This window comes from Sardina pilchardus, chromosome 4, assembly GCF_963854185.1.
Source record: "Sardina pilchardus chromosome 4, fSarPil1.1, whole genome shotgun sequence".
Taxonomy (NCBI): Eukaryota; Metazoa; Chordata; class Actinopteri; order Clupeiformes; family Clupeidae; genus Sardina; species Sardina pilchardus.
Window position 1 is genome coordinate 4,451,739 of NC_084997.1, and position 72,089 is coordinate 4,523,827.

Genomic DNA, 72,089 nt, shown 5'->3' on the forward strand with positions numbered 1-72,089 from the left:
TTATCTTGCGCCGATGCTTTATAGCAATATCCATGTGTATGCTACAATATCAGCTTTCAGTGTATCAGTACATTACAGTATATCACAGCATATATCATAGTACTTCTCAACTAACTGTTTCTCACATACCTTACATTTGTGGTCTCTCTAAATCAGCATGGCACTTGGAAGATCTATCCATCGAAGTGGAGAAGCGGCGTAGCCTTAGTCAGAATCTTTACTTGTTGTTGAGCAGGGCTTCCATAACATTTAGTTAAACCCGCTGGCGTTCTGGGGTGTTATCAATGGGACTGGGAGAGCTCTTACGCAACACAGTGCGCTAGCCCTCTGGATTTGTGCTTCCTTTCCCATGCAGCTCATCGTCCTTCCCTCCATTTCCCAGGCATGTGTTCCAGACGCTGGGCTCCGGCAATTCCTGGGCGACAAGGACAAGCAGGCCCCTTGAGTATGTGGTCAGAATATCTCGCTGTTTTATAAAAAGACAGTTTTGCAGTCAGAGGAGTGCATGCTGACCAACTGTCAAGCTGTTGCTGCATCCATCAACTCAAACAGCTGGTGGTAACCCACATATCTATCCTCCCACGCTACTGGATACACACACACACACACACACACACACACACACACACACACACACACACACACACACACACACACACACACACACACACACATTCACAGACAGACAGACACACACACACACACGCAGACACTCACACATTCACAGACACTCACACATACGCCGCATATTGCATGAGACAGAGATTGGAGAAAAAATATACTGTATGCACTTTCAACAGAGCAAGTTCTGATGCACAAGCACATATTGCAACACAGTCATCTCCCAGATCTGAGTTGACTTTGGATGCTTCACTTAGAGTCTGAGCGGAAAAGTTCAACCACAACACAAGCTCATTACGACAGCTGCCTAAGACACATTCGGAGTGTGGCAAGAGTGTGAAGCGATTTCGGAGCTCAGCTAACAGTGATGAATGTGGTGCTGCACACATGACTGTTTTCCATAAATCTGACCCAAAAGTAGACCTCTGGGTGACCTTCGAGGAGGAGAGCACCCTGCCAGAGCATGCCGTGTGGGAGAGCCTGATGGGAGAAAAATCCATGGGCCTGGAATGCACCGCGCGCTCTCTTTGTTGCAAAATCATCTGCAGGGCAGAGATAGAGCCATTTCATTCGAATTTCTCTCCCCAGCTCCCAGGATAAGATCATAAAAACGGGCCAAGAGCTGCCAACATGGCACAGGCAGCGCTCAGCCCCAGCCCAATCCCTCCGATCATTTGTGTGGTATTTGTGCGCTGATGAGGAGGCGGTCAGGAGGGACTGGACTGACAGTCGCTAGCGTGCCTCTCGGACGATGACAGCCGCTTGGAAAGCCCTTATCTTCATGACCGACTTCATTCCAAACACTGTCAGGGACAGCAGCATTACACAGAGCCATAGCTGTATGCCTGGCAAAAAATGACAATGCACTTTTCATCACTTCTCTGTTGTTCTTTCTCTCTACCCAGGGGACAAAAGAGCTAACATTATTGTAATCCAACTACTGCTAAGACTTTTTCCCACTGTATGCATTTATCCTTGCGATTACTTAAAGTGCCTCTGTGACCCAGGGGCCTACAAAAACATTCTTTTAGATTGCTTTCACACACTTGAAGCTTATCCAACAGTGTGTCAACAACATATAGTCTATAAAAAGCAACATTGAATATTAGCAGTTGCCTCCCTCCTGGAGGGGGTCAGACGGCAGGGTGATATGTACAAGTCACTCTTGCTTTTATTACCCTTTAAGCCATTGCTAATGTTGATGCTTTCTTTGGTGAGGCCTCCATATATTCTCTACTGTGCTTTGAATTGTTGGTAAGAATGGCTGGTCAGATTCAGATTTGTACTAAATCTACAGAATTCTGCAGGACATCTTCAACATGTTAAAGTGAAATCCAGTGCACCTTCATGCTCAAGAATATGTCAATTCATGTTTGATGTGATTGAGCTTTGCTTGTTGTGCCATGCGCTCTCATCATTTTCTGAAGTAAGTATTTTCAACCTTTCTCTCCCAATTAAGATCTCTCTATCTCATCTCCCCTCTGCTCTCTCTCCTCTTCTCTCTTCTCATTTCTTTCCAGCAGTCTGGGAACAGTTTTTGGACGAAATGAAGATTGACATGGAGCCCAGCTATTAATGGAATGGGACGCTGTCAGAGCCGTCAGGAATGCTGAGGAGCAGTCAACTCCACTGAGGCGAGTCTTTCTCCACACTTCGAGTCTCTGACCCAACCTGTCTCTGCCCCTTCCACTCTCCATGTTGCTCTTGGAGGGCCAAACACAGGGGGCCCTTATTGTTTCTTTTTTTCATTTGAGCAGCAATTAAAGTGGAGCTGGAAAACATTGGCCAAGCCTTTCATCTCCTATATCCAATTTTGGTGCTGGGTGTTAGCTTGTCCAAACTCTTCTCTTGACATTTTTTTCCCTCACTCTCTCTTTTTCTTCTCCCTTCAATTAGATTGAAGAATGAGCGGTGGAAATATCCTGTGATATTGTGCTACGCTTCATTTGCCTTGTCTAGAAGACTACTTGAAAGATGGACTTTGCTGAATCTTGTGAAAATACCTTTCACCACCATTCAGACTTTTTTTTCATCTTAAGGGCAAAATTGAATGTTTGGTGATTTAGCTAATGCATATCCATCTCGCGTTGCTAAGCAACATACACATAATACAATCATAATCCATTTGTGACTCAAGAAATTTCCAGCAGCACTTATATGAAAACATTTCCATCTCACTGAGATGCAGGCATAATCCTGTTAGACCCAGAACAAACATATAGGTTGGCTAGATTCACATTAAGGCCTTTTGTGACAGCAAATGTAATGTTTGAACAGCGTGTCTTGCGCCTAAAATGGAAAGCATTTCTCAGACAGACAGTGGGAGTGGGAACCTGCCATAGATCAGACTTTGTGTCTGCTTCAACAAGGACACTGTCACCCTCAGGGCTTAGTCCTAAACAGTGAAAGCACCAATGATGTAGACACTGTCCAAACAATAGGGGAGAAGACTGTAAAAACGTGACCAAGCGCTCACTCACTGAGATTAGTCTGGAGCCACTGAGATAGCCACTGTGTCCGATGAGGGGAAACACCATGACCCTCTCCAGCTACGAATGCCTCTGAGCTTAGCTAGCACACGAGGCCGGTGAGCCACGAGGATGCTCTCCTGTGCGTTCAAACTCAAGATGGTGGCCTGGCGAGGACAGAGGGCCGAGCTCTGGATGGAAAAGATGAGAGCGGCTTTCTGTCAGCTCCTCACGCTCCTGACCCTACTGAGGGAGGGAGACGGGCAGGCCTGAGGCCTCAGAGAGAGAGAGAGAAAGAGAGAGAGAGAGAGAGAGAGAGAAAGGCCAGAGAAGTGACCTATGCCAAGAAAACCAAGGCAGCAGTCCAGACTCAGGCAGATGCTCTGCTTGACAGCATGCTGGAAGGGGCAAGGATGTACCATCTGCAAATACTCACAGGAGATCTGATGCTGGAGCCGCACATTCAACCAGTTGTCACATTGATTTGGTTGGTGCACAAAAAAACTGGCAGGCTTCAAATGATTGCTATTACTCTTTCATGTCATTCAACATTCATAATCATGTTGAAAAACAACACAACGCTTTTGATACTTACTCTTGCTGTCACGGATACTTAGTGTTACTATCATTTGTTAACCTTTTACTTTAACCAACATCACATCACATGCATGGAAAGCTCATTTCTTTATTTGTATTAGGTTATCAAACTTGGTACTCCAGCAATTGTGCTACCGGCACAGATACACATACTTGCTCCACCTGCGACTGTTTTTGACCTTTTCCCCTCCAATTTGAAGTTTCAGGATGGCTGCAAAGCCCTGTGTGAGAGGATGAGTGCCATCGAGGGCACTGTTGACTGGAGCGGAACCCTATCTCAATGGCCGCTGCTCGTCTCCTAATCCTCCCCGCACCAGAGACGCTGGGTAGCGGCCCCTGCCTCCTGTGCACAGGCCTCCAGGTGGCAGTGGCAGACAAAGCATAGGGCCTCTGGATGTGCTGGTTCCACAGGGGCTTCCGCAGAACCACGGCAACAATGTATGGTCTGTGATAGAGCTCTCCAAAGAGCCCCGACCAGAGGATGTCCAGGCAGTTCCCCTCACTCAGCAGAATTATTTATACCGGTGCAACAATAAGGCGACTGTGTATTTTGGCATGGTGGAGGATGTCGTTCTGGGTCAGAGACTAGTTCAAAGGCACTGCACTGGCCACAGCTCAGTGACGTCAAACAATCTGGGTTGTATTTCAGGGGGGTCAATTAGAGGTCTGTGAGTTTGCACATACAGTACACATGCTGTTCAACCTCATTTATTTCACACAATGTCAGAATACAGTGTGACACACTGAACCGAGCACGAATGGGCTGGAGAAGTAATGCTAATGAATGCTAATAAACAATTCGGCCACGTTTTCTTGTGGGGGCACAGTGAAGTTATTCTGCGAGCTGATAACATGCTCCAAGCTGCTACTGGTAGCACGAGCGCAAATTAACAGCCGAGAACGTGAGTTTATCCAAGCAGACGGAGTTGTCACCGACCCTGCCTGTGTGCGCTGTGTCTTGTCACATCCAATTGGATTACACTGACATGGAGGGAAGGCTCGCAATAACAAAACCACCAAAGAACACGGAGCAAGGGCAGACACCCATATCCTGTCTTAGCCTGGGTTAGGTCCACGCCACTGCTTCTCACCCAGCACACAGGAAGACACGAGCGAGCGAGCGTGTTCCTTTGCATTAGCCGTTAGGAGTAGATCTTCATTACAGGACAACAAAAGCCTCCCCTATTCTCTGGCCCAGAGAGGCTCCAACAGTCAGACCAGGTATTAGCATGCAGATCTGGGCTATTCTCTAGGCTGCTGAGAGTTTGGACGAGGTCAGGAATCGCGCAGAGGGACCGACCTGTCAGACGTTACCTCATAGGCGAGTCCGGCGGCACAGGCCAAACGCTGGATTCCGGCCTCGTGGTGCAACGGCTGCAAGGAAACCCCAGCACAGACCCAAAGGTCAAACGCAGGATGTGTGTCGGCTCAGGAAAAGAGCGTGTTTGCCCTCTATCTCTGCCTCACCATACTGTCAGTCCACACCTGGGTCATACAGGTGTCTTTTCAGTTGGAACTCTAATTATGGAATATGCAGGTCAACACTAGCAAGGAAAAATGATTCTGACATTTCGCATAATTAATTATATTTAGTTACCCTCACAGGGGCTGCCTATATCTACCACACCATTATATGAAAAATAAACAGTTAGTGCAAAAAGGATTAAACATTCTGTTGATTCACAAAAAAAACAACAAACAGGTAAATATATGGTAAATATATTTACCCAAGTGATAGAAATAACTTTTTCTATGGAGCTTAACAGGAAAGTTCCCACCCCTTCAGCAAGAGTAGAGGTTTCATCTCCATCCTGGGATATCAATAACTGCTCAATGATGTAAGACAAATACAGGGCTTTTAGGTATCCCAAGTGAACAGTAAGAATAGCAACATCTTAAGAAGGCTTTACCACACGATTCCAAATAGGCAAACTCTCTCATTCATTTTCTCTTTCTCTTCACTTCATCCCCACTTCCTGATTAGTACGGCTTCACTCTCATGAGTCCTAGGAGCCCTCATGCAGCCCACAGACATCTGACTGATTATATGAGGCATACTTGTCCCAGGTGGTCTGCCTGTTGGCCATGATAAGAGCGAAAGTTGAAGTATTGATTCTGGACATTCCGCTGAGCCTGGGCCACAACCCAACTCAGAGGCAGTGACCTCGTGGAGGCGTGTCTGGTGAATGCAGCATTTCAGGGATTCTCTTTACTAACAAACACCTCGGCCTCTGTATTCAAACTCTGTCTATGAGCCGCATTTATAAAATAGCATGCTGTTGCTTTTTATAAATGACATGAGGTTCTGTATAAACAGGCCAGCTACTGCTGAACTCCTAGCTCACAACAGGCTTTTCAAGCATCCCCCACTCTCCTGCATAGCCACTGCACTGGGACAGGCGGCTGGCCATATACACATAAATGCCATAAAATCAGAAAGCACCCACAAAACAAAATAATCCTCATTTATATCTGCCTGGCACTGCAGGCTAGCGTTTCACAGTGAGTGGCTATTTATGCACCCTTAAATCAACAACGGTTAGTCTCAGAGGCAAGCGTGAGAGACAGCCACATTATATGGGTTAACAGAGGCTTGCTCCATGTGTGTGCACGACACCTCGGCTCCCTCACTCTGTAATCAATAGGCCACATACAGCGAGGAGGCCAGATTTGGCTAAAAAGTGCAGATTTAATTAAGTGCCAATGGACATGACAGGAAAGGAGAGTGGTCATGTTAAAAATTGCAGGCCACATAATATTCCCAGGGCAAGTTCTGTTTTTCTTAACTGTTGACCTTAAAGGATATGAACATTCTGTAAGTTTACACAGGCAATTAAATGATCTTGGCATGTGCATGAGTTAAGGATAATTATTTATGATCCGCTAACAGTCACTACAGACTTCATTTTTTTGGTGGTAGGTGTAATATCAAGATATATTTTTTCTGCAACACTGCACTATACCTTTGAGAAATTGGGAGTAATATGATATGATATTTGAAATGATGTTGACATATGTTTTCCTAATAGGTTACACATAGTTGAACACAATCGGTGGAGAGAGGGAGAGAAGTAATGAGAAAAGAGACAACCCACACATAGTGTAATTCTGAATAAATTAATATTCAGAACAAAACCTGTTGTGCTAAATACCGGATTCATATTTCATAGTTTTATGTAAGTAGGCTGAATATGTGGAGCTAGAATAGAATAGACGGCAGCTCACTGACATGTTTGTGTCCCAGCTTTTTGGCAGGCTTTTTGACGTGATGTCAGAGGAACTTGACAGTTAATAGGACCCTGCAGAGATTCCAGTCGGACCTTACCTGGTCGCAGACAGTTGCACTTTCCAACCTGAAGTTGGTGTCTTAAAACGCAATATCCAACTTCAGAAAGACACCATGGTGTCGTATTTTCATTGCCATTTGTTGCTAGCATCACTCGTGCTACCGTGCACCTTATTAGGGGAGGTGATATTTCGCTGCCCGAGCTGCACCGCGGAGAGGCAAGCATGCCCTAAACTCACGACCACTTGTGCAGAGATTGTGAGAGAACCCGGCTGTGGCTGCTGTCCGGTATGTGCCCGGCAGCTGGGAGAATTCTGCGGCGTGTACACGCCAAGATGCGCCAGCGGTTTGAGGTGTTACCCGACTCAGGATTCCGACATGCCCCTGGATCAGCTGGTAAAGGGATTGGGACAATGTGGGCATAAAGTGGACGTTGAGCCTACTGTCAGTCTTGAGAATCCAGAACAAAGTGGTAAGTTGTCCTCTGAAAATGTACAGATAAACACCTAAACTTGAAATACCGAAATGTGTGGTGTTTCCCGTTGACCCCAACAGTCTAGATATTAGGAACAGTCCCATGGTCTGCCATTTATTCTATTATTGAGTCACTTGCATAATGTAATCATGATCTGCTATGTGATTGCTCTGACAGCATCAATCATCGTGTTTATTTTCATGCATTTGGTCTTTGTTTTAAACATTTAATTAAAGCTGTTTTAAATGATATTCACTCTATTTACATTCGTTTTTTTTCTTTCTGTGAATATGCTTCGAGTGATCACAATTGCAAATAGACATAATGCAATATTCGTCGTGATCGAAAATGAATCTGTGACTAACTCCACGGCCAGCATCGCACAGGGTTTATTTTAGAATAGCCTACTATTGGATAAACCGAGAATAAACTATAGATAGGCTGTAGTTTTTTCCACTTTCTAATCCAAAAGTAAATTTGCCTTCCCAAAATCACCAGGTTAGGTAAACATTGTGTGTCATGCAGTTGACAAGAAAACTATTGCTCTTTTTAATGGACTTATCAGTGCTGTGCATACTGGTCTACTTCCTCAAGTTCATGTGCATCAGCTGTTTTCAGGAAATCCCTCACATACTCAATCCGGCCATATTCCTTTGCATGAGATGCCCAAATATAGAAATTACATAGCAACCCTAAATATCTTCCAGAAACTGATTTTGTACATTTGGTTTTCATTTTTGTGTCATTACTTTTTAACCACACAGTCATTTCACACACTGCTGTAACATCAAGACACAGCCTCCTGGAGCACTTATGATAATCAACCAGCCTCCATTATTCTCCTTCCTCCATCTTGTTCCTCTGTCTCCTCCTCATCTCTCCACTAATCACATTGCAAACAAATGGCCACTTGTGTTGATGGGTACCAAAGGGGAAATGGCTCCTACCAATTCACCAGCATGGTGAACTTTGAGCTTTGCCTCTGATCTCTTGTGATAGAGTTCTGCCTCAGTGACCTCCATCTATTCTGCGCTCAGGAACATCATGGTCAAGGCCAGTAGCCATGAAAGGATCCTTCACGCATTTGAACGATTGTGCATCCAGTGAGATAAATATGTCCTCTGGGTTGTGAATGGTCAATACTTTTAATAACCATTATTCCATATTAATTAATAGATTGTTCAAACCACTCATAGAGAATGCATTAGCATGAGAAACAGCTCATTGTTGACATGTGTCCAGTGTCCTCTTCTGTTTCTGTCATGGGACCGTAACGTCCTTTGATGCCAATCTGGTGCAAAGTACACAAAGCCTGGCATGTTCCCTTCAAACAGTCCCTCATCATGTTCTTTCTATTAGCCCAAACAATATGAGGGGTTCTTGGAGACCTGAGCTAATGCTTGGCTCTTGGGTTTGTGACTGTGCCAGAACATGGCTCAGTCATGCAGAGGGGTCGAGTGTACTGTGTAGTGGAGTGGCATGAATGACGTTATTATGGGGCGCTGGAGGGAGGCGTAATGGTCAGGACCTTACATGACACTTGTTTATGACTCTCAGAAGACTTTGTTTGTGTCCAGTCATTTGTTTTGCTCGTAAGTGAACTCCCCATTGCTGGGTACGTGATGTTTTTTCCCCCTCTTGGTTTTATTTATAGCGTGCAGCCATCTCGGCTTTGTTTGAGCAATTAGGCCTTCATTAGCACGTCACCCATTTGTTGCTGCCTTGTGCTCAGATGAAAAGCCAAATGTGTCATGCTTGTTCTCATTACAGCCCCGTTTCACCATTGCCCTCTCTCTGTCACTCAGGCTTCTTTTTTGGGGGGTCTGTTCAAACACGTCCTGTAACAGTAATCGCCGGGGAAGGGCTCCACCTGTAGCTGACTCCCCGTTCGCGGTGGGGGAGCCTGAGCCGAGGGTGATGGGTGCCCCAGCCGTGGCGCCAGCCCAGCGGGGACCAGGTGGAGGCTCGCCCGGGCGCTGCCCTGGCATTCAGATGGCGAGCAGGCGGGCGCTCAGTGAGGCTCTGCTCTGTGCTGTGCTGAGGGAGTGTTTTGGAGATAAGACACGTCTCCAACACAAGCGCTCGGGGCAGCAGTCTTGGCTCATCACCCAGTGGCACGGCACATGGGGCCAGTTGTGCAATTGATAGCTGTTGCTGTTGGCACTGTCAGAGGCTGCAGCCACGCAGTGCATATTGCATGCTCTCATATTGCTTTCCCCATCGCCTTAAAGATGGTCAATAGCAACAGATGAGGCATTCTTGGTTTTGTAAGGACTCATGCAAGGTCACTCTGGGCTGTTTGGTGCATGATCGCTTTCATGATGAGTGTGACGGTGCAGTGTTTCTGGATGACGTGCGCTACTCTTCAGATTGTCCATAAGCATGAGTAATGATATTGTTGATGATGGTGATGTTGTCGATGATAATGATGATGATGATGATGATGATGTGTTAAGAAAATCATGCAGTCAGTTTGGCTTGCAGAGAGAGATGAGTCGATGAACTCTTGTCCTTTTCTACCTGGCTGCTCATCGCACATGTCTTGACTGCTCTAAACTCAAGTGAACTCTTGTCGGCACCAAGTTATGACGTTAATGCTGCAAAGCTGTTTTTGATGAAATCTCTATGGGAACTTCTTGAGTGCCACGTCTACTTTGTTTTTGTCTCTGTTTATACAATCTAACTTTTGGTCTTAGGTTTATGTGACGTTTTTGAACTCTTTTCAAACTGTCCTTCTCTGTGTTTTTGTGTGCAGCTTTTCGCTCTCTCCCCCCAGTCATGCTCTGAATCACGGCTCATTCATTGTCTCTTCCTTACCTCCCCCATCTGTGGTCTGCTCTCGTTATCTTTCACTCTCTGTTTTTGTGTGTCATGTATACTGTGATTGGCCTTGAAGCCCCGCGGGGGGAGAGATGTGCTGGGGCTTGCCCCGTGCCTCCCCTCCCTCCCCTCCGACACCCCTACAGGTGCCTAATTAGAGTAGGGGATGCCTTTGGTGGCGGCAGCGTGTCAGGACCTGCGACCCCTAACAGAGGCTCCGCACGGGCGGCGGGACCCAAGTGCTGCCCCGCAGACATCAGGGGTGTCGACAGTGTTGGGCGCGTGGAGGGGGAAGACATGAGTGAAGCCCCCACAGGCTGGAAAGGGGGAGGATATAGGGAGGCCAGAGGATAGACAGCCTGCACTCAGAAGAGCCAGCTCCAGACCAACACACAAAACCCTCCTACTTTACCATAAAGTCTACATTCGCCTTTTGCCCATTTCTCGGAGAACTTGATAATCATAAAAGTAAATATATGGGGAACGGAGGTGTACTCTTTGTATCACTTTACTCTTTGAACAATGTACAATATCACATTGGTGTGGGTTATTCCCAAGGCCTCACTGAGACACTGTATTTTACCAAGCATCGTAAATATAGCCTAGTAAACCTCTGGGAGTCTGGGATGTTTGTCAGAGAATGACATGTTATGTCAGAGCGACAGGTCTCTTCTTCTGGCTGTGACAAACGCATGTCTAATTTGCCCATGTTTAGGGATGAGGTCACGCAGAGAGACGTTGCCCTGAGCAGATAGAGGCAGCACTAACACAGCAGAGCTGTGCAAGACATAACTCACCCAATTATCTCGCGCTTCACTGCACTTGCCGATGGCACTGATTTGAAGTGCTTTGGCTTCAAGATATGTAGTCTTATAACAGTATTTTGACAGATTCAGTTTCGTTTGGCAAAATGCTCTGAATGAGACAATAGCCCTGAACATATCTCTTGTGTTATTTGAAGCAAAGAATTTCTGTATGGCAACCGCTGTCCAAAATAGCAACATTCTGTATGTCTTGTGTGTTTTGAGAGCATCCTGGAGGCACTGCACAGTCCCGCGCTAATGCCAGATTTCATGCTCCTCTCGGCAGGTAGGGCCCTGTTTCTATGGTGCCAGGAAAAGATCAACACAGCTTGACAAAGTGAAAATGGAAAGCTGACAGCATTTGGCTGTAGCCGGCAGTCATCCCTCTGAAAACAAGTCCTCTGTTTTTTCTATATCAGGCGATGTGGAGTCAAGATCACATTTTGTCTTTTCCAACCTTGACCTATTTAGTCTTCATTTCTGTCATCTCGTTACAACAATGGAGAGTGGTGCTGTACAAATAACCTCTGTGTTTTAATTTCAGAGGTAATGACTTAATGATATTCATTATATTTGCTGTAATGATGTTATCACACATACAGTACACATTCATACGAACACCCACAACCATAAACACATCTATGCACACACACACACACCCACGCACACACATGCGCGTGCCTGCACAGGTTCGCCTGCTCATGGCGAGAGCTTAGTCATCAGCTTGAGAATGATTTACGACTGCACACAGCACTACTACTCTGTCTTTGCATTTGTAATTAGAGATAGGAGAAAGCCCAGGCAGATGTCCTGGCATGGAGCTTTTAATGGAGAGAAGATCTCTCGCCAGGTAGTCTACCTCCCATGAGGCTGAACTCTGGAAACGCTTTGTCAGCAAGTAGGACGTGACTTGCTTCCATGGAAGTCCTTGCCTCGCACAGGCAATGCTGTCCAGTGAGCCTTCCTGTCTCCATATTCATTGGTCATCAGAGTCTAAGACAGGCCCAGATGCACGCATCAACAAATTCAACATAATGTTCTGCCAGTACGTTGGATTACGGTTACTTATTCAGTTTAGTTCCACACCTTAGTTGATTTAAGTTTCCAACTATCAAGTTGTTGTCAACAGATATGCTGTACCATGCCCATGCAGGCTTTGTCTCAGATTTGAACTGGACCAAATATGGATATCCTGTGGTAGAAATATGCTGAAACACCTTTTATCTTGATCTGTTAATATTTAACTGGATGCGCAACTTTGCAACCATTTCCTATGAAATGCAGATATCAGCCACTGTAAATTTGCCCCTGGCTTCCCATAACCAAACACCATTAAGGGAGGCATTTGTCAACACCAGTCACATGCTCTCAAAAAAACGCTACGATTCCCGGACCTAAAGAGAAGCAGAAGGGTTCCGTGCAGATAGTCAAGAACGTTCCTCACTCTCTAGCACATTGGCCTCTGGGCTGATGACTGTTTCATTTGTACAGTGAAAGGAAATGAAATGACTTTCTGTACTGTTATTTTGTGCTGCTGTGGCACCGTAGCCCTTCGGAGCTGTAACGATCGCTAAAGGGCCTGCTCTTATGTAAGTGTGAAATAACCATGCCCCAGCTAGCCATTCAACTGCCTCAGCTGTCTGCATTGCTTTGCTTTTTCATACAACTCATGACCTCTTTGCTGGCTCTCTGCTGCCTGGTACAAAAAAGTATCTCATTACTTGTTATTTCTGTGTGTGGAACTAGGAGGGGTTGGGCTGGCTATTTATTTAGTAGATGTTTAACCATAAGGGTAAACTGTGGACACATTTCAATCAATGCCAATGTCGTCTTGTTGGTTTTCCATTTGAGCATGATGATGGACCCAAGGGGGGAGGGGGGTTATGTCATCACCCCAGGGCCCGAGCAAACCAAACTCTCTTTTACAGCGCTGCATAGGCCAGCGGTGGCCATAATTCCACTTTATGTACATATATGTTTATAAACTCCAACCAGTTAACCGAAACATTCATTAACCCAAAATAGTAATTTGATTGCTTTTTGGCAGTGCAGCTACTAAAATGTACTCATTATACTACACTGTAATTTTTTCAGAGCAGAGTTATTGAAAGCAAGATGGAGTGTCTGACTGATGGGATTCAAAGGGCCTGCTGTCGTCTTGTACGTCCTGAAGCCAGGAGTTAATACCTAACACATATCCAAGAGTGGTTAAACAGAGAAAAAGAGTAGTGTCCGTTTCTAAGTCATGTTTGCCCATGTCAGAAAGAATCGAACTAAAATGCTTGCAGCATGTATATTTTGTCATAGATTGATAGAGTATGTGAAAAATGAAAATAAGAAATGATTCTGTCATTTATGACCTAAAGCATACCATCTTGATAAAGCACTTTTTGAGCCCCTGCCTACTGTAAGTGAAGGCTCCTGTCGGTGCCTAATCTGAAGCTGGGCTTTACAGCAGCACCTCGGCTCCCAGTGAGACACTGGTGGACAAGCACCAAGCGGAGGCCATAATGACCCCAAGAGGAGCAAGTGTCCACACCCAGACCGCCAAGGCCCACACACTGTCAGGCCTCAGAGAGGGGCCCAGAGACTTGGACAAGGAGGTGTTATTGGAGCGGGCCCAGGGCCATTATGGCAGCGGAAAGGGATAGCTGGGAGAGTACGTAATGGCAGGTGTCCGGATCATAGCGCAGCATGTCCGCCTGGCTGCCAACAATTTCTGAAATGAGGCAAACTATTAGAAAAGAGATGCACGCTGAGTTTGACACTATTCTTAGGGCCTGCTCACATGGATGTTGGCTGTGAAACTGGAGAGCGTGAGGTCCGTGGCCGGACAAAGCCGTGGTCCAGGCAATCATCCTCCCCTCAGATCTTCCACGGAGCAGCCGCCCCTTGGGCCCGTGACATCATGCGCATGTCTGTTCTGGGCACGTGGCCTGAGGGGAGTGCTTTTCAACACTTTCTTCTCTCGCCCTCTGGGGCTCCGCCGCCGCCGCCGCCACCACCGCCGCACTCAACCGCCCGCCCGCCCGCCGCACTGGCCTTCACATGGAGCAGACAGCGCAGCGCAGCGATGAGATCACAGAGAAGAGTCTCCGTTAACAGCCCCGGCCCAGCGGGGGAGGAGAGCAGGCCTCTCCCTGGGGATCAGTGACCCACTCATTGAAGTGGCATTACACAGAGTGACACACATCAGTGGTGCCCCAGGAGCCATCGCGTCTTCCTGCCTCTCTGCGGCCCTGGGATGAATGGGGGCGAGGGAGATTTGGGGCACGCCATTATTATGGGAAGTGGAGCCTTGATTAAAGGAGAGCAAATGACGGTGTTTGTGCAGTGCTTTTGTTGCCAGGCGCTGATGTGATGGCACACATGTGACGGAGCAGAGCACATGGCGCCGCCGCCAACAGGTCCCATGTCAGTGTCCTGGAGTCATCCAGAGGGAAGCGATGAGCAAATGGAACAAACACTGAGAACAGGGACGGGAAATCAGGCAGATTATACATTATTTTCATTGTTAACAATACAGACAGGGCAATCAGGCCTTTTACTGTTGACGTGTGACTATGAAAATACCTGTTGTTTCACAACATGGTCCTAAATAGAAACAGAAACAGAACATCTTAGTTTGGGGAAGTCACTGCAGCGATGCAATTTCACTGATTTCAAGGATTCAACAGATTGCCACCGCTATTTTCAGTATTATTCTAACAGTATTCTGGCAGTTGTAGTGGTTTTGTTTCTCTGCTAAGCGTGAGCCACAATAGCTTGCTCCCTTTGTTTGTAAAGCAGAGACAGGAGTCTAGTGGCACTGTAGCACAGTTTAGTCATGGACTTCCAATGAAATGCTAAACCAAGGTTGCATCCCACTCACTTTCACTGTGCGATGACCAGTGCTCACTAGCGCAGTAGTGGGCAAACAAATAATTGTTTGGACTTTGGTCACTGTTATGGAAACTGCTGTTGTGTTTAGGGTTCTGTTCTGAGCAGTCAGAATGCCTTACAACATGGCAGCAGGGATCTGGGAAACTAGGGTTGAAAATGGACGCAGATGAAGTTGCATTTTCTTCTACAGTACAATTGGAGACCCATCCTTATGGGCCAGAGCCAGACATCATAATTCTTGATCTTCAAACATGTAGTTCTTGGGTGGCATTTAGTGTCGGGAGTGTTATTGAATTTTCACAACCCAACCTCTGTCTCTTAGCTAGTTGTCTGTGCTTTGTGAAAGTTGTGTTGATTGTGTTGTATGTTTAAATTAGCAAAATGTGTACAGTATTTGCACAGCAGTCCTTAAATAAACACAATCTAATCCCTCTGTTTGCATGACAACATACATACAGCATGCAGAAATGACTTTAAATGCTGGCTTGACATCATCTGAGTTGACTTAGTTGATAGCAACAAACAATTTTACTGTCAGTCATTGTGACACACAATAAATCACCTGCCTCTATTTGATGGCGAAGATTATGGAAGGAAATTAACCTTCATTGGGTTTCACTGATCAAAGGTATATCTCCCAAGTCAGTGAATTAAATCCCTGAGCACCCTATAGGCTAAAAATAGCAACAATTACCCTGACATGCGATCATGTTTCAAAGATTTAGCAACCATTTTAATCTAAAACAGAGAAGATCGCCTGCATTTACCTTAAAGTGCTTGCCAGAGATAAAAGGTAGCTCTCGTTTTACTGTCTGTTCTGTCTCAGTCAGTAGCTGTGATTAAGGGCTGCCTATTAGCTTGTCCACGTTGGTCTCTGATGGTCTGCCAAAGCCCTGATGCTACTTGTGCTATATCAGCCAAATGGGTCCCATTCTTAGCCTGCTATTTTGCCTCCACAAATCAGTGGGTGAACCTTAGCAAATGGCAGCGACCTATATAGTATTGCAAATGTATGCGTTGTGTTCTACTGATTTGGAGTAATGTGAGACTTGTGTGTTTTGTGTGTAAACCAGGGGAAGTCTCTGGAACCAAGGTCCCCCCTCAGAGAAAGCAAACATTCATAGATTGCAGAATCCACGTCGCTCGGCAGAAGCACGAGAATGACATGAAGAAGACCATGAGGACCAACCGGCTGGAGGAGACGCGGCCCGGACACCCTCGGCCCGTGAGTGTTTCTGCCCAGCCCTCTGGGGAGCCAGCAGGCTACAGGCCTCCAGCTAACCCCTTGGGTCCTATTCTAAGTGGACACAAGCTTCATGCAAACAAACTGTGGCAAGCTAAAGGTCTACGCTGACCTGAGCTGGCACTGAATTTGATACGGCAGTGCCCTCTTCTGGCTATCACTCACACACACACACGCACACACACACACACACACACACACACACACACACACGCACAGTCGCACACACACACACACACACACACACACACACACACACAGACTCACAGACTCACAGACTCACATTCATGGATGCAAAAGACAGCTACATACACACATACTGTATAAATATGAAGCTAGTTTACCACAGTGGTAAAGTGATTTATTTCATGGTATATCAATGAATACTTTTGCAATACATCATTTTAATTACTTATAATCATAAATAAACTTTTTCATCACGTCATCTATTTTTTAAACCTCCTTTTGTCTCATATTGCGGTTGAAAGAGGATCCAAAGGGAACATCTCCATCTTCAATATTGTTCTGTAAATTCATTGTTTGTATGGCATTCTAACTAGTAAATCACTCCTTCAATATCCAACTGTAAAATATCTTTTTTTTTTATTTCACTCCTTCACTTTATTTTATTTCATTCCTTCTTTTTTATATCACTGCCATGAATTACATTAAATAATTCATAGGGAGGAGCTGTTAACAGGAATGTGAAGCAGTTAAGTGTGCCATTTACAGCAAAGAATAAAAGACACATTTGGACATTCTGTACACTCAGAATAAATCCATTGTTATTGAGCTTGCCCATTGTGTCATTCTAAAGAAAGCCTGTTTACTGTGAAAGTATGTTCATGTCCTCACCAACGCATCAGCGTCAATCCTCCTGAATAATTCTTATCAGTTAAAATGGCTATCTGTCCAAAGCCTTTGGAAGACTAGGTTGTTTTGTTGAAACGTGACACATTGTGTGAGCTTCTCATTTGTTAACCAAATAATATGTGGAGAAAGCAGCACGTTACAGTTGACCACAGTTTGTCCATGTGACTGGGAAAATGACTGCCACCTCATGTGAACTGAAGCTCCAGCTTCAGTCTTTACAAATTAGCGTGCCCTCTATAGCCATTAACAGAAGCCATAAGTGTTTTGACCTGAAAAACAATGATATACATGCCCAGATTTTCCCCCTCATTTAACTCTCTCTATAGCAGCTATTAAACAAGAAATAGTCAAGGAAAAAAGACAATCGATGAGACCATTAGTGAACAACAGTAGAGACAACAATGGTATGAGTGTGGAGTGGGAAGGGGCAGAGCAGGACAGGCAGAAGACCCACGAGCCGCCTCTCTTGTGTCCATGGGGCAGAGTGGAGGAGGTGGTGCTGGAGGAGCTGGAGGAGGAGGGAGGGATGTGCTCACGTGCTGCTCTGGCGTCCCCCATGCGCCGGAGAGATTCCTTTCGGGAGTAGCGCATGACGCTAGGTCTGGGGAGCTCGGGGCAGTGCAGCACAGGCTAGCCTAGCCTAGCCTAGCCTAGCCTAGCGCAGCTTAGCACAGTCCAGCATGGTCCAGGGCAGTGTTTGTGTAGCGTAGCGCCCAGGGCTCTGCGAGGGGGCCACTCTTCATTCACATGATATGGATAAGATCCCTGGCAGCCCGGCGCTGCAGCGTGCCCTCTCATCTCGGGCCAAGCAGAGCGCGCTCCATCGCCGGCCAGGCCCTTTGATGCAGCTGCGTGTCCCCCTCCGGCCGAGTGGAGGGGAGAAGGGCGCCGAGGGCAGGAGCCAGGGCTGGCATGGAGTAAAAAGAACGCGCAGGGCGACTGGCAGAGCAGGGCCAGAGAGATGAATATCGACAAACGATTCATGACCCCAGCGCTTATTGTTCTCCTGCAGGGCCAGAGCCAGTGTCAGCAGGAGCTGGACAAGGTTCTAGAGGAGATCTCCCAGATGACCTTCGTCAACAATAAGGGCTCGCTAGAGAACCTGTACGAGCTGAAATTCCCCAACTGTGACAAGGAGGGCCAGTACAACACGAAGCAGGTGAGCCCCATATACACACAGTCAGAACAGAGTCCTCTGTAAGGCACACAACACCCAACAGACATGGAAGCAAGGATTCGGATTACAATTTCAGGAAACAACAAACAGCAAAGCAACAAAAGCAACAAAAGTTACAATTCAACAAAATAAGCCATGAATCATCACATCACTAAATCAACAGGTGATGCATGAGCACGGGGATAACTGTGTCCAGTGCATCCTCTCCCAAACCTTCGTTTAGAAGGAGCCACAACCAAAACAATGGAATGTTGCAGTGGAGCTTAGAGAAAGACGGAACAAAACACCACGACTTCCTCTCATGAATGGACATTTTGTTAACACAGAGGCGACAGTGTCTGAGACAGAAGTTACAAGGTAGTAAAAATATTTACTATCAGACTGTAATCAGTCTGTTAGACGAAAGTTGCTGTTTTTTTAGCACAGAAAGTTAAAACAATGGCCCACAATGAGACAGTTTTAGTTTCCTTCACTTGCGTGTCCTTGATGCAAGACCCAATTATTTTTAGCACAGGTCAAAACAATGATATGACATATCTGTATCCTGAAAGCACACCAAGTAGTCCACGTCTGGAGGTAAAACGGGGACAGAAAGGCCTGGGAGAGGCGGGCGCCGGGCGGGATGCATTGTTTTGATGTGAAAGCTCTGTTCCCAGGGCTTAAAACACTGTACCTCACTGCTCCTGATTGTTTTGTAATCATCTTGTTCCTCTTCCAATTACAGTAACTGTCAGTTTTTGTTCTTTCTCACTGAAGGAAAAAATTGAAAGTCTGTTTTTTTTGCCTATTTTGGGTCCCCGCATAAGCTGTGTCCAGTTCAATTATGACCTCATTTCGGGAGCGCTCGGTGGGGGTTGCCGAGGCATGCTGTGACAAATGGGCCACGGATGGTTGTTGTTGGAGCGCCGCTCCACCCGCTCCTCTCCCACCCATGACTGTACCAAGTGCCTCATTAACCCCTCAGAATCCTTGTTCCCACCACCACACCGCCTCCGCCTAACCAGCCCACCCTCCACCCTCCACCCCCATACCCCCCCCCCCACACCGCCTCCTCTCCTTGTGTTTCAGTGTCACATGTCCACCCACGGCCAGAGGGGCGAGTGCTGGTGCGTGGACCCACTCACGGGTGTCCAGCTCTCGTCGTCGCCCAAAGTGAGGGGGGACCCCAACTGCAGCCAGTACCTCAGCGGCCAGGAGACCAAGCCCCCCACCATCAGCACCACCACCACCGGCCAGAAATAAACGTGCTCTCACTAAACCCTCCAGCCTAAACTTGAAGGGGCCACAGTCATAAGTGATTGAATTTTAAGCATGTCAAATAATGTGTGTGTGGTCATTGTGTTTGTGTGTGTGTGTGTGTGTGTCTGTCTGTGCGTGCGTGCATATTTGGGTATGTGGGTGTGTGTGCATGGGGGTGTGTGCTGGGGGTGTGTATGGGGGTGTAGCATGCTCTTTGTCAGTTCTATATGTGTGCACATGTGGACTGTGCGTGTATGCTTGAGTGTGCCTCTGTGTGTGTGTGTGTATGTGTGTGTGTGTGTGCGTATGTGTGTGTGTATATGTGTGTGTGTGTGTGTGTGTGTGTGTGTGTGTGTGTGTGTCTGTGTGTGTGCATGAGGCCGCGTGTGTGCATGTGTGGTGTGTGTCTGTGCAGTCTGTGTGCGTGTGTGTGTGTGCATGTAAATGTTAAGTTCTGGCTCCCGTAGTTAATCTTCAGTGACAGGGAGAGAGTGGAAAGTGTGACTCGCCACGACACATGACAGCAAGGACGAGACAAGGAGAGCCATAGCTCTTTCCCTGTTTTAAATTCAGATTTCGACTAGCTAAATTTAATATGGAGCGACTGGCTTTGTCTCCTCCTATTCATAGGTTAAGTGGCCCGTGCGACATGGGGGGCGGAGAGAATGTTGTTTTAATCTGGTGGCCGCTGCTGCATCTGGCTCAGTAGTAGTGGTATTTTGGGCAGCACAGGGAGCGCAGCTGCTGGCCTCCAAGCGAAGTTCCAGTCCTATTTATTCAAGCGCTCTTTTTTGGAGGCTCGGCAAATGTGTGCTTTGAACTTGTGAATTCTGTACAGCCTCTATTAATACATTAATGGATGAATAAAATGGAAATAAATAAGCAATAAAAAGAGAGATTGTCTCCCCAACTGTAAGAATAGCTTATTTTGGGGGTCTTCTTTTTTTCCTTCAATGAGCTATCCATCTCTATCTCTCCCAGGCGTTTCAAGAATACCTCTGTTTTCTCAAAGCTCCCATTGCCATGGATCTCAGCATGCATTCCCTCTGGATCCCCTCCTCCCCTGTCTTTCTCCTCCCCTTCTTTCTCTCCCTCCCTCTCTTTCTCTCCCTCCCTCCCTCTCTCTCCCACTCCCTATGATAGCAGAGTGAGCACTGTATCCTTGCTTCATCATCCTGCATTCATACGTTTGAAGTACAGTACTAGACCACGGAGGCTGATAGAGAGAGAGAGGGGAAGCGTGAGTGAGAGAGAGGTAAAGGTAAGGGCACTGGTGCTAGCTGGAAAGGTTGTCTGTTCTCTCTCATTCAGTCGGGCTCTCCATCCATCCAGAGCCATGTGTTTGTTGAGCCCAGAAGCCTGTGGGTTTGGGTGCTGTGGAGCGAGGGGGGTTGAGTGTTCATTGGTTACTAATGAAGTGCTGACAGAGGGCAAGATTAGGACACAGGCCTGACACTGACAAATGTGATATTAAGTGGGTTAAGTGCCTATAAATAAACACAGGTTTGCCAATGTATGTCTGCAATGCCTCTGGGTTGCACCTAGCCTCTGTGGATCTCCCTAAAGGGAGTGAAGGAGGGAAATGGCTGGAGGTAGGGTGGGGTGTCTATCTGTGAGGGGGGCGGGGTGGGGGTGGGTGGAGGCATGGTTGCAGCTCTATGGAAGGATGCCAAGCGGTTCACAGGTTGAATGAGTTTGCTGAAGGTGCTCTGTCAGCAGATTTTATCCACCTGGTGTGATCGTAGGATCTTTTGACAGATCTGTGCAGCTATGCTCACAGTCTTTCTGGCGCCTATAGTGAAACACATATGTGCATATGCCGGCAATGGACACAAGACCTTTTGCAAAGAGCCACTGATCAAAGGTACTTGGATACCAGTTGACAATGATTTCTTTTGTGTGGATACAAACCAATATAGATACAGCTGCAAGTGGCAATAATTGGGGTCCAATCATCTTTGCATCATTGCATTTGTTGCAAGTTGAAGTTCTGCAATGTATCAGATACTGATCCTCATACTCCTCTCAAAGTTGCTGCCATATGCTGTCAACGTGTTTTAAGCTTGCTCCCTTTGTTTCTTTCAGATTTTGCATGAGAAAAATATCAATCTTGACAAATATAGTCAAGTTCCATTTGCTTTTCCTGCTTGGACGCCAACATATTTTAGATGCATCTCTTAAAGCGAACAAATATAACAAGTGAAACGCATTGTATTAGGTCCCATTTGTATACTTTTATTTCCTATGCCTAAAATGGTCCTGATACATGACTCCTAGTGTTTTAAAGGATTGCAAGTGGATAAAAGCCTGAGTCTATTTCTTTTTTTTTCTTTAATATATTTATACAACCTCTCCCTGACAGTATAATTCATCATATGATACAATGAGTTTGGCCTAGTTTGGAAACAATGCAAAAAACAAACTGTGCATATTTACTTGCCATAGCCAGTGGTTTGGGCAAGGTGGGAATGTTGATACAGAGTAATTGTGTGGTATTGTGTGTGTGTGTGTGTGTGTGTGTGTGTGTGTGTGTGTGTGTGTGTGTGTGTGTGTGTGTGTGTGTGTGTGTGTGTGTGTGTGCGTGTGTGTGTGTGTGTGTGTGTGTCTGTGTGTGTGTCTGTGTCTGTGTCTGTGTGTGTGTGTAGGACTAACTATGTCTTTGAGGATTTGAATGCATATTCTTTGAGTCGGCCTCTCAGTATGTGTTATCTGAGTGTGTTGCATAGCCATGTGTGTGTGTGTGTGTGTGTGTGTGTCAGTGTGTGTGTGTGTGTGTGTGTGTGTGTGAAAGAGAGGGAGAGGGAGAGCTGGAGTGTGGGCTGTGCAGGAGATGCAGCTCCAGTTCCTGGAGCCTGGAAGATGGAAAGGATGAGTGTTTACCATCTGCTGTAGTGTAAAACTGTCAAAGCCCGTCTCTGTGTTTGGAGAGTCTCACACAAGTGACCAGGGGAATTTCTTAAGCAAATCAGAACGTCTTGTGCCCTGCCAACCAGTCATGTGCCCCATCCAGCCATCCCTCACCCCCATTTCCATGTGTGTGTGTGTGTGTGTGTGTGTTATCACGGGGCACCACTTCACAAACACACACCTTCATTTATATGTGCCCTGTGCCTTTTATCTCAACTGAAACAGACAAAAACAGCTTGTACCTTGTTACAAAAAGTGAGACATCGTAAATACATGGGAACACAAAAAGTTAGTTGGTATTTTAACGTCTGTGATAAACTGCTGCACAATTAAATATATATTACCCCTTAGATCTGTGGCTCATTTGTTTTTACACATCCGTCCGACTTACGGCTTGACTATGGAAAAGGCCCACCTTCAGTCCAGTTCTCGTTGATGTTTGAAGAGCACCAAAGCCACTGGCTCAGCTGGACACGTCAGGGCCAATGGGTCTTTTTTATTCTCTGCACTAAATTCACATCATTCTAACTTCAAACTTCCATCGCCCATGAACAAGGCCCACCCTTAAAGGGCGGGGGAGGGGGTCTGCAGACTGGAGAGAGTAGCCAAGGTCAGTATCTCTCTTGTAAACCCATCACTTTAGGTTTTGATATAGTTTCCTCACGAAGACAACATTTTTCACATAAAATGATAGAAGTCAGGAGAAGAACTTGCTCTTTGAAGAATATGAAGATGAGCTGTATTTTTGCCATGTTCTAAGGCAGGATTGGTGCGGAGTGGCACATGTGAGTAGATGTAGCCATCCATAGTTGTAGTCCTAATTATGTAATAAAAGGGGCATGAATGCTTTGAAGTCCTAAGTGTAGTTGTCAGCTTCTTTGAAGGCAATAGTAATTGTCATGTTCACTACCTCACAAATCAAATCCTCCACACATGTTCCTCCCTGAGTCTGGTCCACTTCCCTGTCCTTGATCTGCCTCTTTTGTGAATGAATACCTCCTCATCTGAGGCCAAGTGGCAGCTCTCTCTCTCTCTCTCTCTCTCTCTCTCTCTCTTTCTGTTTCACCACATCTGGATTTTGTAAAAGTGTTCAGCGATCAGCCATCCTAGGGAGGACTTCACCTTGGCATCCCGCTTGGCGCCATCCTCCTCCTCTTGGTGAGCAAACACCCAACATTTCAATGCGACATGCCCAGGAGACACACACACACACACACACACACACACACACACACACACACACACACATACACACACACACACACACACACACACACACACACACACCTCTGATGGTTTCCACCTTCCGCATTATTCTGTGCCAGGGCCGCGCTGGCTGACTGTCTAGTGTCAGCACAGACTATGTATTTATGATTGCACGTTCAGTATGCTCTGTAAACGTTGGAGCCGGCCAAGAAGAGAGGGCCATTCCATCCGTTCTTGCAGTAAAGTCGGTATGCTGTTGTTGAAATGTCCATGCTGAGTCGCTGGCTTCCAAAGCCAATATTGTGTTCCCCGGAGGTTAGCCCAGCTTGGACCTTTAGTCAGTGATAAAGGAATGATTTCCATGACATGGGCCTGTGTAATCTGTGGAGTGGCTCCACTTCCTGGCTAATTTGAATGGGGAGTCAGTCCCCCTTGTGTCAGTCAGTGTTCCCCCTTGATGTTCAAACCCATGGTAAATGACTTCCTTGTTCCTGTGCAATCTCTTTGACTTCTGTTGAAAACCAGGTGACTAGCCTCTGGGCAGGGCTTTCATGCAATATGTCTTCATCCCAAATCAACCCAGATCCGGTGACATTTAGTTCCTTCTAGAACTTGTTGATATTTCTCTGTCACTAGTTTTATCAGGAAAGTATATACACACAAGAGTATATTGTGTGAGTACTATTCCTCTAAAAGACATGTCGTTTGGGTTTTTTCACTATTAACTGTGATTGAATACTGGATGATTGACCAAGAGGATCCTCTATTGCACTTGTGTTGAGTGTATGTTATGCATGTGTATGCTATTTGTTTGTTTCATTGTCTATAGCTATGAGTGTTTCCAAGGCAATGTTTCCAGCCACTTGGCTTACTCTGACAGTCATGGATGAATTTGCATAGTGTATCTGTTTGGATGATGCATTTATGTCAGGGAAATTGTTCTGTGTGTGTGTGTGTGTGTGTGTGTGTGTGTGTGTGTGTGTGTGTGTGTGTGTGTGTGTGTGTGTGTGTGTGTGTGTGTGTGTGTGTGTGTGTGTGTGTGTGTGTGTGTGTGTGTGTGTGTGTGTGTGTGTGTGTGTGTGTGTGTGTGTGTGTCTAATTTGACTATGCCAGCCTGGGTATGCTGAGATTACATGTGTGACGCAGTATGTTCGCAGCATCCACCCAGCTGTGTGCATATGGACGTCAGTATTTGTAGAACAAAAACAAATGACAAACTTAAGGAAAACAATTCACTACATTGTTAAATGAATACATAACTTTATTTAAATAAATGCTTTGTCATAACAAAAAAGACAAAGGTTAAAAGAGTACATAAATTACAAGTTGAATAAATATTACACAGTGATATTCACTTTCTTAATAATTTGAGATTTTTTTTTTGTTTTGTATCATTAAGAATTCCAAATGCTGAACATTTCCACGGTCCTCCTGCCACAAATGGGTCATTTCACATGCCAGTTTATGCAGTATGCTGTGGTGATCAAACATCATGTCAAAACTCAACCGGAAAATAAAACTGTTATGCATTCAGAAAACCAAGCTGTAGTAACTGTATACGGTTGCTGTGATTATTGCATTAGTCTAACCAGAGGGCAGGTTTCAGAATCTGACTGAGGCACCAATAGGATTTGAAACATATAGCATATCTCGACTGTAAGGAAGAAGAGGATCTTTGTTCACTCCTAAAAAATGTTTTCCCAACTAGTGACTATCTTTTACCTTAAGAATTAGGATTATTAATTCTCTTGCTAGTCCATGTTCTAAGATACAGAGTTGGTAAACATCATAATAGTTGCTTCAGTGGATTTTGGCCTATTTTAGGCTAAGTTTACATCTACCTGTGTTTGCCTCTCAGATTCTGAAGTCCTCCCAGTCATCTACCCCGCTAACTGCATCTACTGTGTTGTGTTGTGTGAGTTGTGTGCCCCCCCCAAAATGAATGCGGGGTGGCTGGTGAGGCCCTGAACGCGATCACCGCCCATGGCGCTCACCTTCTCTCCCTCTCCCGGAGTGGCACTGAGGCTCATTGTCTATAGGCTGTGTGAGAGTGGAGTGGATGGATGAACTGAATACGGCTCTCCCTAACGGTTATTGTTCTGGGTCTCAGGCGCGGGCCACATAGCCCCTGTCAAAGATACTGTGGGAGCGGTAGCTCCGTCAAGGTCACGCTACTGTTCCTCTACCTGAACACGAGTTGAATGCAGTTGTTGTTGACAGGACTACAGAAAAAGGGGCATAATGTGGCAATAACTTAGTTATGATGCCGTTTAAGTGCAAGCTGCTTTTTCTTTAATAGATGGGGTGGGGGCGCAATTTGGTGCTCAGGACCTGGACAGCATCCATATACTTGGATTCGCCCTGTGGTTGTTGCATGAGGACCATTTCAGAGACCTTTTGTGCAAGCTACATGTCTTCACTTTCAGACACCCAGAGGGCATATGGATGTATGACCGTGCAACCACTACAAAAACAAAAAATCCCTTGGCCACTACAGATATATGAGCTGTACTCATCGCTTTCCCCCTCCCTCTCTTACTTTCATTCTTTCTCCCACTCTCTTTCTTTCCGCTATGAGCTCATTAGATGGGATTTTGGTAGCACGCTAGGGGCAGGCTCGGAAGAGCAGCTCCACTTGCTAAATCCCATTGTTTTGAAGTATGAACACTTGGGCTCTGAAATCGGATCTGCGCACAACGACAGTGGCTGGGAATGGCTTTTCTGTCTCCTTTCCACTGAGAAAATCAGCAAGAGCTTAACATTGACACAATGTCATTCGTGGTTGACGTATATGATGATTGTAAAAACGAAAAAGTATTTTTTTCTTCAGCTAGTACACATAACATTTGCACAATCAACATTTCAGCTTATTGTCAACAGAAAGCAAGAGAGAGACAGAAGAGTGCCCACACGTCTGCACTGTTTGTGACAAAGGCCTCTCCCTCTATCTCTTTCTCAGCCACAGCACAGGAGGATTTAAAGAGGGCGTGTAGCTTTGTGACAAAAACAGTCGATATAATATTCATTGTACGTCTCTGTATCTGAGCTTGAGTGAGGTCCCTCGTCAGTACAAAAGGGTTTGCCTGCTTTGTCCCCTTGGCTTCTGTGTAATGTTCACGTCACTATTCAAATGTATTTGCATGTAGAAAGGCACTGAGACTCGCATACAGACTCACATAAAACTACACATCAGCTGACCCTGTAGTAAATGTGCCCTTTGTTTTAACGATGCCCCTTTAGGAGAAAAGAAAAGAAACAAGAAAGGGGGGAAAAGAACACAGTCTTGTAAAACAACTCATGTTGAATTACAGTCTAGACAAGTTGTCTGAAGTGGATAACCATTTTGGGATGTGGCATACGAGCAAATTGGGAGGAGAGTGGCTAGAGGTGACCTGACTGGTTCACTGCCTTGTCATCTGAATGCCCTTGGATTCAAACGACTAGGGTCGCTTTGTGACAGGTTGAATAGAACGATGCAAATTGTTTACAGGCTAAAATACACAAGTCTTTTCCAAGCACCAGTATACTGTATTTTGTTGTTAAAACATTCATTAATCTAAAGTTAAAGGTAATATACCAAGAGTACACCGATTTCAGTGTCAGGGATCTTGGTTTAGATACATGGCTCAAAAGTGGGCAGTCATTACTTCACTGAAGGCAATTAAAACAGCACAAAAATAAAAAATAAAAAAATAAAAATACAAGACTGCACCTCAAACACCAAAAAACAGAGGGTGGAGTTAGTCCTGACTGGTGAACATCTGCCTGTATCCTGCACCTCAACAAAACCTGAAAAAGCAGGAACGTGGAATTGATGTGACTTATAATAATGATGGATCATACAGAGAATTTTGGTGATGGCAGTAAGGCCAAAGATGGGTTAACATCTGTCACATACCTCTTGTCACCAATCACCACCTCTACAGGCCAATACTGCCTTAATGCCCAAAATACAGAAGGAAAGAGGGTACTGGTGCCCTACGAGTATGCTATCAAGTCAAATCATGGATTCTATCTTCAGAATATGCCAAGACATCAGTCCACCAACAGGAGCAGCAATCTCTGTTTACCTCTGTCACATAGCATGGCAGCGTCTGTATACATAGGCACAGTTGGCATATTAGGCTAGCTACAGAGTCATGGAGCCACTTAAACAGGTTTGTCGGACACAATTTGATTCTTACACTTTTCACTCCCTGAAACACACGGTGAACAGGCAAGTACGAGTACCTTTCTGAAGCCAGGGAGCTCTGCCACATACGCCGTGACAGGAAGAAAATAAAGGACATTCTTTCATAAAAGGCTCTCTCTCTTGCTCTACCTTTCTTTCACAATCAAACACATACAAACATGCATACACACACAAAATATGCTCATACACACATTCACACAAATGTACACTGAACTTGGTGAAGTTACACATTTCCAAGCAGGTTCCCCTATAATAAGTGCTCTGACAGGACCAAATACCCAGATAGAGACGACTGTATCAGCAGATCCCTATCGTGTGTTTTTTTTTCTTTTGGAAAACAAACAAACAAAAAAACAGTTCTTCCAATAGTGGAGTTCTTTGCTATCTCTTCTGACACCTCAACAACAATAGATGTAAAAAACAAGATAGCCCTGTTAATAATAAACATGCCATATATTCTTTTCTGTCTTATGTTAACTTTAAACAAAATGGTATGGTGCTCAAACCCCAGCTTCTATAAAAAATATATAATTGCATGTATATTTTTGTTTTTTATTTATTTATTTTGCTGGGACCCAGCTTCTAGCAGGGGATTCCTTAATAGCGAGAGAGAGAATGACTCTGACTTGCTGGGTCCCGTGAGTTAGAGATGAGCGCTCAGTCGAAAAAAGGATTCCTGTGTCGTTTTTTCTGCTTTTTCATTTTCGTTATTGTTCTGTTCTGTTTTTCGTTTACTTTGATTTTCGTTTTGCTTTGTATCACAATCTCAAAGTGACTGGCGGGTGAACAGGTGGGAAGGAAAGGAGGAGGTGGGCCCTAGGGTCAGGTGATCTGGGAGGGGGACGTCTCCTCACTCGTTGTTGTTGCTGTTCTCCAGGTCCTTGCACTGGATGTTGCCCCCGCTATAGTCGGTTCCTGGCAGCTGCACCCCGTATTTGTCCACGCACCAGCAGATGCCTCGTTTCCGGCCACGGGAGGGCTTGCACTGAGAGTGGAGGGGGGGGGGGGGGGGGGACAGGACAAAGAGAAGGGGTTAGAAGGAAACTTTCACAAAAAAACACACCAAACACCCAACAAAAGGCCTTAGGTTTCACAAGCCACTCCACTTTAAATCTGGTGGTGGAGGTGGGGGGAGGGTTGCTGGAGGGAGATAAACCTATACAACATGGTTGTACACCATGGCTCCTGCACACAGCTGACTGCAAATGCTCTCACCTGCTTTCGCTTAAAGAAGCCCTTTCTGTCACAGTTGGGGAGATAGAGGGACAGAGCCATGACACGTGAAGTGTCCTTCATGCTCTGAATAATCCCGTCCAGCTTTCTTCTGCATGGACCCTGTGGGAACCAAGACACAGTGAGTTACATCACAACACTAAGCCAGTAACCCAGGACCCCTCCACTCCTGCTCTACTTACATATTCGGGTTCATGCTTGTCAATGGGAAGTGGTGAGTAGTTTGTCTGGCCCATGGACCTCTGCTTCTCTCCCTGCTTCTTCCTGTCCTTATGCAAAGCTATGACCTTCTTGCTGTTGATCAAGTCTTGTTTATGCAGGGGAGCTTTGGCCTGATGCATCTGGTCCTCAGTCATGTCTGTCTTAATCGTGTCCTCATGCTCTTTGGACTCACGATCTGCAACACACACACAAATGGGGCAACAAGGTCAGCATTATATGGTAGTTCCCTTCATCACTTTTACACAACTTGTGACAAATCATGACTGTTGCATACGCTCTGTGTATGTACATTCATATTTTCTTGTCCAAATGCCTAATTGGAGCCTGAAGACAAACATAAAACCAACTGCTTTCCCACCAAATGTTTCCCTTGCATTTGTTTATGGAGGGGGAGCAGGATCAACAGCTGATGACCCTCCCTTTCCCTCTCCTCACAAATCCCCAAACCCCTAATGAAACTCAAACAAGCAAAGCCATGCATGACTTAGCTAATTATCATATAAACAGCTTCTGCACCATTAAGATCTCCACTCAAGTGAAATATGGAGCTAAATCAAATAGACTAGGGTAAAACAGACAGGCCACATGTAAGACAAAGTTAAAGGGGATACTGTAAGGAATGCATTGCACATCCTGTAATGCCATAATGAGTAGAAATCTGCCCTACATTAGAGAAATCATTACACAAACTCAAGTAGCTCATATTACTGAGTCACCTCAGGGGTTTAGTGCTAAATCATCTAAGCTCCTCCACTCATTTCATAATAAGAGACTGGTCTGACTACTTTTTCTTGTGGAAAATAGAAGCTAGCTATTCAAAGGCCTTTTTTCTGCATCAGGCCATATCTGGACCCTTTGAAGCCACGGTTACCATAGCACCATGGCAACCACATGCTTACTTCGAGATGAAAAAATCCATGGCTAGATAGTGGATAATACCTTCCAAAACATACGAGGTTTATCTGCAGCTTGGATCTAATCATTGAATCATCATTGAGGGTAGCAAGGTTTTGGTTGCAGAAATAAAACCCTATTATCCCTAATATACACTGCCACTAAACAGAGCCCTTGTCCGCTGAGCATAAAACAGGTCTGCGCAAGAATGCGTCTGATTGTTACACCTCAGTTCATAGTAATTGTGAGTGAATCATGCCCTCATGCTCTTTGGACTCACAATCTGCAACACTTCAGTTTTAAGTCATTGTGAGCGAATCAGTGCGGTGTTCCCCTTGTTTAGTTTGATATGCCGACGCTGTGCTCTGCCTACTGTGGTGCAGGCTGATTGAACTCAAGAGGACTTCAGAGACAAAAGCTAACTAGCATGACAAACACCATTTCAAAGGGGTATAGGTCCTCCACTGGCACTGCTACTAAAAATATTACCCACAACAAATCATCTGATTTGATTCAGAGAATCATACATTATAATTGCCTTACATTTCACATCAAACAATGTGAGACGCAGCAGGGTCACAGTACCAAAGTCAAAAGTTTGGTAATGTGACAAATTCAGTGGTCAAACACTTAAGTAGCAATGTTAAGAAAAGAGATTTAATACCCCCAGTTGGAGGTTTTTAGAATCAGTGTGGACGACGGCCACTTTCCCCCGAGTTTTTATTGTATAGTAAGCACAGAAATAATTGGGGAACCTGCCAGACCGAGAGCTGTTGATGGTGCCAGTGGATGCCTGTGGTTATATTTATCCAGTAAGGAAATCCAACTGTATAGCAGTCAGGAGATGGAGTAAGGGTCAGATGTTCGGGTAAGCATGTGCCAAGTATTGTTGAGAACACGGCCATGGGATCTTGTGGGACAGCTGAGGGGACAATTAAAAATAATGGAGCAAACCACTTACACTCCACCTTTTGATATGGACTTGCAGACAGGGGAGGGGTATTATCAGCGGCCCGGTGTTGAAAGGGTCTGAGACAGAAGACATGGGCACACGAGGGAGGGGTGATTACTGGAATTGGGTTCCTGGCTTCTGGTTGTCTCTTTGAAATTAATCTCGCAACTCATGACTTGGCAGAGTGTAATTTCTGCACAGATACCTAGAATTTCCCTGTAACTCTCTTCAGCTGATGGGGCTATAAAGGTCTTTAAATAAGTCTGGCAAATGCATGCCTGAAGGGGATGGGGGTCTGTATTTAGGTTCTCGAAAGAAAACCTAAACCATTTATTTCATCATACAAACATGCCTCTCTTAATCAAGAGGTCTGGATGTTTTACATGGTTTTGTGAAGTACATTACTGATTAAGGTCACTTAGTTCACACAAGGGAACACAAGTGGCCTCTGTCCACTCTTATGGCCTAGACACTGGCCACAGATCTTTATGGTGTGTTTTAGTCCTGCAAGTCAAGGTCATGTAGGCTGAGTATACTCTGTTTAATTCAATATTGCACAAAGTGTTGCCTAAGCCCATTTGTAGACAATGGAGCTCCTCTTTTTTTGGAAACATCAAATCCATCTTTTCTGAGCCAAAGCTCTTCAATATGAGGACAAAACTCACTTTTTCCATGCGCTGGGTCCCCGGCTTGTAAAGAAGGCTTAGCAGGACTGTGTTTAACATCTGAAACACTGCCAAGACTCTGGAGCAAGGCCAATTGAGTGGTATCACGTGCAGCCCTCTATTCAAATGAGCTTTGGAATGAAAGCTAAAGAGGTATTGGTGTCTCTCCCCTTGGTCTTGCTGAAGTTTTCATTAAGACGAGAGGACCTGAGTAGGCAAAGGAGGTGCATCTGATATGGCTCTCTTCAATTATTAATATGTGTACTGGACAATTATACTTCATGAATATCCCAAGTTTCTTGCAGCCCAAGGGCTAATAATGAAAGGCAATCCATCCTTCTTTCAACCATTTCTTTCCTCCGGTCCACTGATCTCAAGCAAATAAAAGGCCGAATAGAGGGAGATGATGAAAAGGTGTTAGGAAAATGCCTCTGTATCATTTGCTCTCCTGGCGCACTGACTGACTTATTGGCTCATGCAGTTTACACATTCTTTGCACATAGATGGCTCAGCTGAAAAGCACTTAAATTACAGCTATTCAAGCTAAACACACACTAGTGCAACACAACATGAGAATTAACTCACATTCCATTATTGAATGCAATAGCTGTTGAGGATTTCTCCAGGACTATCTGGCGCTATGACCACATAGCATTTCTTTTGGCATTACATGATGTGGTCAAGCTTCTGACTGACCACGCTGCAGCCTGATTCTAGTTAATATTTTAAGCCTGGACTCAATCCATGGCATGATTGCGCTACTGAGGCACTGCAGCATGAAAGTGCAACTGCAAGAGGAGATGGGTAGACCAAAGTAATATATCAATGTTTTATTTTTGCTGACTGACATCAGAAAAGGGATGAAACCAAACACATTTTCCAGCTGATAAAACGCATCAGAGACCATTTTGGAATCTTTTGGAGAGTTTAAGTGGGTATTAGATCCAGCTGTGTTTGGGGTATGCTGAGACCCAGCATGGACAATAACATTTTGGGTAGATACCATCATACCAAAAGGAACTTTTTGTTGGGCTTTTGTAACAAAAACATTACAAAATCAAAACATTACAAAATCAAACCATTACAGCTCCAAACCCCACATGCTGCAGCATTGTTGTTGCCTGTTTAGGACTACAGTATGTGGCTAGAAACTGCTGGGCAATAGTAGCTGCCATATCATGCCTTCAAATGAACAATACAAAGGTCTAATCAACGAGGAGTGTTTCTCTCTATCCAAAGTAGGACAAAAATAACATTGCATTGTTCATGTTCTAAATAACCACTTGTTCTTGAAAAATGCTCAAGGCCGGCAGAAAGACCTTCATTTCTACTTCTTGCATCTGTTATGGGAGGCACACCTCTTCCAAAATGCAACAGCAAATACACAGCAGATGCAAGCCTTTGCTATACAGCACAATCCTAATTTTGGTCTGAGGTCTCACCGACAAGTTTTGGGTTTTGAAAAACCACACCACCAGACGCTGCCTTTCCAATGATTTTTACCACCTCAAAACAATTGCTGGGTGTGACAAGACTGGCTCTTGGCACAAGGTTAACTGTGCTGGATTGTGTTGAAACCCTTCTATCCATTGGTGTCTTGACGGCATCCAAAACCTGAGGCACAGAACTGAGCCACAACTGAACTAGTGCTGCAGGCTAGAAATTAGGCTCCTTTTGTTCTCGCTCTGCATAGACTGCAATGAAACATGACACTTGCACCCCCCCTCTCTCTCTCTTTCTTTTCTTGAAATACATGACAGGGGTTTTCAACAGACTGGAATCTTCCATTTGGCCACATTGTATGACCATGCTCCCTATAATATCTCTCAATTGAAATGCATCTAAGAACCTGTAGATGACACAAACGTGATGGAGGCATTGGGGTAATGGAGTCTAAACTGGTTTGGTAAGGCCACACATGTTCCCATTTAAAGCTCAGCGTGAGGATGTCGCTGCCTCAGAATCACATGTTCCTGCCAGAGGAGACTACTGTGTGAGCTGATTTTCTCCACAGCTGTTACCCACAGGCCTCCCAGTTGTCAGTGACAAATACATGCAACATAGATTGTAGTAAAGCTTTATTGGAGTAATCATTCGAGCATGCCAAATGGGTTCTTTGCTTGCATATTTCACGGGAGGGTGGTTGGCTGTATGATTTGTGGATTGTATCATGGTGCAGACTTAAAATCAGACTTTAAAGGTAAGGCCAACATTGCCAACACTTGGGATTAAGTTCATGTTAAAAGATTCCAGCTCCAATTTAATGTGACACTGCATATGTGGTTTGCGTGAAATCAAATTCTTTCTCTACATCTTCACATCTGACCACACCTACTTCCTGAAGTGGTCCCAACCTCCTGAAGGCAGATTGTTAGATGATAAGACCTCTATGCAATAATATCAGTATTCAGAAGCCTGCTATCTGTTGCCTTTGCTGACCAACAAATCTAAAACTTCATCCATGGGCCAAGACCTTGTGATTTATGCGCAATACAGCATTAGCCTACCTAATCTAAATTTGTGAAGGTGAAGTCAGATAGATCCATCATGTTGTGATAAAACCTAGATGTGTAACTAGCTGTGCAACAGTGAAAGTCACAAAAACAACTTTGTCTTTGATGCTTTTCTGGCTCTCATGCAAGGTCTTTTTCTAATCAATGCTATGTTTACAAGGCACAACATACTTGTTCATGCACAAGTCAACTGTTGTAAATTTGGAGCATCTCTTGAATTATTTGGGGTTTTTTTGTATCTTGGCAAGGAGCAATCTGTTCAGACACAACATAGGGCTCTTTCACAAGCTTGTGGATCTGCTGGCAACCACTGTGGGACTCTGATGGTCCATGCCACACAAATAATCCTCTGCAGAAAGTCCACTTCTTATAATGAGTGCAGAAAGCCATTCTCACTCATAAAAATCAGACGTTAAAGCCAAATCAGCTCAATAGCATAGTAGAGGAGAGGTCCATTTAAAATGGTCTGAATTTCAGACCACTTAAAGTGTGCATTTATGGTATGGGTTGAAATGACTTTATTAAAACAAGAATATGGGTAGCACACAGTAGATGGCAGCCTTTCGACCCTGTGTGGTCATGGACACTTGACCTCTCTCTGTGTCTGTTTTACCCAGCTGGTGAAACCAAGCTGAAACTGAATACTATGGTCGACGAGAAGTGCCCGTCTAAATCCATCCAGAGCCTGGCAGAGGGCTCTTCAGAGAACAGCTCCCAAAGTATTCTGCTGAATCACTGTGTCGCGACTCAGTGCCCACTGCAATACCAGGCACGCCGGAAGAGAAGCTCTAATTTCTTGACTTCAAGGGAACCGTCATGATTCTGACAGAGAAATAACCCTTAAAGTATGCACCAGTGTCAAACTAATGCTATTTGGCATTGATATATTTGTCATTTATGTTTTAAGAATGCTGTGTAGGTCTACTGTCTTCTATTTTCAGAACAATGCCAATAGAGTGAGCTGAATTCCATTCATGCTGTTTCATGGATTGATGTTGCCCTAGGGAGGGACATAGGGGGGCTAGGAGGTGTACAGTTTGCTGTGAGAATATCAGAATCAATGGAGGTTTCATTTTGAAATCTGAAAACACTCACTTCAAAATTGTTATATCAATAAAATGAATACAGCTTGCAAAACATGACATGAAATGACTTTAATAGAGAAGCTGATTCAAGTAGGCTACACCATTTAATTTACCTCAAAGCGTTTGATCACCCTCCCTCCCCTTGTATTTGATCTATGAACAGTAGGCTAGTCCACACCACCCACAAATATAAACCCCGCGGCTTCGATCCGTCAGATCAAGAAATATCTGTGCAGTTACTTTAAAATACTCAACTTTGCCACGGTAGCGTATAACGAATGGGCAACTGCAACACTCTGTAGTTTTCTAACATGAATGGCTCAATGAAAGATGTTCCTCCCTGGTACCAGTCTTTGTTCACATCAAACCCTTTTGTTTCAAAATACGATGCAGGTGATGACGTTAAGTGGACAGGGGAAATGTACCCATCCAAAGTTAATCGGGAATGTGAAATGAACACACACACACACACACACACACACACACACACACACACACACACACACACACACACACACACTAGGGCAAAAACATTAAGAGCTATCACCGCTTCCTTGACATGGTTTAAGGGACTTCTGTAGTATCAGATAGACTCCGCAACAGCATGCGCGTCAAAACAAAACAAATACAAGAATGAACGATCTCAAACGGTGTACTGTGATCCACCCCTGCCTTCTCAAAACTACTCCACACATTCATACAGTTGTTAATGCACGTGCGGGCGACAACACACGCGCGAGTCGAGGCGAAACAGAAGACAGCAGGAAAAGAAACTAACACATAAGACGGTACTTTGGCCCGCCATGAATAATACAACTTGACTCTGTGCGTCATTATTGTTTTACCAGCCGGCTATCATGAATGTTGTGAAGTCCAAGATACAGAGTAACAATGTAGCCTACGGTTCGCTTTCAACGTTGCCCTTCAAACAAGTCTTGGAACTCGGGTTGTAATGTTAGGGTTATAATAAACGTCATGTACCAACAGTTGTAGGCTACTGTCGTAATAACAGTTTTCTGTCTGGTCATTCATGTGTCTCAAGGTAGGCTATTCAGATGCGGTCGCCTGTCCGTAGCCTATAATATTCAATCGTTCTCACTTAAAACATGACAAGGCTGTTGCAGTATGAAATGAAGAGGGACGTTGCACCACTTACCTATCGGGGGATGGAGAGGCTTGTATCCTTTTTCATTTGTGCACACTCCTCTACCATGAAGAAGGGCATGAAGCGGCTTCTCTTCGCCGTTCCGTGGCAAGCACCGGAGCCCATGTGTGCATGTTCCGGTGTAAACGCCGCACGCCTGACCTTCCGAGAGAGCGCAGGTCAGGCAGCAGCCGCAGCCCGGTTCCTTCACCAGCTCGCAGCCGACAGGCACTGGTGGGCACATGGAGAGCGCCTTCTGATCACAGGGCTCGCAAGGGACATACGAACAGTAGCACCGGGACAAACCCAAGAAAAATGTAACCACCACGAACAAATTGTGTATCATCTTCTTGTCTTTTTTTCTTTACTTCCGATACAAAAATTTAAGCGCCAGTGATTTGTTTTCAAATGCCTCACTCAGGTCATCAGACTATCAAAATACAGTTGAGTGAAAAAGATCCAAACTGCTGAAACACCGCACTGAGACTTCTCAAAGAAGCGTGAAATATTCTGTTTTTGAAAACATCCAATTAACAGGTCAAACTGTGCATAAATCTAAATTGGACTTTCTGCTACAAAAACATTGCCTCTTTATTATTTAAGATTTGTCCGGCATGTGCAATGCAATTTGGATGCGCTCGAAAATCTGGTCTTTTCCCCCCTTTGAAACCGATTCCAATACTTTCCCCTCTGGAGAAGTTTCTGAGCAGACTGATCAACTTCAGAGCAGGCTTGCCTTTTTAAAAACAGCCAAACCCAAACCCCTAACTATGAATAAGCCAAATTGCGGTGAAGGGAGGCGCACTTGTTTCTGGCAGAGCGCCAGCCTTTTTTTTAAGCTATAGGTCTCTCCAGTCTTTCATGTCGCAGCCTAAGTGATCCCAACCAACCGACGAAATCTTGAGAAAAGTATGATAGCAAATGTGAGAAAAGTAAATTGGTTGTCGACCACAGTCAAAGTTGTATGCTTTTCAGCGGCGGTCAATAGCTGTTAGAGTACTGTATCAACACGCGCACATACCACATTAATCCTGCTCCGTCTCTTTGCGTGGCAGAGCAACTCGCTCTAACTGTCAGTCAGTCGTTGCGATATAGTAAGATACCTGGTAATATAAAGGTGTTCGAAAAGTGTATCTTTAACCACGGATCAGTAAGTTTAGACAACCTCACGCAGATTTCCGGAGAAGCATTCTGTATAGGCAGTGTGGGTATCAGTCTCTGAGGCAAATAAGGAACTGTGATGCGTAGCCTTGGCTATGTGTAAAACATGCATTCTTCAATATTGTCTAGACAGCACAGATTACAGTGTTAGATACAGTGTAGTAACTCGTATTAGTCTCTTTTGTGGAATAGCGTGGTATTTGCAATGACATTATGGCGCATGTTACCCCCTGTACATTTTCAGCACTGTTGGAGCAGCATGTACCAAGGATGGAGACAGCTATTACATGACAGCTCGGAGATGACAGCCAACACCCAACACTCCATTCTAAGATGAACGAAATCTCTTTTGTTTTACATCAAATCCAAGTAGTGTAAATCTTAACCATTTAGTGGATTTAGTAGTTTAATCAATTATTAGTTGCCTCAGGCAACATTACTTACTCATAGCCTAAAGGAGGTGTGTGTGTGTGTGTGTGTGTGTGTGTGTGTGTGTGTGGGTGCGTGTGTTCGTTTATGTGTGTGTGTGTGTGTGTGTGTGTGTGTGTGTGTGTGTGTGTGCGTGTGTGTGTTGCTTGTGGTGCTTGACTGAAAAGTCACAAGTCTTTTTAAAAATATATTCTCTTTACATTCTAAAAATATATTTCATCTGTCACCTTGAAATGTAACTTTCACTCTCAGTTATTACCCTCCCTATGTCATCTTCTTTTAATGCTATCGTCAAATATAAGTACTTGTCAAAGATATTTTTCATAATTTTGAAAATATACAGATATAAAAATATGTTTTCGTAAATTTAATATGTTAGATTGTACTTTGTATCAACCCATATGTTCTGTTAGTTGCTAATCAACACTTTGAACACTTCAATCACCGAGTCAATTTCACATTGGCCACTAGAAGGAGCTGTTAACAACGACAAAAGCTCATGGAAAGCCAGCAATAATGCATAACTCTACATTTGCAGCATTTTATTTTAACTGTTGTATGTTTTGCATGGTGTTAAGGCTTTCATGAAAAAAAATCAAGATGGTTTGTCTCTGTGGGGGAGGAAGCATCCACTAATTGTATGTTTGCTTCCATATCACCTGCCCCAGTAGGGATCCTACAACATAATGTATGTGATCCTTTATTCTGTGGCACTGTGTGCACCAATGAGAATGCAGACCCTTACAGAGACTGTGAACTATGCTTTTAAGTGTTGGGTTTGTTTGCATCTGGAGAGAATTCAGTCTCTGGTGTCCTCAATTGATTATTATTGATGAAGCAACACACACAAACGTGTCTATGTTGGAATATATGTCACAATCAGCTGTAAGCCACTGCACCTTGTTTCCAACTCCTTTCCAGTAATTAAGAATGTCAGATCACCCTGGTCAATAATGTTTTCTTTACCTGGGAAAGACAACAAACTTACTCACAGCACAGCTGACAAGAGGTCTCTGGAAACACATTGGAAACATGATATCCTTGCTAATTACGAGATGAACTGTCCCATAGCCTTGGCCCAGATTTGCAGCCAACAATGTTCTTTGAAGAATGTTTTATTTTATTATGTTGTTCAACTCACTGGAATTAAATGGGATGATTTTAATGAATATTTTCTAAAATGTATTTTAATTCACATACATTATCTTCTAAAAAAGAATCAACTGAATCAAAAGCATTGGCAAAAGTGCATACCTTACCTCTTCTTAACTAGTTGTAAATCATGGATCTTGAAACATAACCATCCCTGAAGCTTGTCAAATATGAAAATGTAGGCTATTCCTTATTTAATATGATGCAGTAGCACTGTAATATATCCCATTTCAGTGCCTTATCGCTGTCTAAACATCAGTTTCATTCATTTGTCTTTTTTATTCTATTACATGATGATAGAAATGAAGTAAATGAGCGTCCTTAGCAGCAATAGGCTGACATTTCAAAGCTTAATTGACATTGGCATCGACCATTTCAGTATGTACTTGAAGAGGTAATTACTCTTTTTTTCTCTAGCCTATGTGTCATCGGCAAATAGATCATTTGCTTTTAAACTTATGAGTGCAAAAGTCAACGTCAGATCTGATTGTGAAACAGGCTTTCATTTATACGTAAACAATGCCATCTTATAATGACATATATTGTCTGCTTTTTGTCTGGAAACTTGTGGGTGTTTTGAATCACAAGACCAATAGCGAATAGCAACAATGAAAGAGGCCAACCACCACAGCACTCCCTGCAACAAATTGTGTCTTCATAAGCTGTTAACATTTGACTTGATTCATGAACCTTGGTTTTATTTTTCAAATTCCACACATATCATGAAAACATGCTTTAAAGAAAATCAAGTTCTCTTTTGACACACTTTGAAGGTCAACAATAGCCTTACAGTCAGTTTTGTTTATCTTGACATGAAGTTAAATACAACACTTCAACTGTGACAAAACATTTAGGAAAACCTTCAATAGGCTAGCCTGTCAATCAGTGCCAACACAAAAACTAAACAGATGTTCTTTCTCAAAGAGGCTTGGCTTTTCTTTGCTTCAATATTGAGTCAATACTGAGTCAGGATGCCCTCTGCATGATGCACACAAAATACACAGAAATAGGTTGAAGGTATTTTATCAAGTCATAGTCCCCCTAGGGAGCAAAATTAAAGTAAACCAAAAAAAAAGCTAGCAATGACACAAGGAGTCATTCCAACTAATGACCCTGATCATGACAACTGGGACTATGTTGCTAAAATGCCTCAGATTGAACTAAATTCTATGGCATATCTTTTCAGATATGTCTAGGGAGTAATGTGACATGTACTGTAGAACACAAAAGATAATTTCAACGGGTTCTCCATACATAATGGGATATTTGTGGATAGGTTATGAGGCCTTGCCCTGATGAAGGTCTAAGTACCGAAAGCTTGGTATAAGTAAAGACACTTTTTTGCATGGATCCGAGTGTGCAGAGACTTTTTTCCTATATTACAGACGTTTTTCTGGCACCTTGGCTTTGGAGAGTGCGGTGTACAACCCTAGAACTGGATAGGTTATGAGGCCTGCAATATATATACAAGCCTAGTGACCAGATATGAAATTACTGGCAGATCTGTCGGGCCTCCCTGCCATTCATTCCGAAATCCAAAAATCCAGGAACCAGTCACAATTGCTGATCGGTATGGGGTAGGCTTTACACAATGACAGATAGAAGAGTACAGTTTGTAAACAGCCAGTGGCTGCTGGTGTCAGTTGTAAATGACAAAGACAAGAAAACAACTGCAGTAAAAACGTTTTGGTAAGAGTTTTATTCCAGCAATTTCTCACATAGAAAAAAATCGGTTGTACTGTACCTAGCTGGAGTTGCTACAGCCAACAGACAGGTAGTTACAGTGCTACACTCTGTGGGTGTGAACATGCACGGGGACTCATGAACATGCAATACAACTGATTATTTCTGACTTTTTTCATACGGACAGTACTTAGTGACCTCAAAAAATAGAGATCTATGCAAAGAATTATCCTGTTGAAATCAAATGACCAAATAAATTCTCAATTCTATTGTGAGCAAATATTTTTGGCAAGATTTTCACTGGCACATGACATTCATTTTAATAGTTACATTCTTCTTTGGTATTTTCATCCAAAATATGCCTGACATTGTAAAGTATGGCTGGCTTTGTACCGAATCAAATCTAAACATGTCTCCCTCACACAGTCCTAAATAAACACGGAGAGAGGCGAGACAGTATTGATGTGTTGAACTTTAATGATAAACTCTACAATACAGTAAACAACAGATAGTTACTGTCTGAGGTTAGAATTAGGTTAACAGTTCAGGCTAGAGGTGAAGCAATCTCAATTTGCCTCAAATTCTAACATTATGTCTTAAGAACAATCAGTAGTAGAACTGTGATCTGCACAGAATGGCACTGACTATGTTTAATATACATGTATGCACAGATGTAATTAAATTAAATAAAGTGCAAAACACTGTGATCTTATTTTGTTTAGTTCAGAACTCGATAAAAGTAATTGATGAACTCAAGATTGAATGAAAACATGTAGAAACACACACAGCAATATAAGACATATGGGTCTGCAATCTGACTTCAATGCAAAGGAAAGTAAGACCCCTTTTGTCTTGCACTCTTCTCACCAACTTATACTTGTCCTCGTCCACTATACAAACTCCCATTATCTAATGTCAGTCTTACACCTCCCTAGAGACAGTGACTACATAGGCCCACTACAAAACATAAACACAAGATACAGCATGCTAGCTCTATTAAAGTGTATGTTTTAAGTTTACATCATAAACTTGGCATTAAAACAGATCTAGACACTAAGAAGATAAATGTGAAAGCTGCTTTGACATTTCAATAGCCCATGACCATCCAAAACAAGAGGGCTCAGTGGCAGCAAGGAAATAACAGACTCAAGTATATATATATAAAAAACTTTTCTCTGATAAGCAGCAGCAGTAGTTTTTTTGTTGTTGATTTTCTGAGCATAGGCCTTAACCTTGAAAAGTTGCCAGGTGTTACCTAAAAATAACACTGAAAACTGAAACAAGCTTGTCTTATCAGTAGTTAAGTCAGGCTGGTCAGTGAAGCTTTTGTTGAGCTGTTACACCGAAGGACGGGGCAGGGAAAGAGTTTTGTGCTGCTATCTTAATTAATAAATTGGCACCAGTCCAAGCTGCATTTCTTTGAGTCTGCTGAACCACTGTGCTCTTCTGTGCCTTTAACATCTAAATGACTTGCCAGCTTGTTTCAGTGCTCATGCTGGCTCTTTTTTCTCCACCATTGTCACCCACCCAGCTCTGAGGAACTGATGCATGTTTGACATGCCCTGCTGTCATTCAGTGTCGTCACTATTTAAACGCAGTAGCTTTTTCTTCCTCTCGCAATCTGTCTTCTTTGACAGCACCCAGGCTGAAACTATGCAGTGAGTGCACCACAATGGTGGTATTGTTGAAGACTGTGTTCTCTCTTTCAGAAAGGTAGTTGTGCTTTGACCACAACTGGGGCTTAACAGCAGTTCACTGGGCTTTCTCTCAGCGGCCAGGCCAGATATAATGAAGGGATTTCTCTTGTGCCTTCCAGTAACAATGCCCTGCAGAAGACCACATTTTCCTAAAAAACTAAATGAAAGTTGTTACCAATCAAAAATGTGCAAATTACACCCAAATTGTCTTTGGAAGGGTTCCTAGGAGAGATTTTCCCTCATCTCCAGTTAAAAGGTCAGTTCAAATTCAATTTCTGTGTCCACAATGGTGGAGAGATCGGGCCAGAGTGGACAGAGAGGCTTTTCAGGGGTATACAATTAAGCAGTAAATTACACTGAGGCTTCTGAAAGGAAGGAAGAGAGCCTTCATTTTCCAAACCACCTTATAAGATAGCTTCACTCCTCTTAGTGTTAGCCCACAACTTTGGCACAGGCAAATGATATTCTTGGCCATGGTTTGTGTCTGTACATTCTTAGAAAGGTCCAAAGCAGTAGAATGATGGATAAGTACTCGTTACATTTCTCATATCAGATAGGAACAACTAATTATCTGATTAAGAACATGAATTGTCTTATGGGTAACAACAAAACTATGTTAACCCAAATTAAAACCACTATTTTTGGTATGGAAATACATGTAATATTTATGAAATAGATGATGTGGCACTGTTACACTTTTTACACTCCATATCACTACAGCCCATATAGGACCTAAAATTACCCCAACAAATTCTTTATAGCCTATTATTGCAGTTCAACAAGTAGAGTGGTGTGGAAATTATTCCGCTTTGCTGTTGAAGTTTCCAAAATATACCTACAAGGGTAAGGGTGTTTTAAATTCTACCATATTCATTTGTTGAATGGCGGTTGCATAATTTCTTTAAGGACCAAACGTAATTGAATTTCACTTTGTTGAGAAGTATAAAACATTGAATTCACTCCTGGTAAACGAGATGCTGAACTACAGTCTTAAAAGTACTCTGGCAATGCAACTCTTAATCCCAAAATGTAAGTAGTCCTATCAGAAGACCAGCAACAGGTTTGTCTGACAAAACGACAGACTCGATAAAAGTTTTCAGACTAGTGAGGTGCTGACCTGCCTATGGCAAGGCACTGAGCCAACCTTAGTGTCAATGCTGCTCATATGATGTCAGACCCTACTATAGGGGTGCATGCAGGCTGGGCCTCCATACCATCTTTTGATGTCACAGTGGAATGTTAAAGTATGACAATGAGATGAACCTTCAGAGCACACCCGCAGAAACCCCTGTTGCCCCATACAGAAAAGAGTTAAAAGCCCTGGCTACCAGCTCTCCATGCTGAGATGGGAGGGTGAGGCCAGTCTATAGTTGGCAGATGCCGAGATGTAGAAAAGCCTTAACTTTATTTGGCTGGCCTGAAACATCCTTTTTGTTTGCTTTTGCACAGTGAGGGGACTTGTAAGAGTCGGTGAAACAAGCTGCATTACAGCTGATCTAAGGCACGATAGCCTGCTCTTGAGTGACCTGCTGCGTAAGGGAAAGGGATTTTTTGGTCTTGTCCACTGTAGCCATGGCCACTGATGTTTGTAAGATCACCTTTTTTTGGTGCCAATGAATTCTGGCATGTTCTCACATTAAGTTAGCAGTATCCATGGTGAAAAGTTTTGTTACCATGGTGATGTCACAATTGTAGGAGTTAAATGCTTCTGACATCATGCCTCAAGACGTGCTCATGAAATAACACTTAGCTTGAGCACCTTTTATCAGGTTGTCAAAGCCCGGCTGATCAGCACACTGTACAATACGCTGCAGTGGTGGAGACACAGTGTGGTATGGCTATGTAATGTGTGCCCCAGCCCTGATGATCAGTATACTGTATACGCTGCAGTGGTGTATGGCTATGTAATGTGTGCCCCAGCCCTGATGATCAGTATACTGTATACGCTGCAGTGGTGTATGGCTATGTAATGTGTGCCCCAGCCCTGATGATCAGTATACTGTATACGCTGCAGTGGTGTATGGCTATGCAATGTGTGCCCCAGCCCTGATGATCAGTATACTGTATACGCTGCAGTGGTGTATGGCTATGCAATGTGTGCCCCAGCCCTGATGATCAGTATACTGTATACGCTGCAGTGGTGGAAACACAGTGTGGTATGGCTATGCAATGTGTGCCCTTCCTTCACTGGGCTCTGGGCCTGATTACATGACACATGGCTAATCGGGTGGACTGCTGCAGTTGCCAGGAGTGGCTGAAAGTTTTTATTTCAATGCCAGGTGCCCTTTGAGACATAGCCAGGTCCATTGTTAGACTAGGCTGCAATGGCTCTATCCAGCAGCATGTGTCTCTCTTGTATGGGGGTTTACATAGATTGCAACCCCCTCACCCCCTTTCACGGAGGCTTTCAAATCCCTATTTTTGTGTCTGTCCTCTTATGCTAGTGCCAAAACAAGCATAGTGGAACACTGAGGTCAACATTTCAGAGGAGCTATGTCTTCAGTTTAAGAGTCTGGAAAAGGTAGGCACTGGATCATAATTGAAATGTATGTTGTGCTCAAAGTATACATGAGTGCATTAGTGCCATATCCCCACAGATTTACAGCATGCACTGGATGATCTCTCATCTCAGTTTACCATTCTTTCATTGCCTTGCTCCCCGTTACGGCGTCCTACTTAGCTTTGACTTTGATACAATGCTCCACTCTGAAGAAATGAACACTTATTGGCACGGACCAATGGTTTTCTGTGGAAACTAGGGAAAGTGATCTGCATTCTTGTAACTACATTCTTGCGTTTGCAAGTTGTCCATGGAGAATAGGAAAACCATGATTAAAAAGTGATATCTGGACTCATGTAATTGGTTATTAGTTTTGATTGATGGTGCTAAAATTACTTTTCTAATCCTCAATTTGCAGTTCTATTCAGTTTGTAATGTAGCTTAGATAAATACTAATGAAAACGTATTTTTAGCAACAGTGTACCGTCATGGACATCCTCCCGTGGGCTTGTAAACTTTTCAGGAACTTTGAGGAAATTCAGGAATACTAAACACTGTTGCCTACGCAAGGTCAATTTAACTGGGTGCAATCAAAACATTCATAGTAAATAAACGTGGCCCATCTGGTTGCAGCCCTGCTGTTGACATTATTGAGTCAGAAATGGTTGAGTATGGTCGGGATGTCTTGGATTGTTTACAGCGCATCTGTTCCCTCTCAGAACTGAACTGTTGTGAAAGATTTATGCTTCAGACCTGACATTAGCAAAGCTTGTGATGAGTTGCCATGGAGCTTCCAATTAGTGGTTACACATACAGTAATCTACCCCCAGATATGGAAAGATAATGGATTTCGTCCATAGTTAAATCACTGTAGGAATTAGGGTGAAGGCCAATTTTCCATCCAACTATTACAACATTTTTAATAGGCTGGAGCAAAACCAAATAGTTTGGACAGACCGTAGAGAGAGGACATCACTGGCCAGTTAGGCTTTCTTAAATAGGACCCCCCCCCCCCCCCCCCCTCAAAAAAAAAGTATCTAAGTATCTAATCTTAGTATCTAAGTGAAAAATATCAGGACATTATTTGTTTATCTTAAATGGACGTGTTATTGTGCACATTGAATAATAACAACTACAACCTGACTATTCCCTCTGTCCATGTCAAACAAGATTTTATAAAGTGTCCTAAACAAACAGATTAGTTTCACCTGGACACTAATTAGGCGGCCTGTTGAGTGGTTTCAGGGAGGCTTTTCCAATTCTCCCTGCTACTGCTCAGTTCTGGAACTTTAAATAATGAGGGCTTTTGTGTCCCATTACTCCCCAAGCCATCACAGAACAAGTCCCTGCAGTTTAGCCCTGCTGACAGTGGCCATGTGCTGAGGTCTATCTGAATTGGCTCCTTTGGGCAGTGGCTAAATCCTCTCAGGGGGATAAAACAATCTTGATGATATTAAGGTTATTTGACCATCAGCGACATTATCCAGCGGATCTGGTTTTAAGAAAGCCTCGAGGACATTACCGATGAGAGTTTCCATTGTTGTCAGTGGCCCTGGTATCTTTCAGAGGCTTTGGTTTTGTCCCCCTATCAGCGTTTTGCTCCGAGGGCCCCTTGCATTACACGAGTGCTGTTGTTCTGACATGTCAACGTCTGGCCAGAAGACACTATCTGCCAAGGGAGCTTTGACTATATTCAGCAGGCAGTTGATAACCTATGACATTACTGTTGCCACATCACCTTGCGGTCATTTGCAAGGTCAAGACACAGGCATTTAGCACATTAGACCTTAAACCCCTCCTAGGCGTTCACCATTCAGTACTTCTGCTCCAGACCCATATGGCTCCAAATGACCACATTGCAGTAGCCATTAAGAACGTCAGTCTAGGCCTAGGCCTGACCCTGACATTTTCACACTGTGACCGGTGCTGTGTGTGAGAACACTAATGTAACCATCAGACTGCACTGTGAATTGACCTTTTTCATTTTGATGTCTTGGAGATGTTCGACTGATGACTATGAACTGTGTTTCCACTAAAGTTCCACTATTTGATGTTGTTGATATTATGCACAGAGAGGACATCCTGAAGTTTTGTAACAGAATGTGTGTTTACAGGTGCTAAAACATCACCTCATGTGCTCCTTCAATGCAGATCACATAATATATTTACATATGATGTTTTTTTTCTATGTTTGCTTGTGTTGCATTTGCAAAACATTTATTCTAACATGTGCGATGGCAGGCTCCACCACAACCCAGATTTGTGGTATGCATAGTCACGATCAAGTGTGATGACTAGTGCAGGTTTTTGAGCAGTCACAGCAGATGTTTGCTTCATCTCTTACGCATGGTTGCACTGAGGTTCAGTGTGTACTTTCAGATAATGGCTATTTCATAAGTTGGTGATATGTCGTGCAGGAGGTCTTCCCAGTGTTACCAAAAAACAATACCCACATCCTTACTCCTCTGCTCGTGAGCTGACATTTGAAGATTTATCACCTGCAAACAGACTCTCACCAAATTAACCTCTTGGTCCCCCCGAGCCCTCGGGATATAATACACAGCCTGTGCTTGGAGCGAAGGATCAAAGACATCAAAGGGGAGGGCACAAAGGTCCTCATTCTTTCCTCCTCTCTGTCCATTGAGTGCTAACTTTTATGTTCTGTGGCTGTGTATTCTGCATTCATCAGTGTCGTAATATCGTTTAAAGAATTTTACAGCGTTATGGCGGGCCTCCGCAGATGGCTTTTGGCCACTTGACAGATGTCTCGGCTCAGGCGTCTTGCTGGTAAATAGGCAGCGACGTAGGGGCAGGGTGAGTCACCGAAAAAGTGCTGATACGCTTCTTTTCTTTTTTCTTCTTTGCAGAAAAGGATGATAGTCACTCTGCCCGTAAAATGAGTCAGCAATCCATTAAACTCTTGAGTTTTCATGTCACTGTTTAAGAGTGTCTTTTATATTGTTCCTTCTGCAGTCATAAGCTGAGGTTTTGGATCTGCAGGCCTTTTATAGTTGTTGTTTCAGAACTGTTGGTAGTGGTTTTTTGGGGGTGGTGGTACAAAATTGCAGTTGGCCATCAAAACGAAGTAATATTATTTCTCTCAAGTGTTTAAAACAGAAAAGGAAGACATTTTGTTTTTGAACAAAGTTCAAAATATCATTCCAACAAAGTCCATGCGCCCAGAGCTGTGAGAACCTATGGTACTTATCCAAAGCTAATTATTAGAGTAAAACTGACCATGAATGGTTTTATCCTAATCTAAAAAACATTTGTGCGTGCAGCAATAGTTTCACTTTTCATCATATTTCTCTTAAACATGTGTGCTCTGTACTTGCATTACAACAATTGTATCTCTTCCTTTCATACTGTATGTGCATTTCAGTACAGTATGAAGGCTATGTGTGTCTGCCTCTGTCTTTCATACAGTATATGCATTTCAGTACAGTATGAAGGCTATGTGTGTCTGCCTCTGTCTTTCATACTGTACAGTATGTGCATTTCAGTACAGTATGAAGGCTATGTGTGTCTGACTCTGTCTTTCACAGTATATGCATTTCAGTACAGTATGAAGGCTATGTGTGTCTGCCTCTGTCTTTCATACTGTATGTGCATGTCAGTATGTACAGTATGTGTGTGTGTGTGTGTGTGTGTGTGTGTGTGTGCCGAAGCGCATATATGAGCCTCCATGAGGTAAGATCAGCCGTCACATTGGCCCACTAGCCTGCACAGCAGTGACAGAGGATACAGACAATTAGCAGTTAAAGGAGTATCACTGTGTGTGATGTCATTGAGTGGACGTGCCCAGTTCAGTTACTGCTCTCAGGCTGTTTGCTTATGGGGATCTGTTCTGTTCCTTCCACTTTGGAGGAGGTCCAGAGGGTGAGGTGGCAAGCAGGTACCGTGAGGCAATGGCAGGGCTGAAATTAATACGATTATCCGTCGTGATTTTGTTTGGGAGAGAAAAGTTGTCATCTTTCATGATATTGCATTGCAAGTGAGGGCTTACAGTATCCGATTATGTTTCCTCTCTGCACTAGATCATCTTTTATGACACAATGTTAATGCAGAAAACATATGAACGAAGCTTTCTGGAGAGGGTGCGTTTCAGCCGCGTGTGGTTGCAGGTCATGCCAAAGTCCTCATTACGTCTGCGTATGAGGATTTCAAAATTAGCTCAGAAGATTTCCCCTCGCAGTTACAACACTTCCTCCAACGCACACTGCTCTCATTCGCTCATCTGGTCTCCTCTTCACCATCTGGTTGAAAAATGGACTCGCACATTATATGACACGTGCAGCACGGAGGCCTGGGATATTGTACCGCGTCCTATGAAAATGTTAACCTTTTCGTCTGTGCTATTTTATGGTGGTTACAGTTCAATAAGCAGAGGATCGGTATCTGACTAGATGGAGGGACAAGGGAAAGAAAAACAAACGTTGTCGGAGATGGACAGCCCAGGCACTGCCCAGCTTTTTTCCCCCCTCTGTGACAAGCGTGGGGTATGTGGGTGCAGTATGCAGTGTCTGGGCAGAGCGCAGGCTAAAACATGCCAGGATAAGATCTCCTCACAAGGGAGGACAGGAGAGGAAGCCGTGAAGATAAGCAGACACGTCAGTGAAAACATTGGCCAGGTCTTCCACTCCGCAGTCATGCAACCCCCCAACCCCATCCCAACCTCCTTTCCAAGTGTAGTTGGCAACATCAGTGTGTTGGGGCTACGTGAAACGTGAAGTCTGATAGGGATGGCAATCTCCATCAGATAACGACGTCCTGGTTGAGACACGCTGCCACTGGAGCTCAAGAAAGGTGAGCCGGAGCGACACGGTGCGACACTCACACAGGCGCCACCCGGGCCTCTCACTTTCCCTCAAGTCCCCAGTCCTGCCCCTGATCACAGAGCAACCTCCAGTCTCATCATCACACCAGTATTTGCAGAGTTGAGTCAGTATAATGCTGATGGTGTTGTGTGATGAAGCTCATATAATGGGGCATGGTTGGTGATGGATTGTTCGTCACATTGCCAATAATAGACATTACTGGGTGAAACATTTCTGTATTCAGATGGCAGAGAAAGACATTTACAAAAGATCAGAGTAACTGTAGCTATATTTTTTCCACCTCAAGGCATGTCAGAGAACAAATACTGTTGAACATCAGTATGTTAGGCTATCTTCTGCCCAAACACGCAGACGGATGTTTTACAGTGATTGTCTTTCGTGTCATTCTTTCACAAGTCAGACGCCACTGGATTGAGTTTCTTCATCTTGAAGCAGATACGCCTGCACTGACAAATCACAGACTAAAATGTCACAATCGCGCAATAAATGGGGAGAACACAATCCCCATTGTGTCTTAGACGCTGAGGTTTCAGAACAATGTCTGCGTAGTGAAATCCAGTGGTGTTCATTTTCACATATTCAAATAAGTATTGAGTTGCAAATGATAGTCATCTTTATGGTGATTTTCCAGTAACTGGTAATGGAAAAAAAATCACAGCAGAAATTGCCCATTCTGGTTACAGTCAAACCTTGAAAGAAGTGTGTTAAAGGAATTATGAAATAGAGTTCATCTGACGCCATATAGACAACTATAATGAATGAATTAGTTGGGGGTATCTAATGAAAATGTAAAATAACAATATGGTGCATTGTTTTAAGTAATAGGTGGTTTTATTATGCAATCAATGAGAAAATTAGCGGTAATTTCACAGCCAAGATGGGCAATAGTAGGTAACAGTAGTTTTACATTCCTATTCTGGAGTATTCACACACTTTAACTGTTGCCCTCCATGCTGTCACCGTGTGCTTTTGAGATATTTGCATCCCTAAATGGTACCTGACAGGCATATGTAATGTTTATGACATCAGGCTGATGTGTTCCATATTGGTGGGGAGAAATGATGGTGGAAAAGTGAGACTAGTGTTTTTGGCGCGGTGGAGTCTTCACACTGATGCAAAGAGCCTGATACTCCCAAAGAGTGGATGTGGTAACCAACCCTTCCCATACAGAGAGAGGTATCCAAAGTCTAAGACGTGTGTAAATTGAAAGGTGGGGTGGAGTTTCGGATGGGGGGTGGGGGAGGGGGGTTAGTCTGTGGGGGGATGCACCCCTGGCACTGGGAGTGATAAGACTGAAGAGGACAGTTGCCAAGGAAATGACGACTATCCCCACTGCTGACCTTTTGTGAGTCATAGCCGATACTGGAAACAATAACGGAAATATCAGTATTAAATGTTAAGTGCGGCGTTCATCCACAATGGCTGAGGAAAAGTTTCCATGTTGTCCTCTCCGGCAATGTAAATGAAACTGACAACTCCTTGTTATTGTTCTAGGAGAGGGAGTGTGTTCGTGGTGATGAAACACGTCTAGAACAGTGTTGTCTTTAATCATGCTCACATTGACATTCCACACGTTGTCTCATAAACAGATGACACAGAGGGAGTCATGTTTGAAAATCCACCATTTCTATTTTTCCCTCCACCCCTGCGAATCCCCACAGAGCGACGTTGCTGACTTCAAATGTTGTGAAACTATTCCCTTCTTTCTTTTGTCAGTTGATACAGTAAGCCACAACATTTCAGAATTGATTTCTGCATTTCTGGACACTCCACCTCAACGAATTAAGTTGAAAGCTCTACTTTCTTGCTAAACTACTTGTTAGTGTCTTGATCTGGGGTTAAATAGCTTGCTATGCACCAGGGTTTTCTTCCCTCTCAATACAAAACATATTGTACTGCATTTGAGAGCAAAAACATATGCCCCATATTTGCTGAATTTATGATTCAAAGACCTGATGGACAATGTCCAGCTATTGAAGGAATCAAATGTTTTAACGCTAACTTTCTGGAACTGTAATCTCATGCCCTCCATCATGTGGGATACTTCTTCCAAACTTTATTTACAGTACACTTGCAGTGATTTCCTAACCATAACCTTGGCAGCATGTCCCATGGATATGACATGACATGAATTATCACAAATTCAGGCCTACATTCATTTATTCATGATTTATGCATTAGGCTACTTCATTTCTACCAGAAAGACTCAGTAGACAGAATAGAAGCAGATAACAATTTAATTTGATAAGGAGTAGCTAGAATACAAGTATAGAAAAAGTTCGGGATAAACATCAATCTTTGGCGCAGGCCCCCCGTCTCGAATCCGTCCAGGGATGAACGGAACTCGGATCCTGCTGGTCGAAGAAGCAGGGGCGAAGAGCCTACCCCCCGATGTCGAGACAGGGACCAACTGGCGGCGGTGGTTGTGAGGGAGAAGGTGCAGATAGCATGCTGCGGCCGACCAGATGAAGACTGCTGGCCGTGGTGGCTGGAGGGGTGGTGGAGGGAACGACGAAGACGGCGTACTGAGTAGCAGAGAGAAGTGTTAGAAAGAACAGTTTTAAAACACCCGCTGAATTCCTATAGGCTAGCACTGATTGAATGAATCGTAGATTGGGGGTGTTCCCCGAAAATGTAAACATGGCTATGATTCGTTACGTGAATGAATGGGTGGAGTAAGAAAGATACACTACGAGTCTCCCTAGTAGAACTTTCGCTGAAGCTATCATTTCTTTATATCTTATGAATCATCAGGAATTGACACTAGTTCATAGTCGCATGCATGAATTCATGACCTCATGCATGAACAACACATCAACTAAGACATTAGGTACGATGGGTACATGATTATGATTTAGGAATTCTTAAGCATGATCATCAAAATGTAAGGTTAATTAATGAGCTCATTATGTAATTAAAGTGGTGAATAATGACATGTTTAAAGACCTCATGTCAATTTCTGATGATTCATGAGATATTAGTGAATAAAGTAATACAGAAGACATTAATTAATGTATGCATGAATTCATTATAATTCATGTATTCTTAAATGTTTATATAGTTATATATAGTTTATACCTTGTTATTTATTTTATTTTTTTTGTTTCCTTTTGAATCTTTTATCCTCTCTTTTTGACATGTCTCTTGATATCTCAACACATATGCAGCTTTACAACACGTGTTGCAGAATAAACTCCAGTGTCATTTTCTATTCAAATCTGATAATCTAAACCCATTACTGAACTTGTGGTTTAAAAGCAGAATTTAAAAATAGCTAAGTTTGATACAATATTCGCCTTGTCCTTTCTGAGATGTTTATCGCCGTCTACCCACTGGTGACACATTTTCTGTTTATGATGTTTAGAAGATTCTACATCCCCTTCCTTCTCTATCATTCATTTGATGTTTATTTTCCTATTCAGTGTTTAAATCACGCACGTCATCTGGTTTATAGATTGGATTCAGTTGTTTTCCTCCATCCCAGAGCAGGAGGTCCAGGTTTGGAGTGAGGGTCACAGCCAGAGAGACATCATCTCCCTCCCTGATGAATAACCATCACCAGCCTATTCACAGCCATGACCAAGAAGCAGTCAATTTGGTTATGTAACCACTCTGCAAAAAATCCCCAAAAACCACCAAGCACAACCCACCTGTAAGCTTTGGCCTCACATGCAATGAGGGCACCGCTGTGCATAAAGCAAACAGCTAAGTCTGTGCATGGAACAAATTAGTGGGTCACACAATGAGGCCTGACTCACATGTACCTCTCAGCAAATCAAATTCACAAGGCTCTGGGATCAATAAAACTACAGGGGAGATGAACAGGCCGACCATGGTGGGCTACGCTCGGTCTGCCAGCAGGCCTAATGGCCCTGCCCAGAGACAGCACTGTCATACTTGCCTCCACACATGACATTGCGCCTATACTCCATAAAGACAAAAAGGCGTGCCGAAGAGGGGTTTTGATGATTGTGAACAGCGCCTTGTTAAGATGTTGCCATGATGTACAGTATGCAACAGATGGTGATTCTGAGGTCCAAGTGGGATCAGTAATGGAAATTTAAAGCCCTTAGCCAAACCCCTCATAACTAAACAAAAACATAACACTGCGTGTCTAATAGGATTTAGGTCTGACCTCTTCTTGAAGGAATTACATTTTGCATCATGCGGGCAGATTTCACCGATTACGCACATCTTTCGCACAATCACGATATCACACATACCAGTGCTTGGCTCTGTAAGTAATCAATGGAAACAAGAAAAATAAACAGATGGAGACCAAGTGCCGCTCTTTCACACAGAAATGCAATATATCTGATTAGTCATGAACACTTACTTGTTTATAGTGTTGTGGTTTCAGCGTTGCATGTGTTAAGCACTCGGCAGATGACTTGGCAGCTGATTTTCGCTGATCGAAACTGCCGTGGAGGAAAAAAAGATTAGGCCTACTCTAAGCCATCTATAAGCCAGTGTTTTGAATCTCCATGTCTCTTGTGAAGGCCATGCTGGAACAACAATGCAACTTCAATTGTCTGTATAAAGAGTAATTAATGCAACTGCCATTTTGTCCTTTTTCTTTCAGTGCAGACAGAAGAATAGGTCAGTGACATAGGGGTGATGCATCAGTGCCCAGGGAATGAGCAGACCCATTAAAAGAAGCAATGGGTGATCCGCTGCACCAGCCTACACATAAGCTTGTCAACACTTTGTTCCAAGGCCGAGGAATTCTTTACCCCATTGTGCAAGGGTAATAGTGTGACCATGTGTAACAAGTCCACTAAAACAGCGGGTATTAATTGCTGTCCGTTGACGTGTGGAATTTGCAAAACAAAGCTGTGCAGCAACAGGTGCTTGCACCAATTCGCATCTCTGTGTGGAGGTTTACACAGTGGCAAGGAGGCGATGACTGATGCTGCGTCCCCTTCTATTGATACCAAGGTCGCCGAAAGAGGACATACGATTGTCAAGGGTAACAAAGAATCGGTCGTATGACTCAAACTCCCTCATGCCAAACGGTTCCTTGGCTCTCCCCATTCTATTCTAAGCCTGGAAATACTCCCATGGATTTAGACTCGACTCTAATCCAATGATAAGCAGTCACAAGGTGGCATCTTGTTTCGCTTGGTTTCCATGGGGGTGGAGGGAAGTCCCTCCTGTAAGCTGTGTATCCTCTGATTCACTGGTTCCTGTCACTCCCTAACAAGGAACCCCGCTAAGCAGGAGGGGAATTCTGTGTTAACTGATTAATCTTGATAATTGCCCTGGGGATTTTGCCACGCTCTAATTTCAACTCCCATGCAAATCTGTGATGAGGTGGCACCACGATGGAACTGTGATTCCTGTGTGAAGTAAGAGAACTGGAGATGGAAAGTCCCTCTGACGTTGACTTTCCAGAATGGGTGAATCAGATGTGACGTTAGTTTTGCTTTCGTGTGTAACTTCAAGAGTTTCCTCGTTCATTCATCCAATCAACAGAACGACAAGCCACGGTCGTGACAGCACTTCTAAAAAAAACATGCTGGCACCGGGTGTTTAGTGAGCTCAGCAAAATACGGCCTCATGGTGAGCCTGTAACCGAACTGCATTTCCAAGCTTTTAGCACGAACCCATCAGGCTGTCAGATGTAAACCACATCAAGTTCTTCCAAAGCTTCAGATTGATTGATTCCTGGTTTTGTTTATTTTTTCATCTGAGCCACTTGACACATAAAGGGATGAGGACTGACTGGTGGAGATCTTTTGGAGTCTATGACACAATGATCTATCCATGTAGATTATCAGTCCTAGGATCTGAAAGTCCTGCTCACCACATGTAATGAATTAAGGTACATGCTTTGGATTTACATCCCGATTAATATGACCTGTATTTCATTTAAGGACTGTCACAGAGCACACATTCATGTCAACAGTCAATTGAAGTCTTCGGTGAGGTACTTCAATGTTTGTGTGATATGTATAAAGTGTACAGTGTGACAATGCAACAGCATGTTTAAATAATTCAAATACAACAGGAAATGAGAATAGCAAAAATGTTTATGCAGAATGTAATCTGGATTTCCCTTTCCCGCCTTTGTTGTAATCTTTACTGGATGACATAGAGATGTGTGCATAATTCCACCCCTTGAGATTTTCAGTCTGACGCAATTGACAATGAGAGGGAATTCCTGACTGGACAGGCAAATTCTGCTTTGTTATGCAAATGCTTATGTAACTGTCCTATCTTGAATAAGTAAGTACTGCAGATGAAAAATAGACTGGGTATTATTATCTGATTTGAGAAAGGCAAATAGTTTTCATCTGCAATTTCCTTTTTTAAAGCTCCAGTCCGTAACTTGCCAAACGTCTGAAGCGTGCTGTACATGTTACATGTTTTTACATCTTCTGTTGCCTTCCTCACTGTTTTCCCAGCTGTTTCTCTAATAGGACAATGTAGCTGGCCCTCTTTGCTTTCGTTGATGCTTTGAAGGTGATATCTTTGTGTTATGGCCACAGTATTGTACCTCCTGTTGCTTTGCTGCTGTTTTCTCAGAGAGTATGTTGCGAGGTAAGGTGCAGTGTCTGGAGGATTAAACCAAACAAATACCAGACAGAGTTTATTCAGAGTGAAGAATGTTGGTGGAAAAAAAAGCTATGGAGACAACCTTGCCAAACACAAAACAGCCCTGGGTTATTATGTCCAGTCTTGTCTGAAGTGCTGATACTCGAAGGGAAATAAAGCTCGTACCACGAGCTTGTACATCAACCCTGTGTCTTAGACGGAATACCACCCAACATTTCGCAGCCTGAGCAGAGAGGAGAAGCAGTCAACTGTGGTCTGATGCAGCTGTTTGTGGGATGCGACTAATTGGGATATGCAAACCCTGAGGAAGAAGTACATTACAGGAGTGGCGTCTCAGGGCAGCGTGCAGTCAAGATGACTAAAACAAACAAGTAAACAAAGTAGCAAATGACGTAAAAAAAAAAATTTCCAGTACGCTTCTTTCCCTGAGTTGATAATAAGAATAGGGTTTTGACCATAAGCCTCAGACCCACCCAGAGTCGGGTGTATATTTGGACACAGGTCCCTCTATAGACCCGTACTTATGGCTTTTTTATTTGCACTGCATGCCAATAGAATCAACAGAAGTATGAACCGTTATATGGGCATATGTCTCAGTTTACTTCTGTGAGGGTCGTATCACTGCTAATTCAGCACAATGACTGAAATAAGTTATCAGTCTATAGTACTGCCATTGAAGAGAACTGTGTAGTGGTTCAATTGTAGGGATCATTAGAGATTATTCAATGTGCTGCCAGTTTCGACCTTGATAAGACAAGTTTTGTTTTAATTGTCATTGTTCAGTGGTTTCTCATTTTATATAAATATATGAATTTACCCTCTGCTAAGGGTCATCACATACACATGGCTATTGTGTGACTTTGATAGTGACTATAGTGATTGTGCTAGAGGAACCTCAACATTACATTATCACACCAAATGCTAACACTGAGGAGAAAAAAGATAACACATTCTGTGCTCTGTTTTTCACATATGTGGTTTGTTATATTTCCAGTTCGACCCCTCCTCTGTTTCACATTGATTTGTGAAATCACACTCTAATCATAGCTTGGCTTTGTTAAGATAAGACTGATAATGTGGTTTGACAGAGACTCTTTCGTAAACAGCTTTTCAGACGTGACACAGATGCAGTGCTGAGAGTATTTTGATAGAAAGCGTGATTATATTTGACCTGTTGACTGTCACTGGCTCCCCGAACTGACTGGCTGTCTGCGAATCTTGACAGTCTGCCTGTGGTTTGCATTGCCATTTTGATAATCCATTCCAAGCATTTGTCAGTAACAGTAGCCTGAAAACAAGGGCGTGGTGAAAAAAAAGATCGGGGTATTGAGTAGCTAAGCAATCCCTGTCACCTGGAGCCCTCGCGGCCTGTCCTGACTGGTGCTACGTGCCTGTCAGGGAGGATTCCTCTCATCAGCATGTGCACTGGAGCACAGTAATCCCACTCAGGCATTAGCATGGGATGGGAATAATGTTCACCCCACGCTATCTCAGCGACACACACACACACACACACACGCTCTCCCACACCCCGCCCTCCGCTCTCACCTCCAGCACCTCTCTACAGCCCTGCTGGGGCCGGCGACTCCGCCTACGCCTCATTATTCGCTCTCGTAGGGTTGCATCAGCCGTCCCCACCGTACCCGTGATAAAAATACGCCGGCGGGCATGCGCCGGGGTCGGGTTACAGAGTGGACCTGGCTTCCAGGAACTGGCTGCCTTCAGGACCCATGTGTCAGCAGGAGCGGTGGGAGGCACAGATTGCTCGCCCTCTCGGCCGGGACAACTGTAACGGGGGGCCAAGCAGCCCTGCAGATAAGGCCAGACAGACTTGGCACAGGTAGCGCGTGCGGATCCTCACGAGGGCTGTGATATTACTGCAGTGTACATAAACCTCCACCTTCCCCCCATCATGCATGCTTGTGCTTCCAGGCACAGAAAAAGAGGGGGAGGAAGAAAAAAAGAATCGAAAGTATGGTGAAGTCACCGTGCCACAGATCTGGTTACTGGAAGGGTGTGAGGGTTGAGATAAAGTTGAGATATAAAGATCAGAAAGAGTGTGATGTTTTTCATGTACAACACATTCTCACCCCAATACCTGAAAACCTGTTTTCTGCCAACCATCGAACAAACAATATGTTAAACATACTGGTAATATTATCATCGTAATCCCTTACCATTACATTACTTTTCAGTTGCCAGTTTCGGGGGACTCATACTTACTGAATTACTGAATTTTTCTCATATTATTGCTCTAGTGTCTTCTGGTAAGGTCAATTTATTGGTGTGTGTGTGTGTGTGTGTTATTGTTCTAGTCCATTGTCTGGTGCCATAAAGTCAAAGTTCAGTCTAGGTTTGATATGAACTGAGTTGAGGAAATGCAGACCGGAGATATATTTTATCTCAACAGGCAGCAGAGAGTAGGAAATTTATATCACATGTATATCATATGACTTGAATAACATACTTTGTCAAATTAGAAACACCCATCCCATGCCCTGGGAACAGGTCCCAGTTTACTGACCCTCACTGTAAAAGACACAATCTCTGTCACATTCTATCACTGATGGAGATGAAATATTTATGCCAATGAAAAACAACGTTGTACGAAGGTTCCCAGTTGTCTTCAGCAGCTGTAAATCAAAGACCACAAAGTTTTACAAACACATCAGTTTGCATCAAGCTAGTTTGTCGGTTCCCTGAGAAGATTTATTTTGCAGCTAAAGGTCAACATTTTCTAAAACCTGAGGGAAAACCACTAATGCAATACTCCACCTTAATACATAGACCCAACAAATCATGCCATATTTTGAGAACTACCTCAAGCTGTGGGTTATCAAGGAGACAAAAAACTACAAACTTGCAACTGCCACTTTTGTGTTTGTCTGTGTATCTCATGCCAAAACAGAACGATATCTTCTAGACACAGCACTGAGTGACTGAGTCACCTCACAGACAGGGTCAATGGGTTCACAGTCGCAATAGTTAATGTGTGTACTCCAACTTGGGAATGATTTAGCAAACCACAGGATTGATCCAAAACGAAAAAGAACCCTTGAAAAGAAAACAGACATACACGTTCTGAAATACCCTTTATCCCACAGGCGAGTAGTGATTGAATGCATGATACAGACGGACTGTTGCATCATCGTGCAAGTAACCTTTTGTGACTCTGTCTTTTCCCAGGCAAAGAGGATTGTGTGAACAGAGTGCTGATGGGTCACTGGGGACTTTTCCCAAGAACTCGTCTCCATGAGGTTTCGATTGAGGGCAGGCTTAGTAGCTATGTTTTATCAAATCATATGCAGCACATAATTATCTGCTCCAGATTATTTGTATTAAATTACACTGGTAACAATAGGACATCAAGCTGTAAGCTAGTGTGAAAAAATGTTGCAACATCTTCTCTTTCTCGTTTTTCACACAGAATCAAACGATAAAAACAAAACAAAATCAACACACATTTGTAAATGACCCTGTTTATGTGTTCATACTATATTAAATTGTGAGTGACATCACACATTGAAAGAGCATTGACTATGGAGAGGGAGAGCGTGTAAAACAACTCCATATGAAGTGAAACACAGGAGCTTCACATCCATAACAAAACCCACCCCCACACCCCTGCCAGCCTGCAGTGTATCACGGAAACTTTATTTGTTCGCAAAGATAGAAATCCCAACGATTCAGGAGTGGAACATGGCCCACTTGTTTCAAACAACCATGAAATTGCTGTGGAGCCAGATAAGGCCTGATTAGACTTGCCCTGCTTCTCTCTGGCCTCCGCGGCCCACTCGGCTCTCATTCTTCCCACCTGCAGCAGCCCCTCTATTAACGCTACAAGTGCTTCTGGCAGTGCAGTGGGACACGCTCAAACATCCCTCTTTCTCCCCTTAGTCCTGCACCCCCATATCCTAAGTGCCCCGTCCCTCTGCCGCCCCTGCTCTCTCTCTCTCTCTCTCTCTCTCTCTCTCTTAGTCACCCTCCGTCTCTGTGGTTTAAAACCAGAACTAGAAACACATGGTCTTGTGGGCCTCTGGGTTTCGTTGCGCATTAATGCTTTAAATACGTCTGTTAAATTTGGATATGTGGGCTCAACACAGTTTAACTTTGTCAATATGGTTTGACACATGCCCTGATTTATGCAGGACTATCCAGGCAACTAGCCTCTTTCAATGCTGAAACGAGGCACCCAAAGCCGTGAGTGAGCCTTTGCGTCTCCTCTCCAGACAGAGTTGCGATGACAAATCTGCAAGTTGTTTTTCATTTTCTCAGTTACTGCATGCATGCAATTACAGCTCCACTTGCCCTCCTTCTTTTGGATGAGGTTCATAGCCACAGTGTGTTCGTCATGAAATGAATTAATCAAAATGTACCCAATGTGTATGGTTAAATGTACTCTAACATATAATATCTCCGTTAAAAATAGAATATATCATGCAATTATGTATGGACGGTTTAACCCACCAACATCTCATATTGATTTACTAAGTGGTTTCCTATTGGCAAACATTGCCTTTGATGTTTCCAAATTAGTTTTTCACTAAAATAACTCAAATGTATGACACTTTCTATAAGGCCGTGGAGCACATGAATGTTTTATGTTGAAATAATTAACATTCAATCAATTCTACCAGTGAAGCATTGTAGATTCTAAGATGCAAGACTCATTGAAAACTTGCCTGCTTGGTTTGGTAAAGCCTACTCTACAACATCATAGCTTGTTATCTACATGCCTTTATATATATACAGTATATATATATATATATATATAGCTTTCAACATAGCCATGGTAATGACCACATTAGTGTCATACATACAACCATGCTACTTCAGCATCATGATATCACTTTTAAGCTGCCCCTTTCTACTTCCCATTTACCCATATCACAACCAAATCTGTTATCACGTTCTCCTCCAATTAGTGGAACCTTTGGTATCTTAAATGACAGTAACCCAACTGAACATCCAGTCCTGTCCACATATTCCCCCTCCTCAAACTTTGACTCCATATCACACCTTCCATGGGTGGAATAATAACAGTGACCTCTGCTGGAATCTGGGGGCAGGGATTGAGAGTACATCCTTGTGGCAATAAACCCAGATTTTGTTTTATCATTAGGATAATAGCAGAACTATTCAACTCTAATACACAATCATAGGCTCTTATTGTTTCCTGGAAGCACAAACAGATCTTTCAGAACAAGAACAGTGTACACAGATTGGCAGGAACTTTGGCTGATTTTATCCATTTTAACTCTGACAATACACTGAGTAATTCTCAGTGTGGGAAGAGTATTCTTTTTGATCTGTGTTGTTTCTTTATGACCAGAAGAACAATCTTTCAGTTTTAGCAGTTTTGAGGTGTTCATCTACATTGATGGGCCATTTGTCATTGTATTAGTTTCTCATCAGTCACCTAAGAAAATCCATGTGGGCTCCAGCACAGCTTAATGGTTGTCCATGAGACACGCTGAGTCATGGTGCTGGGCCTGCACGAAGTCTCAGACTCAGCATTAAGGCAAACCGCTCCACAGGTCACCAATGTGTGATGCACTTAAGATGAGCTATTTATGGCTACATGGACTGGTTTCAACTTTTGATGACAAACATGAACATTTTCCCATGACTCTGATATTTTTTTCACTAAAGGCTTTACTTTCCCTGATTCGCCCAATTCCCTTCCACTCTGTGTCAGATCGCCTGTACCACAAACCTGAAAGGATACTAGCTTTCCAGTAGTAGATAGCCTACTAGTTCAACACAAGTATTAAGTTGGGATGGACTTCCTGTTTCAAAGTCATTTTAGGTCATAAAATTTCAACGACATTATTTGATACACAGGTGCGCCTCAACATCAATGAATGGTATCGAGGCCTTTAAGCTGAGCCAAATGAATAGCCACAGGTGTGCCACAGCAAGGAACATGCAGGTACACAGCAGAGCCCCTGTCTCCTCTGAGAGGGTAACTGGGGTTCTTTTCCTTACATGTTCCTTTCCTTAAGGATCCTCTGTGGTAGTTCATGAGGAAGGACAAGAGGACATGAGAGCCATGTGAGATCTGAACCAGAGAATGTCTGTACAATGCTCTTGCCTCTAACCTCCCACTGTGTCTGCCTCTGCACTATGTGAGCTGTAGCCCTGATCAAATGAGAGCCAGAGACAGCGAGAATGAGACAGACAGAGAGAGAGAGAGAGAGATAGAAAGAGAGAAAGCAGTGTTGATATTCACAAAAGACCTTCAGAACTAGGGTGAGAAACACCATGAGGATTAGAATAATCCTGCTGTTGAAAATCAAGTCTGATAGCTGCCTTCCTGTTATCATCTAAAGGCTGCAGTCTCCAAGATAACATTGCAGAATGAAGCTGTGATTTATCATGTTTGCCTTGTGCTCCCATTTGCCTGACTTTGTTCATTTTAGTATCTACCCTGCCACTCCCCCTAGGACAAAGGAAGGAAATTACATAGAAATGAATGAACTGAATTAAATCCATCAGTTAGATTATTCTATTGCATTTGGCTTGTGGAGCTCAGCAGCTGTCTCCCCCTGAACTTCGGGGTTCTTGGGCCATGTGCGTTTATGGTCTGATGTGTGATGACACACTGCTTAACCTCAAATGGCATGAGATTGTTTAACAACTGCCACATTATCAACCGTATATCAACAGTGCATCAACTGCCTGCTTACTCTACAACTTGACTGTCATATTGCTGGCAGGGACCATAGATCATAGGGGATGGGTGTTTTTCATGTGTTGGAGAAGCTATCTGAAATTGCTAAATGTTACGCAGGTTATCCACTGTGATGTTGAACTGATGTCAGAGTGGATGATGTCATGTTGAAACACATCAGGCGAGTGGGTTTGATGACTTCCCCGGAGGAGCACACAACTGCATATTGGTGGAAATAGTTTGGCAGTGCCGTTCCATGACTTCAAGCTCAGGTTTTACTGCAGGTGACATAATGAAGGAATGCATACGTATGGCGTTAGGGCTTGCCCTCAGTGCTTCTGTGTTAGCCACACACAATGACGTATGACAGAGAGGCACGCAGCCTGAAGGTCGGGATGGAAGGGAGGTGGGGGTGGAGTGGAACTGGAATGATTAACATGTATTGGAGTAATTAGGAACTAATTTGAGGCTTGGCATCGTAGGAGTGTATTGTAAAAGTACTAATGGCTTGCTTTTCGTGCCATAACTTTAGCATTTACTAGTATTTATGTAGGATTTAATAGGATAGAAAGCAGATGTCATGCAGGCCAGGGAAAATATTATGAATCAAACATTTGAGAATCTAGTGGAGTGTTTGTAAACATGAGTTGAATGCCATTGAATGCTGCAAACCTCCACCCTGACATCCTTTCATACAGCAACGACAGTATCGTACATCTTTGCACCAACTGAAAGAGTGGGAGGGAGAGACAAAGACTGTTGTCTGTCTCTTACATTATGTCACTCAGGTGGAAACACAAAGTCATAACTCATGAGTCACATGAGCTCACAGAAACCATGCAGCCAACGCATTAGAAATATGATGGCAGGTAATTCTAAAAATTATTACACAAAATAGCAAATGCCTCTCCTAAAAAATACAGTTTTAACAGATCAAAAGCACTACAGCCACGTCAAGGTTCGATCAGATGTCTTCTGGCAAGGTCTAGTGGCTTCAGTTTCAATAGCAAAAGGGAAAAATGTAATAATTTACTGATTTACAACCTGCTGTTGCTACGGCTGAACTCCTAGTCTCTGTTGAAGGGAAACTTTGAGGTGCCAGTCTAGGTTTCGCTCTCGGCCTCACAGTGGGAGTGTATGGACTAACTGGCCAGTGTCCTCTTAAAAAAGCAAAACACAATATACACAACACATTTCTAGGAAGATGTCATCCTCAAGCCTGTCTGCAAAGGGTTGTCAGTATTCTGAATATGTATTCTTGTGTTTGTTATGCAGTAAGTATTTAGATGAGATTTCTATAATACAATTCATTGCATCCTTGTTAAAGATTAATCAGAAAAGATGTAAGGCTTCGCTACAAAAACAACAGAGAACTAATAAGGTTTACAAGAGAAATATGATATCAAAGCAAAGAAAGAATAAAGTCTCAGAACACATGCAGCTGTTCTGTATAAATTAACATTTTGCTTATTTTGATATTTAACTCGTAGACTGGAAAATATAAGCAATAGCTTGCTTCAGGCATCATGAAAATGGACCAGTGATAAACATCTGGAGAGGACAAAGGGGGGCTATTTCTAACAATACTGTAGCGATGGAAAAATTTGATATTGCCAATGCTTTTTAATTGCATGCATCTCCATGGACAGTGGTATAACTGAGCGTACAGTACATTCCACAATGAAGGACACCTGAGGTTCAGTAAAAGGTGTGGTATTCCTGCCTTTGAGCATGGAAAAGTCATGACGCGAGTCCTCAGATTAATATTGCACTGTGGATTGACTGTCTAATGTGTTGCAATGTATCTGGGGATCCTTAAAGTAGATTCATTGTTAATGTGTTATATATACTGTACCACATAAGAAGGAATATTATGGTGAAGTGTATCAATATATTCCTGTAGCGAGCGTAGTACAGGCAAATCAGCTTTTCTCTCCTGCTTAATGTGATGTAATGCGTATGAAGGCTTGTCTGTCAATTAATAATAATTCTGATTTTCTAATAAAAGTTTGGATGGTGTAAATCAGAATGAAAATTGGAATCATAGTGTCTCTGGTCTCTTTCATTTCTGTTGTTAAACTACAAGAAAAGTGGTAGCATTCCTGTGTCCATGCCTTGGAACATGCCATGATAAATGCCTAGGCAATACAACGTTGTCAACAAATGTACTTTTAGACGGGTTTTGTTGTGCCTGGTATGTTTTTAGGATGGGTTTGCTACAAATACTAAAGATTCTCCTTGAGGCTTGTTGGGTTAACCTCTGATTAATTGCTTTAGCTTCAAGCCTTTGTACCAGTCAGTTGTGGTCGAAATATACTTCTGTAATTGTGCAGCTACTGCTACTTTCATCATGACCAAAGCAATGCATAATCAAATCGACTTTCCAACCACATACATACCAAAGTACTTAAAATAGTTGTCTCTCTCAGTTGCCTCGCCACTGACAATACTGACTTCAAATTGTCAGTATTATCTGTCTCAATATCGGTAACCATTCCAGACAGTATTCATTTAGATGGAATCTTACAAAAAATAATCAATTAATCTTATGAAAGACTGTGATTCCAAAAATGCAGAGAGCCAATTGACAGGACCAAAGTATGACAGATGCCGTATTGAGAACACAATATTGGTAAATAAGCTAAAACTAGAAACAAACTATTGTTTTTATTGTTTTAAATATCCTTCATACATGCCTTTTTTGACTGTGAAAATAATCACTCAAATGTTGCTTATGACAGCTATGACAGAACTATGTTGGTCTTAGGACATCGGATCCAAATAGCGCATTGCCCTGTAGGCACAACACAGTCTGGGCATCCATGAGGACAAACTCTGGCTGCACTGGAGAGGGGCCAGGCCCAGACCCACAAACCAGAACGAGAACAAAATGCAACCCCACCACGTGGCAATGCTGCAGGCTCCACATGCATCTGCAACATACCCGCAGACAACTTTTAAAGTCAAGTGATGAATGTTTATGTTTTTGTAGTTAACTACAAGCACGCACACACACACACACACACACACACACACACACACACACACGCACACGCACACGCAAACGCACACGCACAAACACACGCACACACACACACACACGCGTATATATACTGATTTTAACACAGTGTCAGACAAAAGTACAGAGAGGAGGAATTCCAGCTCCACAGATTCCCTGAACTTGTATCGTTCATCCCTATAAAAGCCCTATATCCACGGAGCAACTAGAGGGACTGACATGTTTTGTTTTCCCGTGGCGTGACACTTAAATAGCCTTCTTGATGTCAGAGAGAGTTACAGGTGAAGGAATTGATTTCACACTATCTCATATAATGACTGTCAGCACTGTTTCAGATTCCACGTCTTCAATGAGTACAGGCGGGCCTCTCACTCACTGCTCTGATCCTCCACAGCAATTCTTTCAATAAAACGGGGGGAGAGATGCTTCTTTTGAAGTCGTTCATTAAGTATTCTCTACAGATTACTGCACACTTAGCCTGATTAGAGGTGGTAAATAAGCCCCCCTAACATTTGGAGTTTCTGGGGGTACAAAATGAAGGTGGCATGCAAAGCTAGAACCAATGAACTTTTGAACTTTCTACCTCTCCATTCACCTCCTCCCTGGATGTGAATTCTCTTTGCCTTTGTGTGCTTACTGAAGATTGAATCTGTAAAGGTTGGACTTTGGTTGAACTTTTCTCATTACCCCCATATGCCCCCCCACCCCTGACACACACTCACACACACATACACACACAATCATCCCCTCGACCATCTTAACTACTCCAATCATTCACAACATTTGTATTGAGCTTCAACAATGCCATGTCTAGGAAACCAAACATCTCACTCAGCATTTATTCATACACACAGGCATTACAATGCAAATGCACACAGATTTACTCAAACTCTCTCTCTCTCTCTCTCTCCCTCTCTCTCTCTCAGCAACATAAATCTACCACCAGCATACCACGAACAAATACTCACGTGTAGCTATTATAATATTACGTTTCAATTACGGCTTCCCGCCCGTCTTCTAGACAAGATATAAATGCAGATTTAGAGTCGCACTCCTAAAGAATAATGTGAACCGTTAAAGGATTTGGATTTCACATCATGCCTGAACACCTGGACCAAATTATTTATCCTTCAAATTAGGCATTCAGGAGCAGCTGTTTTGGCTGGGAGGGCGCCCGTTTACTGAGTGGAAGGGATGAACTTGCCTCTTGGATACTTGGCTCCAAATCAAGCCCACTGCCATCACCCTGGGTTGCGTTCCAGGGAAGAAATTGAGATGGTACACCCTTAACCTCAGTAAATGGTCTCAGATATCTTGGCATCCACCAGGATAGGTTGTTTAAATATTCATGATATATACACCCTTATTAGAGTGTCGCTCAAGATTTTGAAAGAGTAGTGTGTGAGGAAGAGAGAGAGAGAGAGAGAGAGAGAGAGAGAGAGAGAGAGAGAGAGAGAGAGAGAGAGAGAGAGAGAGAGAGAGAGAGAGAGAGAATGAGAGAGCTGTGACACTGAAGGCCTAAGCACCTCAAAAGACTTTTGGCTGTTATCAGACTTCTGGTGTTATCACCACAGTAGAGTACTTCAGTGTGCAGGAAGGAAATGTGACACAGCTGACTTTAGACAGGCTTGATCCCCCTCCTTGTGCGTGGTGATTAGAAATGGAACCAGGCCTTACAGTACATAAAGACTAGTCACTTTGACAGCTCCTGTTTCGTAATGATTGGCGCAGGTCCCATTTTGTTATCTGTCCTGCTCTGTTTAAGTGAATCAGGCATCTGTTTGTGTGCCACAGTTCTGTTGTCACTCTGTCTTTCTTTTGGCTCCACAGGAATCTATTGAAAGATTCACACATGGAAAACTCACAATCCCCTTTGGAAAGGCTATGTATGTACTCAAGCTTTTCCATTATGCTTAATCCTTTTATTAGGGGTCCAAACAGCACAGCTTCTGGAACCATATTGCTTTATTCTTCTTTGGAATGGCATTGTTGTATATCTAAAATATATCTGAAGGTTTACATGTGTTACATGTGAACAGGTTTGATTCTAGCATGTTCCCAGACAGAGAAATGCCCATCAAAATGACTGACCGTCAGGCTCCGTCATGTCAGGCCCCGTTATATCCCTATATAACTTCCATAGATGCAGTTGATGTGACAGGGTGTGACATGGCCTGACAAATAGCTTATTAGTTCATATTAGTTTAAAAAAAAAGATGGAACGATAGATGCTCCTCATATACTGTAAGATGACCTCCATATGTTCAGATTGAGAAATAAGAATATTTCCCCCACCCCCCATGATTTTTGAAGTGAAAATATACATTGCCTGGCCAAAAAAGGGTCACCACCTGGACTTAACTAAGCAAATGGTCCAAATCTCCAGTCATCAACACAATCTTAGCAAAAAAATGCAGTGCTGGAAGGAAAGAAATGTTGTGACATTGCAGGAGCTTGTGGAAAAAATACCACAGCGAACGCGTGCTGTAATCAAAGCTAAAGGCAAAAATATTAGAGTGTGTGACCTTTTTCTGGCCAGGCAGTGTATGTTCCTGATAGAATGTGCTAAAAGTGTATCAATCATTGAGGGGGTTGGGCTGCATTCACACTTGGCTTCTTTTTTGAGGCTGCCAGTGTTCATTTTTATATTAAAATCCCATGGAGTAGACCATGCCTTTAACAAAAAGTCCCGAGTGCTTTTCTAAAACTTTACTTGAAAAAAAAAAAAATGCACTTCTCAAAAAAGCACCCATACGTCAAGCACTTTTTGACAGCTGACCCATTTACAAGCTGAGCAATGAGACATTTGTCTCCCATAACCACCAGCAGAAATGGAGGTGGTAGCGATGGAGAAATTACAATCAACTTTGAATGAGCTATATGACGTGAGAGTTAGACTGTATCACCATATTCATTTGTGGAATAAAACTTGATGTGTCTCAAATTTTCTGGTCAGTGTGTGCGTGTGTGTGTGTATGTTTATTGCAGTCGCCAGAAAAACTAGCATGTTCGCTACCATTAACTCTTGATTAGTATTTAGTAGCCAACACGTTATTATGGAAGACTCACCCAACTGCTTTTTGCTGCCAGCAATTTGTCATATCAAATAACTGCCCTGGTCAACTTTTCTTGTCAGAAAAGACTTTATTTGTTCTTCTTATGTGCTTCTATTTTTTTCCCAACTGTATCGATGAACTGCAGCATGGTGCTTAGGTTATTCTCTCCAGTGACAGTCAGGTGGGTGAGACTGATTAATATATTTTCATATATTGCTAGAATAGATAGCTGGTCATATTGACAACTTTCCACACTATTATTTTTGACGTTCCTTTTCCTTATTACCATTTTTGCTTCTTCTACAGATGCAAAGTTCAAAATGTATGTTTATGGTATTTTGCATGTTCTATATCAAAACTTCCTTTCTCTTCTGGGTTCATTCATCTTTGTAAGGATATTATGGAGTTCTGCAATTGTCCCTGTGTTAGCTGGTGTAGTAGCAGGTCCCATGGCTTTCATTGAAACACTGAATTAATTTACCCATCCTGTGCCATCTTCTTAACTACAGTACTCCATTTATTTTATGTTTCCTCGTATGGATAGGTAGGCCAACAAGAGTAGTGGGTGGCTCTTTATTTTGACAAATTAAGTTTTCAATAAAGGTATACCTCAAATATGTCCGCTCACTGACCATATGTAGTACATGTGCTAACGTGCACAACAACTTCTGTGGACAATGTTATGACAGAAGATGTACAGTAAGCGTTCAAGTAAAAGGTAAGGATTACAGTCACCTTTACATTAACCTGATTTCTTTACTGTTTTATTGAGCTAAATAATGAGGCAAAGAGATACCTGGTTTAGCAGAAGCCTGAAGAATCAGAAAATAATAAAAATCAGAAAGAGAATCAAAAAATCATATAGCCTTTTCACAGGCTATATGATTTTAAACAATACACAGGAAAAACATGTTCTTTAAAAGTATTTGAAAATATGACATTGTGTAACATGTGTAAATATGTGTAATCTGCAGCTACACTTACATGAACAGCCATACTAATCTATAGTGTTAACCATATTAAGACAAATGCCTACCATACTCTGAATAAGACATGGTTGTAAAACAGCGCTCTAAACGCAAGCAACAACAGCTACAGTCAGCGTTCCTAAGGTCAGGCAGCTAGAATAAAACATACTAATATGCTGTTTTTTCTCCCATTCTACTCTTTATTAATCAACTATAAAAGTTGAAAAGACATAAAAAAGACTATCACTGCTATAGAGTGGGGTTGACTAGATCCATCTTGGCCGCTGGCTGAGCCAACTGGGGGAGGCAAATGCCATCCAGAATCTCAGCACAGGTTAGCACGGACTGAGGGTCGTAAATTCATTCCTGACATAGGCACTCGCATTGCTACATCAGAAGACTGTGTGATGTGACCTAAGATCAGCAACTGTTTGGACCACAGTCATTACTGCTTTGTAGCTATATTTTCATTTTGCATTAATTTAGCCAAATCTCTTAAATGAAGAAGTTCCTTCCCTTAAAGTCCAAAGTACATTTTATAGCTCCAAAAGCATGAAATAAAAGTAATGCTGTATTCTACAGATGTGGTGAAAAAATATGTTTTAACTGACACATGCAAATTCAAAACATAGAGCAATGTGCGAATGGTGACACTTTAGACTCACAGATGTCCATAGAAGTGGTGCCTGAAATGTTTAATTTTCTTTTTTGCATCCTGCAGGAAATTAAGTAGCAACCACAATGTGTTTCACCCCGCTCCAAAAAGAAAACAGTCACACCAGGAATAACCCTTTCATTTGCATGTTTTTAAAATTCCTTTCAGTCAATACATTTAAAACAAAGCACTGTAATAAAGTCCTTGCACATGCTCATCTGGATCACATATTCATGTGGTTCATTATCCAAAGAATTTTCTTGTTTTGTTGGATTCTAATGAAGAAAATAACACTTTGTTTTTTAAAACAAAGGCATTGGGACCAGATTCATAACCCACTCATGTGAACCTGCGGGGCCTGGTCCTTGGGAAAAATGGGAAATGGGAGCACTAAGAGCCACCACCACCCCACACATCCCTGCTAAGTCTGCTCCGCATTGACATCCATACGACATTGAGGCATGACAAGGGGAGAGCTCCTTTGGTCATAATAAAACAATTAAGCCATTCGCTGGGCAAGGGACAGGGAGTTCCGTCAACCTGTTCCTGCAAATGAGTCTCCAGCGAGACACTGAATGATTCTCATTCCCCCGCAGTCAAGCCGGACAGCTGGAGGTGCTGGCGGAAGCGGGATTCGCGCTGGCTACTCGACCATCTGGAAAAGAGCAGGATTCCAAGGCTGACGGTGAGGTGAGGAAAAGCACTTTTCCGTCTGTGCTGCTGCTGCACCGTGATTTGTATTATGGCATTTTCAAAAAAAAGAGAACAGAAAAAAAACACAAGCTTTCTCTCAGAGCTACTCTGCCATCCCTCACGTCCTGCTGTCCTAAACATTTACAAGAGTCAGTGGGAGACATTTGTTTGCAGACTGGACATCATCACATCAAGATACAGGAACTGCAGCATCTTAGGCCTCTTCTGCACAAACATTTGAGGCTAATTGAGGCTAAAAACTTCAGCCTAAACATAACGAGGCAGTAAATAACGATACTGACACCCCACCTCTTAAACCTCCCAAGCCTGCAAATCCAACAGAGTGGCACACTGACATTATTCAGGTGTGTCTGCTGACAAGTAGCTTGCAGATGAAATTCAGACAAAGGGAGATTGAGGCAGAGGATGAAAGAAAACATGCTCTATAGCAACACTATTTGTCATCCTAATCATTTCGTTGTATTGCCAAACGCAAAACACTTTCAGTTG

At 43.3% G+C, this 72,089-nt stretch overlaps 2 protein-coding genes across 2 annotated transcripts; one reads left to right on the forward strand and one right to left on the reverse strand.

The window, feature by feature from the left end:
- The first annotated feature begins 6,974 nt into the window (after positions 1–6,974).
- On the forward strand, positions 6,975–20,376 carry igfbp2b (insulin-like growth factor binding protein 2b). The gene is made up of 4 exons (XM_062533769.1): positions 6,975–7,444; positions 16,026–16,177; positions 18,081–18,227; positions 19,314–20,376. The coding sequence occupies exons 1-4, from the start codon at positions 7,087–7,089 to the stop codon at positions 19,485–19,487; spliced, it is 831 nt and encodes a 276-aa protein (XP_062389753.1). The 5' UTR covers positions 6,975–7,086; the 3' UTR covers positions 19,488–20,376.
- Positions 20,377–24,837: 4,461 nt separating this feature from the next.
- igfbp5b (insulin-like growth factor binding protein 5b) lies at positions 24,838–37,199 on the reverse strand. Its single transcript, XM_062533771.1, has 4 exons — positions 36,510–37,199; positions 29,205–29,419; positions 29,005–29,124; positions 24,838–28,774 (listed from the first exon to the last, which is right to left on the reverse strand). Exons 1-4 carry the CDS (start codon positions 36,841–36,843, stop codon positions 28,640–28,642), a joined length of 804 nt encoding a protein of 267 aa, XP_062389755.1. The 5' UTR covers positions 36,844–37,199; the 3' UTR covers positions 24,838–28,639.
- Between the last annotated feature and the right edge of the window lie 34,890 nt (positions 37,200–72,089).

What these genes read in the sequence shown, in the direction of transcription:
- igfbp2b (XM_062533769.1), top strand. Translation starts at nt 7,087, where the DNA reads ATGGTGTCGTATTTTCATTGCCATTTGTTGCTAGCATCACTCGTGCTA. An exon ending in TGAGAATCCAGAACAAAGTG is followed by an intron (nt 7,445 to 16,025) that starts GTAAGTTGTCCT and finishes TGTGTAAACCAG; the next exon opens with GGGAAGTCTCTGGAACCAAG. An exon ending in GGCCCGGACACCCTCGGCCC is followed by an intron (nt 16,178 to 18,080) that starts GTGAGTGTTTCT and finishes GTTCTCCTGCAG; the next exon opens with GGCCAGAGCCAGTGTCAGCA.
- igfbp5b (XM_062533771.1), bottom strand. Translation starts at nt 36,843, where the DNA reads ATGATACACAATTTGTTCGTGGTGGTTACATTTTTCTTGGGTTTGTCC. An exon ending in GCCTCTCCATCCCCCGATAG is followed by an intron (nt 29,420 to 36,509) that starts GTAAGTGGTGCA and finishes TGTGTGTTGCAG; the next exon opens with ATCGTGAGTCCAAAGAGCAT. An exon ending in GCTTCTTTAAGCGAAAGCAG is followed by an intron (nt 28,775 to 29,004) that starts GTGAGAGCATTT and finishes CTCCACTCTCAG; the next exon opens with TGCAAGCCCTCCCGTGGCCG.